The sequence below is a fragment of the Gorilla gorilla genome, chromosome 8 (assembly GCF_029281585.2).
Source record: "Gorilla gorilla gorilla isolate KB3781 chromosome 8, NHGRI_mGorGor1-v2.1_pri, whole genome shotgun sequence".
NCBI classification, from domain to species: Eukaryota; Metazoa; Chordata; class Mammalia; order Primates; family Hominidae; genus Gorilla; species Gorilla gorilla.
The window spans coordinates 87,935,263-88,007,351 of NC_073232.2; the positions used below are offsets into that span (position 1 = coordinate 87,935,263).

A 72,089-nucleotide genomic window follows, 5' to 3' on the forward strand; every position below is an offset into this window, starting at 1 on the left:
AGGGGAGTAAAAGTGTAGAGTTTTTTAATGCAATTGAAGTCAAGTTATCAACTTAAAATATGATGATTATAACTATAAGATAATTTACGCAAACCCTATGGTAACCACAAGGAAAAAGTCCATAATAGATACTCAAAAGATAAAAAGAAAAGAATCAAAACAAACCATTACCAAAAACTATCAAATACCAAAGAAAGATGGCAAGAAAGAGAGGAACAAAACAATAGCAAAATAGACGAAAACTATTAACAAAATGGCAGTAGTAAGTCCTCACCTATTAATAATTACTTTAAATATAAATGGATTAAACACTCTAATCAAAAGGCTTAGAGTGGCTGAATGGATTTAAAAAACAAGATCCATCAATTTTCTTCTATAAAAGACTCACTTTAGATTTAAAAACACACATAGGTTGAAAGTGAAGGGAAGGAAAAATTATTCTATGTAAATAGTAACCAAAAGAAAACAGGGCTGGCTATACTTGTATCAGACAAAATAGACTTTCAGTTAAAAACTCTCTAAAGACAAAAAAAGTCATTGCAAAATGATAAAAGGGTTGAATAATCTAACAATTATAAAAATATATACACCCAATACCAGAGCACCTAAATATATAAAGCAAATATTGATGGATCTGAAGGAAGAAATTGACAGCAGTAAAATACTGATAGGAGAATTCACTGCCTCATTTTCAATAATGGACAGAACATCCAGACAGAAAATGAAAAAATAGCTGACTGAATAATGCTCTAGACTAAATGGACCTAACAGACATATTTAGAACTTTCTACCCAACAGCAGAAGAATACACATTCTCCTCAAACATATATGGAACATTCTCCAGGATGGATCACATGTAGGTTCCAAAACAAGTCTTAACACATTGAAGAAGACTGAAATCATTCCAAGTATCTTTAAGACCACAAGGGAATGAAATAGAAATCAATAACAGTGCGAAAGCAGGAAAACTCACAAATATATGGAAGCCAAATGGCATTTCCTTGATAATCATTGAGTCAAGAAATCAAAAGAGAATTTTTTAAATACCTCAAAATAAACAAATGAAAATGCAATATATCAAAACTTATGAGATGCAGCAACAAGACTACTAAGAGGGAAGTTTATAGCAATAAATGCTTGTTTCCATTACAAAAAGAACACCTCAAGTAACCTAATTTCATAGCTCAAAGAATTAGAAAGAAGAACAAACTTTGCCCAAAGTTAGCTAGAAATAATAAAGATTAGAGTGGGAATAAATCAAATAGAGAATTAAAAGAAAGAACAGAAAAATCATCAAAGCTGAATTGAGTTTTTGAAAAAAATAAACAAAATTTGCAAACCCTTAACTAGACAAAATCAGAAGTGAAAGAGAAAACATTACAATGGATGCCTGAGAAATAAAAAGGATCATGAGGGACTTTTATGAGCAATTGCACACCAACAAATTGGATAGCCTAGCAGAAATGGATGTGCTGCAATAAATATGTAACCTATTAAGACTTAATCAAGAGGAAATAGAAAGCCTGAAGAGACCAATAAGAGATAAGAAAATTAAATCAGTAAACAAAAACCTTCCAACAAAGAAAAGCTCAGGACCTGATGGCTTTACTGATTAATTCTATCAAACAGTCAAAGAATAATTAATAGCAATCCTTCTCAAACTCTTCCAAAAACTAGAAGAGAAAATACTTTCAAATTCATTTTGTGAACCCAGCATTACCTTGATGCCAAAATCATACAAAGACACCACAAGGAAGAAAAATAAAAACTAAAGGCAAATATCTCTGATAAATAAAAAGCAAGAACCCTCAATACCAGCAAACGAAATTACTAGCAAACAAAGTCCACCAGCACATAAAAAGGATTACACACCATGACTAAGTGGGATTTATCCCTGGGATACAAGATTGGTTCAACATATACAAATCAATCAACATGATATACTATATTAACAGAATGAAAGATAAAATCACATGATCATCCTAATAGATGCACGCAAATCACTTAACAAATTTCAATATCCATTCTTGCTAAAAACTCTCAAAAAATAGGTATAGAATGAACTTACCTCAACAGATTAAAAGCCATTTATGAAAAACCCACAGCAAATGTCATAATCATTGAAGAAAATCTGAAAGCATTTCCTGTAAGGTCTGGTACATGAATGTCCACACTATGACTTCTATTCAACATAGTACTAAAAGTTCTCGCCAGAGTGATTAGACAAGAAAAAGAAATAAAAGGCATCGAAATAAAAAAGAAAGAAGTAAAATTATCTCTGTTTGCAAATGATATGATTATATATGTAGAGAACCCTAAAGACTCTATAAAAAACTGTTAGAACTAATAAATTCAATAAAGTTGCAGGATACAAAATCAACATGCAGAAATCAGTAGTGTTTCTTTACACCGGCAACAAATTATCCAAAAAGGAAATCAATAAAAATCTCATTTATAATAGCATAAAAAATAATAAAGTATTTAGAAGTATATTTAAACAAGGAGGTGAAAGATCTACTACATAGGAAACTATAAGATATTGATGAAAGGAACTGAAGAAGACACAAATGGAAAGATATTCTGTGTTTGTGGACTGCAAGAATTAATATTGTTAAAATGTCCATACAACCCAGAGTTATCCAGAGATTCAACACAATCCCCATCAAAATTCTAGTGGTAATTTTCACAGAAATGGAAAATATAATCATAAAATTTGTATGGAACAACAAGTGATCCTGAATAGCCAAAGCAGTCTTGAGAAAAAAAGAATGAAGCTGGAGGCATCACACTTCTCAATCCCAAAGTATATTACAAAGTTATAGAAAATAAAATCAGTATATTGAAGAGATAGCTACACTCCCATGTTCATTGCAGCATTATTCACACTAACCAAGATGTGGAAACAATCTGTGTCTGTCAACAGGTAAATGGATAAAGAAATTGCTAGATAGATAGATAGATAGATAGATAGATAGATAGATAGATAGATAGATAGAATAGATGGATAGATAGACAGATAGATAATACATAGACGCATGTGTGTGTGATACACACACACACACACACACTGGAATATTATTCAGCTTTAAAAAAGAAGGAAATTCTAAATCCTGTCATTTGCGAAAACATGGATCTCTACAGCTTCTAGGGGCTGAGAGCTGGGAGAAATGGAGACGTTAGTCAAAAGGTATAAATTTTCATTTATTTGAGATGAATTAGCTTCTAGAAATCTAATGTACATCATGGTGACTATAGCTAATAATGCTGCATTGTATACTCGAAATTTGCTAAGACAGTGAATCTTAAGTGTTCTCATTACAAAAATAAGGTAATTATGTGAGGTAATGGATATGTTAATTAGCCTGACTATAGTAATCATTTCCCAATACATATGCATATCAAAACATCAAATTATATCTCAATAAAAGCAGTTATTTAATTTTTTAAAACCATGAATTTTGGGGGACACATTCAGTGTATTGCAGTTACTTTTTATGGCAAAATACCCCATCCTTTGTCCATTCCTTGGTCCTGACTCCATCTCGTTCTTAAGGAGTCTCTTATAAAGTAGCTGTGTATTTCCTTAATCTCTTATACAAAAGAACAAAACAAAACAAGAAACACAAAATAAAATTCTTAAAACCTTCCTAGGGGAGCATAGGTTGTATTCATTCTCCCACCTTGTTTCTCCCCAGTAGGGGAATGTTGATTATCTATTCTGGAAGCCACTGGAAGAAAAGACTCCTAGTTTCCGAGTCAAGAAAATCTCCAAATATCTATTGAGTAACTATATTCAGGTGACCGTGGGGAGATTTAAAGATGGATAAGACATAACTTCTGCCTTTAAGGAGCTTAGAGACTGGGGTGAGAGGAGAAGCAATAGGATACTGATTAATATTTGTAGTAAAAGCCAGAACACTCAACATGCCATAGCGAAGTAAAAAGTGAGGGGAGGTCACATTGAAACAGGAGTTAGGAAAGTCTCCATGCAGAGGGTCCCCCTGAAAGGGGCCTGGAGGGGTGCATTTCCCTAAGCAGATAGTGTATTAATGAAAGCCAAGGCACGACAGCATGAAAGTCCAGGCTATAAAGAAATAAAACCACTTTGGGGGGCCGAGGCGGGTGGATCACGAGGTCAGGAGATCGAGACCATCCTGGCTAACATGTTGCAACCCCATCTCTACTAAAAATACAAAAAATTAGTTGGGCATGGTGGCACGTGCCTGTAATCCCAATACTACCGTTTGGGTGTACTTATTTCCCAGCTACTTGGGAGGCTGAGGCAGGAGAATCGCTTGAACCCGGGAGGTGGAGGTTGCAGTGAGCTGAGATCGCGCCACTGCACTCCAGCCTGGCGACAGAGCGAGACTCTATCTCGGAAAAAAAAAAAAAAGGAAAGAAAGAAAACCAGAAAGGAAAACTGGAGCACAGTTTGGAGCACAGTTTAGAGCAGAGGCCAGCAAATGTTTTCTGTAAAAGGCCAAATAGTATTTTAGGCTTTGAAAGCCATGTGGTCTCTGTCACAATGACTCAACTCAGCTATCATAGCACAAATGCAGCCATAAGCCATACGTAAACAAATGGATGTGGCTGTGTTCCAATAAAACTTTATTTATAAAAACAGGCAGTGGGCTAGAACGCACAAATAAAGAAACTATAGACCACGAGAAACCACTGAAGATTTGTGAGCAGGAGGATGATGTTATAACATTGCCAATGCTATATATTTGGAAAACTAATCTGACTACCGGGAAATGCTATAATAGAATTGGAGGAAGTGGAGTTCCGTGTGGAAATAACAGCTGGGAGGCTGTTACGATGGTTGGATAAGAGGCCTGAATTACAGTATCGAGGGCAGAAATGAGAAGGCCAAATGTGTAGGATATGGTAACTTGTTGGACGCAGAGACAAATGGAGGGAGCAGAATTGAAGATCACTGCCAATTTGGAGCCTGCGGGATGAGGAAAAATTTGTGAGCAATGTAATAAGGGAGATCTGGGGGGCTGGATGTGCCACCGGATTCTCTTTGTACTCTGGATGCTCAGCAAATAAAGTCAAGGAAGCCAGCCAGACAGAGTGGTTGGGCCGCTCATGTCAGGTCTCTGAGTCTCTTTTGTGCAGAGGCGTCACCGCACATGTCCGGAGGCCATGTGGGACATGGGGCCGACGTGGGGCTCCAGTGCAGCCCCCACGGCTTCCCAGCAGACAGCACCTGACACTCTCTAAGTCTGGCCAAGCCTGGGCTCCGAGCAAGCGAGGACGAGGATCACTGAGCCGCTAGACATCTAGGAGGCCAGCCAAAGCAGAACAAAACCAGTCCCGCCAGAAGGAGGCTGAGGCTGTGCCAAGTGACCATGGAAGCTGCGTGTGTGGGCCAAATTGCTTTCTAATTACATTGCTCTCCAGACAAGACAAAATTGTGTCTCTTGAAAAGCATGTATGTGCTGTTAGAGTGAGTCTAGAGAGGTCAGGCTACGTGGACATCCAGAGCAAGGAGTCATGTTTCAGAATTCATTAACATCTCCTCTACTAGTAAGGAAGAACTTGGAGAGGAGGCAGGGAGGAGACTGTGGCTCAGTGGGACATTAGGGACACCTTCTAAAGAATCGAACACATTTAAATGGAGTAGGTGATTCTGCAAGAAAATGTGCCATTTCATCATGAATATCTCATCATTTCTCTCTGAAACGTAATGTAATACCCTCCTGGAAAAAATAACATAAAGATTGTTTTTTTGCCTGTGTCCTATAGCAAACATTCTCCCTGCTGCTCTGCATGCTGAGACAATTTAGTCGAAAAGGAGTTGCCTTAGAATTTGCCACATTTATGTTTGACAAAGAGGCAGTTTACTCACTAGTTGCACATTTGCTTTCTGAGATGCAAACATTCAGGTTTGGCAGATATTGAAAATACTATTTTGATATTTTATGCACTTTCTTGGGACTCTATTTCAGAGGCAGAGCAATAAGGGAAATATTCCTGACTTAGAATTATAAATACAATGCTACCATTTGGGTGTATTTATTTCCCAGGCAATCGATCAGGAAATGTTAGGAAATATATTCAGAGTGTTTCAAACATGATTCCAGTTAAATGAGTAATCTTTCCCTTTTCTTTCCACATGTTAGATAATTTTTTAAAAGATGAAATAGTAAAAGAATTAGTAAAATTTAGAATCTTGAACTCAGATTATAAATATAAATACAACAGTCAATTTTTAAAGAAGAAATGGCTTTAATTATGCTGAAATAAATGATGGTGGTAAAACCAAATACTGCTCATTATATTTATATGCACAATATTTAAAATACAACTGGCGATTCTAGGACTTTCTGGCAACTCTTTTGATTTTGTCAAGATAAAGGCTGAACTAGCTGGTATCTAGTCTCTTCAACCAGGTCCCAGGTGGTCCAGACCAAGAAGAGTCATGCACTGTATAACAACATTGCAGTTAATAACAGACACATGAAGGATACTGATCCCATAAAATTATAATACCATTTTTTTTTTGAGACAAGAGTTTCAGTCTTGTTGCCCAGGCTGGAGTACAGTGGCGTGATCCCGGCTCACTGCAACCCTCACTCCCGGGTTCAAACGATTCTCCTGCCTCAGCCTCCCTAGTAGCTGGGATTACAGGTGCCCACCACCACACCTGGCTAATTTTTTGTATTTTTAGTAGAGATGGGGTTTCGTCATGTTGGTCAGGCTGGTTTTGAACTCCTGGCCTCAAGCAATCCACCTGTCTTGGTTTCCCAAAGTGCTGAGATTACAGGCGTGAGCCACTACACCTGGCCTATAATACCATACTTTTACTGTATCTTTTTTTTTTTTTTTTGAGACAGGGTCTCACTCTATTGCCCAGGCTGGAGCACAGAGGCATGATCATGACTCACTGCAGCCTCAGACTCCTGGGCTCAAGGGATCCTCCCACTTTAGCCTCCTCAGTAACTGGGATTACAGGCACAGGCCATTACTCCCAGCTAATTTTTGTATTTTTTGTAGAGACTGCATTTCTCCATGTTGTTCAGGCTGATCTCAAATTCCTGGGCTCAACTGATCTGCCTGCCTCAGCCTCCCAAAGTGCTGGGACTACAGGTGTGAGCCATCACACCTAGTCCTACTGTACCTTTTCTATGTTTAGTTATGCAAATGCTTAGCATTGCATTCCAATTGCCTGCAGTATCCAGGACAGTGATACACTGTATAAGTTTTGTTACCCATACAACGGGTCAGTGCCATCACATGGCAGGTGGCAGTCCAGTGACCACAACCAATGGGGACTTAAGCAATGGGGACTTAAGGGGATTTTATTAGTGGCAACAAATGAGGAGGACACGGGGGATAGTTCTCAAAGGAGTGCCTCCTCCAATCAAAGGTGAAAACAGGCCTTTTATTGGGCTGGTGAGCTGATTCACTGTATGTCGAGATGGAGCAAGATATTAATAGCACATGTGCTGTCATTGATCATGCTTCTACATATGTCACATGTATAGAAAATGGCAAATAAGTTACTCTCTGGTCAGGGATTTTAGTACGGTAATGAGGGAAGTTCCAAAGTTCATCTCCAACTCAGGCACCTCTGGATCCAAAGGGTTTTTGCTTTTCCAGGGCTGAGCTTCTTCCTGGAATTTTTGGAAACAACAAGAACTTAAGGTGAAACAGGTGCTAGTGGGTACTTTTTCACAGTCCATACCCAGAAACCTAGGGACCCTGGGTTAAGTTTGCAGCCTGGGAACAATAGGCTATACCATGTAGCCTAGGTGTGTAGGAAGTTCAACCATGTAGGTTTGTGTAAGTGCACTCCGGTATGTTTGCACAATGATGAAATCACCTAACAGCACATTAAGTGACTTATGACTGTACATCCCCAGCTATTTCAATGGTTTAGGTACATTTATATACACACCATGTGCTCACTGTACTTTTGACCAAAATGATCAAGAAGTTTTTATAAGAAAACTTAGATGTGGGTCTCTTCTACTTCCTTCCCATCAGTGCCATCAAGAAGAGTAGACTGCGGTAAGAGCTTGCCTGGCTAAGTCAGGCAAAGAACGTAGTAAAGAAGAGAAGGAGGGGGAAAGTCAGGTTGGTCTTCTTGCAGAGCCCTTTCTGATAAGAAATTCCTTTTTCTGGACTGTCTAACTAGCTAAACGTTTGTTTGGCCTTTGGAGGATCTGATGGAAAGGGTGGTTGGGTCAAGAGAAGACTGTGCTTCAATATCAGTTCTCCTTGAATGGAGACTGTGGTGGTTTAGGTATGGTTTGTTTGTCTTCACCAAGTCTCATGTTGAAATTTTATCCCCACTGTTGGGGGTGGGACCTGGTGCGGGGCATTTGGGCCATGGGGGTAGATCCCTCATGAATGGCTTGGTGCCATTCTTGCAGGAGTGAGTGAATTCTTATTCTTAGTTCCTATGAGAAGTGGTTGTTTAAAAGAGCCTGGCATCTCCTCCCCCCTCTCTCTTCCTGTCTTTTTTTTTTTTTTTTTTTTTTTGAGATGGAGTCTCGCTCTGTCACCCAGGTTGGAGTGCAGTGGCGCGATCTCAGCTCACTGCAAGCTCTGCCTCCTGGGTTCATGCCATTCTCCTGCCTCAGCCTCCCAAGTAGCTGGGACTATAGGCGCCCACCACCACGCCTGGCTACTTTTTTTGTATTTTTAGTAGAGACGGGGTTTCACCGCGTTAGCCAGGATGGTCTCGATCTCCTGACCTCGTGATCCGCCCGTCTCGGCCTCCCAAAGTGCTGGGATTACAGGCATGAGCCACTGAGCTCGGCCTCTTCCTGTCTCTTGCCACATGATCTCTACACATCAGGTCCCTTTCACTTCCCCTTCACCCTCCGCCATGAGTGGAAGCAGCCTGAGGCCCTCCCCAGATATAGATGCCAGCACCATGCTTTCTGTACAGCCGGAAGAACTGTAAGTGAAATAAACCTCTTTTCTTTACAAATTGCCTAGCCTCAGGTATTCCTTTATAGCAACACAAATGAACTAAGACGGAGACCTGGGTGGGCCCATGGATTCCTGCCCATGAAGGTGCATCATTGGCAAAGGCTTGAACACCACAGGGCCGAGTCACTGCGCCTATAACCAGGTGAATGAGAATTAGGCCTCACGACGACGTCAGCTCCTCCCAGTTCTGCTGGGGGTGAGTCAGTGCAGTTCAGGGTGAACCGAACATAAACCCAGCTCTGGGTGCTGCTAGTCTTGGTGCCCAAGGAAGCTTGGGAGGCTAAGCCTCTGCATCATGGCCTGAGAGAAGCAAAGCAGCCTCTCTCCTTCCAAGATGCCTGGCCCACAGGCAGACTCTGCTGACAGGAGAATCATCAACTGAGAGACTCAGCACTTTGTGGAGTGGGTGAAATTGTCCTCCTTTTCTCTATATGCTCCTTTTAGTGCACTTCCAGGCACCTTCTTCCGTGTCAGGGACCCCAGGACCTCATGCTTCAACCATCCTTCCCCATCCCCAATATCAACTGCCTACAAAGCTTAGCTTCAGGCAAGAATCTGTATGATTCATTGAAATCTTGGTGGGAAATTTTCAATGAGCATCTTTTCCCATCACATTGGCAGAGTTCTTATATCAGATGGTAGAATTAAAGATTGAGTTTCCCGTTCAAGGATTTCAGGCAGCAAACTGGCGAAGGAGCACATATGAGGAACATCTCCTCGTGCAGATGGCAACCCAAGTTCGGCCCTGCTATATCCACACCCTGGGCACACATCGTTGGCAATATTTGGAGACACAAAATAAAAATACGCTGATGCTTGGAAAAGATATTTGTATGTGAAAAGCTAGTTCATCAGTGCTAATTTGGGTGAATTACGTGGTTGGAACCACAGTACACAGCCTTCAGAATTAGAAGGGAAATGGAGATCATTCCAAAATCTCCCTACACAGAGATGAGGTATCAATCTCATTGTGGATCATAGACACTTCTAAATAAGCCCTGCATGATTTCCTTCTCCAGCCAGTTCTGTGTTGGCCTACTTTTCCTAGCCCCAGTTGACCCAGCTCTGGTGGCTGTAGCCTGAGAAAGGAAGTGACCTGCTGTGATGAGAGGTTTTCCCTGGTGACATCTATCCAGCTGGACACAGTTGGGGCTCGTCTGGGGCCCACACATGCAGGATGTCAGAATGTGCCAAGATCAGCAAAGATAAAATCTTGGCACAGAATTCCTCCATCCTGAGGGGCAAGGAGACAGGACCCAATGACAGGTCTGAACCCAGAGCTTGCTTCTAACATCCTTGGTCAATGGAACTAAACTGTATTTGGAGAGTGGCCTGCTTGGAGAGACAGGAAGAGACAAGTCAAGGTCATAGCTGAAAAGCATTGCATACTTTTGCAAATCAGACTGAAGCAGGTCTATCAGCTGTCCTGGAAAGTCAAGGCAGCCTATAGATAAGCTCCAAGTGGTTTGGATTCAGGAGAGTCACTCCTGCAGGAAAGCTCCACTGTGATCTGCAAGTGACAGCTTTTATCTGTTCAGCCCACACACTCCCAGACATTATCTTTATTCTCTTCTAATTGGTCTTAATGCCAAGCCTAGGGACATAATGAAATTAGAAAAAGCAATTCTGAAGGGAAGGAAGAAAACTGACTTGTACACTGACATTTGATAAAATACCTGCCTAATTGAATACGGAGCTCTAGATCTGGTATTGCCTGATCTTCTCACAATTGCTATGCAGTTGTGTGGAGTAAAATCCCATCTGTTACCCATGTGAGCTCTCTGGGCTCCCCAAGAACTGACAGTAAAGACAGAATCTAGTAATCTCCAAGAGGTGGCTTTCCACTTGGCATCTCAAACTGTCTTCTTATTGGTTGACAAATTACCTGTTGGGTACAATGTTCACTATTCAGGTGGGATGGATACACTAAAAGTCCAGACTTCATTACTTCATTACGCAATATATGAATGTAACAAATCTGCCCTTGTGCTCCTTCAATATATATTTTTTAGGCTGGGTGCAGTGGCTCACGCCTATAATCCCAGCACTTTGGGAGGCCGAGGCGGGTGGATCACCTGAGGTCGGGAGTTTGAGACTAGACTGACAACATGGAGAAATCCTGTTTCTACTAAAAATACAAAATTAGCCAGGCATGGTGGTACATGCCTGTAGTCCCAGCTACTTGGGAGGCTGAGGCAGGAGAATTGTTTGGACCTGGGAGGCAAAGATTGTGATGAGCTGAGATAGCGCCATTGCACTCCAACCTGGGCAACAGGAGCAAAACTCCATCTCAAAAAAAAAAATTATATATGTATATATATAGTTGAAAAAAAACTATCTTCTTCTTAGCTTCAATGAATACAGGTTCTTCTTACCTCTGAAAGGAGAAATATTAGACAGGGGTGGAAATGTGTGAAAAGATTCCTGCTCATTTAGACAACCAGGCTGTGCTTTCTGAGGTTTATTATTACAGAGAGCAGGATAATGGCCTTCTCTGGGTAGGGGACAGCCCTGGGATGCCCAGGTGTGATCGCTGACAGTTCTCAACCAGTTCCATTGTCAGAGGAACCCTCCACTGACTTGTTCTACAAGCTGACTGGCCTGCTTTTCACTTTCACATTCTCAATTTCCACAGTGGTGGCTTGGACCATTTATGGTGAATTAGCCTCTCTGTGTGTGCTTCTTTTTTCTTTTTTTTTTTTTAAAAAAAAACAAAAAACAAAAAAAAAACCACGTTGCCTTTAGTTAGTGCTGTGCTGTACAAAACAAGGACAGAGAAAGTTGGAGGAGTTGAAGATTATACCTTAACTTTCACAACAGATGTTTTTGAATTTATTTTTCCCCAGGAGGAGAGTAAATGCAAATTGTTCATTTGAGCAATTTCTATCCCTTTTGGACGGTCCCTATTTTCTTGCTGTGAAATGTGCTCAGCTCCTCAACCAAATTGCATGGGATTGTTCCGAAGGGAGCAAACCTAGTTTGCATACTTCAAATTAGAAGAACGCATTAAAGTATGCAGGAATCAGAGACTCAACCCACCCAACTAACAACCTACTTGGGCCCTTGGGGAAGAAGCTGTATGAGGCTTAGCAGTTCTGACACCTGAAAGGTGGAAGGAGATCTAATGGCACTTATTAAAAAATGTATAAATCATTATGAAATGGTTTGAAATTTTAAGTCCAGCATCTTTCTAAGGCAGATATACTAGGGATCAAAATGTAACTGCCTCCACCTCCACACAGGCCTGCCAGAGCCAACTCCTGGTGTTAAAAAAAGGGGGAGGAACCCTAATTAGGTTTTCCAAACGACCTTCTGCAGCTGAGCGGTGGGTGCTCACCTTCTCAGCAAGTTCAGTTGCCCTGGAACTCCTAGGCAAGCAGAAAACTCTGGAAACAGAAACCATGATACCTACGGAGTTCCCAGAGGAAACTGGACCACCCGGAACCTTCCTAAAACCAGTGATAACTGACCAAATTACGAGTCAGGAAAATGGTCTTTGGTGAGTGAGCATTTCTGAGGTCTTGGAATGCTTTCACTTGACTGAGAACCGTTGGATTTGAGTTTTTGGTTTTGCATCTGGATTGGGAAAAAAAAAAAGTGGTATAAAATTTTTGCCTTAGGAGGAAAGAACAGAAGAAGGATGACCATCCTGAAAGCTCCCAGGACGGCTGAGAAAGACATGGCCAGGGCCCTGCCCCTGATCTTCTGCGTCATGCATCATGGTTCTCCAGTAGCTCCTACTCTTCACAACCAGTGTGACTGGACAGCCACGTCACAAATGTGTGCCACTGGGCCCGCCCTCCCGAAATGCAATGACACAGACTTTTAGTAACAGGGATTCTTCAATTTAGCTGGTAAAGTTTCATGTTTTTCTCAAGTGGATAAAAAATCCTGACTTCCTCTTTTTCTAATTAAAGACCTATGGGCAGAGGATGGCCAGCTCCTTCCTTTGACCTCTGTGTGAAGGAGTGTGGCCCAATGGCATCTCAATTTGCCTGTCACTGGTTTGCTGAGCAGGTTTTTTTTTGTTTCTGTTTTTTTTTTTTTTTTTTTGAGATGGAGTCTCGCTCTGTTGCCCAGGCTTGCCCAGGCTGGAGTGCAATGGTGCAATCTTGGCTCACTGCAACATCCGCCTCCCGGGTTCAAGCGATTCTCATGCCTCAGCCTCTCAAGTAGCTGGGATTATAGGCTGCTGCCACCACACCCAGCTAATTTTTCTATTTTTAGTACAGACAGGGTTTTGCCATGTTGGTCAGGCTGGTCTCAAGCTCCTTACCTCTGGTGATCCGCCCACCTCGGCCTCCCAAAGTGCTGGGATTACCGCATCCAGCCGGTTGGGCACTTTTAAACAGGCCACCTAATCTCTCTGCCACCTGAGAAGAATATGCACCTCATTGATTGGTGTCCTATGCTGTTTCACTGTTTGGTGATATCAACTGGTCATAAAAATGCTTTAGAAGCAAGGCCCTGGGTTGTGAAAATGCCCATCCATCACCGTAAGCAAATTTATTCCATAACACTTCACATCTTTAGAACTAAATCGAATAAATGCAAGAAGTTTCTGAAATAAAAGGGAGAAGCTTCAAGTAATAGCTTGGTCCAAATAGAGAGTTAAGTACCCTCTGGGAGTGGAATTTTTTTCTACTTGGGAGGCTTTAGTTCTATGAGTGCGGAGGTGTTAGAACTCGTGACATGTTTCTACGCTCCCAAAAGGCAAACTCTCGGTTTATTTTATGGCCCACACTTTGGGCCTTTTCCCAAAAAATATGCATCCAAAGAAGTCATCGTTTTTGTACAGTAGTTCCGATTAATGCCAGATCAATCTTTCCAAATGAATCAAGGTGTTTAATTAACATCAGACGTTTTCAGGTCTATTGGTTGTAAATGATGATGACAGTAGGAGGGGGAGTTAGCATTCATTGAGCACGTATTCTATGCCAGGTACTGTACCAAGTGCTAGTGTGTGAGCTCATTCAATTCACAGGAACCCATGGGGCAGGGAATTCAGTCCTCCCATTTTATCTTATTTTTTAAATTTTTTACATTATGTGTACACATTTGTGGGGTACATGTGAAATTTTGTTACATGTATATAATGTGGAGTGATCAAGACAGGGTGTTTAGGGTGTCCATCTCCCAAGTATAATATACTTTTGTTAAACTATTGCCACCCTACTCTACTGCTATCAAATGCTGGATTTACTCCTTCTATCTAACTGTAGGCTTGTAGCCTTTAACCCACTTCTCTTCATCCTCTCCCTGATCCTGCCACTCACCCCACCTGGTCTCTGTTCTCCGTCTTTTCATCCTCTATCTCCATGTGATCAGATTTTTTAGCTCCCACGTGTCAGTGAGAATATGTGGTATTAATCTTTTTGTGACTGGCTTATTTCACTTAAGATAATGACCTTCACTTCCAGCCATGTTGCTGCAAATGTCAGGATTTCATTCTTTTTTATGGCTGAATAATATTCCATTACGTACATATACAGCACATTTTCTTTATCCATTTGTCCAATGATGGGCTCTTAGGTTGATTTGATGTCTTTGCGGTATTGAATAGTGCTGCAATAAACATGCAAGTGCAGGTATTTATTTGTTATATTGATTTCTTTTCCTCTTGGTAGATACCCAGTAGTGGGATTGCTGGATTAAATGGTAGTCCTATTTTTAGTTTTGAGAAATCTCCATTCAATTCTCCCATTTTAGAGAAGACATTGAGTTGCAAAGAGATTAAACAATTTTCCCCAAGCCACATTGCTTGTAGGTGACAGAATTAGAATATGAACTGGGCGGTGTGACTTTAGGCTTGTCTTTTTTTTTTTTTTCTTTTTTTTTTTTTTAGAGATGAGGTCTCACCATGATGCCCAGGCTGGTCTCCTGAACTCCTGAACTCAAGTGATCCTTCTGCCTTGTCTTCTCAAAGTGCTGGGATTACAGGCATGAGCCACTACCACTACCCCGAGCTTTTTTTTTTTTCTTTTGAAACAGGATCTCACTCTGTCACCCAAGCTGGAGCACAATGGTGTTATCACTGCTCACTGCAGTCTCTACCTCCTGGGCTCAAATGATCCTCCCACTTCAGCCCCACAAGTAACGGGACTACAGGCATGTGCCACCACGCCCAGCTAGTTTTCTATTTTTTGTAGAAGCAGGGTCTCACTATGTTGCCCAGGCTGGTCTCAAACTCCTAGGCTCATATAATTCTTCTGCCTCAGCCTCCTAAAGTTGTTATGATTACAGACCTGAGCCACTGCGCCTGGTCCCTGGGCGAGTCCTAACCATGTGCCATCCTCCCTTTGGGCTTCCTACACTAGTCTAATGGAGGAGCCCTGCTCAGGTGAGAATGCCATTTCCCTGGCCATTCATGAGCTGGAATCCAGTAGTCACTCAGAAAATACTAATTCCTTGTCCCTTCCTTTTCCATCAGTCCTATCTTACAGTCATACAGGAGAACTTATTTTAAAGAAAGACTCTTCTTAGGGTTAGGAAAGAGAACAACCTATTTGAGAGGATCTTCCCCTTTAGTTGCATGAAGACTTAAAAGGGTAGAGCAGATCAGTATCTCTACAATGTATGAGTCCCCAAATGCTGATGATGGTTGCATTATGTATTTCAGTAACGATCCTTGTCAGACTCTAAAACACTGGTCATCCCCCTCAGTGTGACTCACCAGATACATGCTCAAAGCTTCTCACATTTAATATCCTGGGAAAATAGCTCATCCACCCTGCTAATGGAAGCCCTCTGAAGTTGCCCCTGGGGATCCAGGGGTGACTATGTTGTTTCATCTTCCCGGGAGTGGCTTTTTGGTGTGTGTTTTTATTTGTTCTGGAAAGAGGTCAGAAGCAAAGAGGAAGTGTCTTTTCCATTCTAGAACACACCAAATCGGGAATGAAACCTATGATAATTCCAGCCAGCTGGACTCAAGTACCCTGCAACAAAACTGTCTCACCCCCCAGTGGACCCACTAAACAGATGGAAGGGCAGAGGAAAGACATACTGACACAGAAGGGTCAGAAAAGGGACTCACACATTAGTTGCGCATCAGGTTGTCAGTCACCACTGATGAGTCGCTGCTCTGGATTTTGTCTGATCTTTCATGGACATAAACCTGGGGCTCTTGTGGCTTTGTCAGAGTAAATATCGTGTTTTTTGCAGTCTGGAGGATGGTTGTATATACTCAGAAGACGCTGGAAACCGTGAGTCCAGAGTGGCTGGCCACCCCAGATGAGATTATTCTTGATCCCAGATTTCACTGAAGGAAACCAAAGCCAATAGGCTGTTTGGGGGCTCTGCACGCGCACGTGCGTGCGTGTGTGTGTGTGTGTGTGTACGCGCATGTGCGCCTGGCTGTTCAAAAAGTCCTTCGGAGGATTTCTGCTTTGAGACTCCAGCCCTGCAGGCAGCACGCAGCCCCTCCACCACATCCTGCCTCTCCACTTCCTCCCCTCCTTTCCCAACTCCGAAAGCCAAGATGGGAAGTCTCTCACGACCCTGTGGCTTGGCGGGGAAGAGGCCTGAACTTGATACAGCTGGCTTTGCTGGGGCCTGGTAAGAGCATTTCTCCCTGAGTCTGGGCTTCTTCGCTTACCTATTTTTAGACGTGTGCTGCAGACTTTTTTGAGGGCTCAGACAGGAGTCTCTGGCGAGGCTAGTCCACGCCAGGCATGAGACTCGTGCACGGCAAGGTCTGCTGCACACCTGAGCAGGGATCCAGGGAGCAGTTACATGTGGTTTGATTGAAAGTCAAAAGGAAGACAAATAAACAGCCTTTGGCAACTCCCTCGCTACCCCACAAGAACAAAGTTCTGGGTTTTCCCTTCCACCTTAGCAGCAAGTCATGAAAGGTGGCTGAAGGAGCGTGACCTGGGAATCTGGGCACATTGAAGAGGCAGCATGGCAGGAATGTTACAGGCAGTAACTAGGACCTCTAACAGCTGATCACAGAGCACTTAGGCAGGCCTGGGCGGGGAGCTGTCTCTCCAGCCCCACTTCTTGCCAGTTAGTCCCCATGAGGCAGGCACTCCCTCCTTGATGTCCCTGACCTCCCCGCTCACCCAACTCAGGGCTTTACACCTGTCGCTTACCTGCTCTGTGTCCTTCAAGACCTAGGTCAAATGTCACCATACCCTTTATTACCTCAAAAAGACCGATGCCTGGCTGTTACTGTCGCCAGACTGCGAGAAGTTGAGGGACAGGGACCATGTCTTATTCATCCGTATACTGCAGGCGTGCCAGAGATTAAATGTGCTAGGTGGGTGCAGGGACATGACAGGGATGTGTGGGAGACCAGGCTGGAGGCACAGTTTGGGGCCAGCTTGTAAAGCGTCACAGGAAATCCCACATAACAAGTGTTTGGTGAAAGCTGAACGAATGAATGATCAAATGACATGCAACAAAAAGATGCTATCATTTAAGGCCAATAATCAGCAAATAGCCACTAGAAAAAATAAAACTAGCCAATTCATGATCCTGATTTTGTTTTCTACTTACAAAGCATGTTAGTTTCAGTAGGAGTTTATGAATTCACTCTGTTTATACATTCAAGAGACTGATGGTACCTAAACCTGGGTTGGTTGGGCCAAATGCTATACATGAAAATACCTTCTCTGACTTGTCACCAATATGGGCCATGTGCAGGCAGAATATCATATCTGAAATCATAGACTTGACAATAGACATTTTTAAAAAAAGAACCAGAATTCACCAGCTAGTGATGGCCTTTGCATGAGGTGAACCAGGGCCAGTCAACAAACATGTGAAAAACAGCTCATCATCACTGGTCATTAGAGAAATGCAAATCAAAACCACAATGAGATACCATCTCACTCCAGTCAGAATAGCAATTATTTTGGAAAAATAGGAATGCTTTTACACTGTTGGTGGGAATGTAAATTAGTTCAACCATTGTGGAAGACGGTATGGCAATTCCTCAAGGATCTAGAACCAGACATGCCATTTGACCCAGCAATCCCATTACTGGGTATATACCCAAAGGAATATAAATCATTCTACAATAAAGACACATGAACATGTATGTTTATTGTAGCACTATTTACAATAGCAAAGACTTGGAACCAACCCAAATGCCCATCAATGATAGACTGGATAAAGAAAATGTGGTACATATACACCATGGAATGCTATGCAGCCATAAAAAGAAATGAGATCATATTCTTTGGAAGGATATGGATGAAGCTGGAAGCCATCATTCTCAGCAAACTAACACAGGAACAGAAAACCAAACACCGCATGTTCTCACTCATAAGTGGGAGTTAAACAATGAGAACACATGGACACAGGGAGGGGAGCAACACACAAACAGCGTCCGTTGGTGGGTGGGGGGCGAGGGGAGGGAACTTAGAGGACAGGTCAATAGGTGCAGCAAACCACTATGGCACACGTATACCTATGTAACAAACCTGCACGTTCTGCACATGTATCCTGGAAATTAAAGTAAATTTAAAAAAAAAAAAAAAGGAAAAAATAGTGGTCTTTTGGCACTGCTCCTGGGGATGCTTCTAGGGGTCACCAGAGCTTCCTCCTGTGCACTCCAGGACACGGCCAAGCCGAATGGATCCGGACAGGGACTTGGAGGAGGATGGCAGCAAGGGCGCAGCTCTCATGGAGAGCAAGCTGGAGAGGCAGCTGCAGGCAGGGCTGTGTCCCTTCTGAGATGGACTTTCTGCTCAGGACTTTCGCTGTCCTGTTGCGCCCCCTCCCACCCCCAGTGGGCACTTGATGCAAAGAACCCGCTACTCTCCCCACTGTCTAATTTGGCCCTCCTCTGTCGCCGGAGAAGGTGTTTTCTCTTTGTTTGGGACACCATGTGAGTTCTCCCACTCTGTCCAGCCCCTTGGGGTAGCTGAGCCCTCCCATCCCTCCCCTCCTTTGGGATTCAACACTTTCCTAAATGCTACTTTTCTGACTGCTTTGTCAACTCCCCACACCGGGTCCCACAGAAAAGTAACTGCTCAGCCCAATGTCTGACATCTATGGCCTGGGCTCACTTGGCTAAGAAGGAGAACAAGAGACGCATGAGGTATCACTGCAGAGACAACACCAGAAGGTGAGGTTTTAGAGGCCAAAGTAAAGGTCATGAGTTAAGTTCAGAGGTCAGGTAAGTTGAGCATAGGGGGCCCAAAACAGCCCAGGATGAAGAACAGCAAAGATGCTCCTGTCTAGAGTTGGCGTGGGAATTGTACTAGTCTGTTTGCATTGCTATAAAGGAATACTGAAGCTGGGTAATTTACAAGGAAAAGAAGTTTATTTGGCTTGCAGTTTGTGGGCTGTACAGGAAGCATGGTGCCAGCATCTGTTCTGGTGAGGGCTTCGTGGAGCATCCAATCCTGGCAGAAGAGAAAGGGGAGCTGGTGTGTCACATGGTGACAGAGAGCAAGAGAGAGAGGGGAGGGAGCTGCCAGGCCCTTTGTAACAATCAGATCTCACAGAAACTAACAAAGCAAGAACTCACTCATTACCGCAAGGGCAGTACCAAGACATTCATAAGGGATCTGTTCCCATGACCCAAACACCTCCCACCAGGCCCCACCTCCAACACTGGGGATCATATTTCAACATAAGATTTGGTGGACACAAAGATCGAAACTGTATCAGAATAGGTGACCAGAGCAGGCCTGACCCTAGGACTGGGCCCAGTCTCTCACACAGGGCAGGTTCTCAAGGCCGGGAGCCCAGGATTACCACCAGCCCAACTCAGGCACTGTCAGCCTTCTGACTGTCCAGCTTGGTTCAAAGAAGCTCATGGCTGTACATCCCCAGCAAGCAGCTGAGTTCTGCAGAGTTCTGGGAAGACGACTAGACCTGTGGTTCATAACCCAAGGATGTAATTCTGATTACAGTTTTTTCAAAATCCACATGCCAGGACTTCCCTCTGGACCTGTCAAATCAGAATCTCAGATGATGAGTTTGGGGTGGGATGGGCAGGCATATATGACTTTTATTATTATTATTGTTATTATTTAGAGATAGGGTCTCACTTTGTCACCCAGGCTGGAGTGTAGTGGTATGATCACAGCTCACTGCAGCCTCAAACTCCTGGGTTCAAGTTATCCTCCTGCCTCAGCCTCCTGAGTAGCTGGGACTACAGGTGCATGCCACCATGCCTGGCTAATTTTAAAATAAAATGTTTTGTAGAGACAGCATCTTGCTATGTTGCCCATGCTGATTTCAAACTCCTGGCCTCAAGTGACCCTCATGCCTTGGCCTCCAAAGCATTGGGATTACAGATGGGAGCCACTGTGCCTGGCTCACTAATGACTTTAGAATGCTGTCCAGGTGATTCAGATACAGCAACCCACCACATCGCATCTCAAGATGGGCACCATCTTTGTTGTGTGATTTTGAGGCTAGAGACCAAGTTTTTTACCTTGCATTTAGCATAGTTCCTCATGCATGATAGGCCTAAAATAAATATTTGTTGAATGAATGAATGAATAAACGGACACTTCTGGAGATTAAAAGAATTGTGGACTATGTCAACAAACACAGGAAAAAAACAGACTTTCCAGTTTAAGCAAGTCTTCCAGTCACCCATTCACAACATCAACAAATACGACAACACTATCGTGCATTTTATGTAGTCGTGTGGCTCAGCAATATGTGGTATTAAGGAACGAAACAAGGATTTGTGTTAACATCATAGACAAGAGTGTAAAATACAAGAAGGCACTCCACCCACTCACAATTAATTATATAATCTGAGGCTTAAGACTGGCTTTGGAAACAATGGAACCATAATTACATGTCCAAAGCCCAAAATGGAATCCCACAAGTGTTTGACAAGTAGAACATAAGGATGATGGAGTGGTTTACCCATAAGCTTGACCACAGGGCAACCCTGGTGAGTCAGGATTTTAGGTCGTGGTAGGATTTTTCATTATCCTCCATTCTTCTGCAGTGAGTACATTGAGCTCAGGGCCACTTGATGGATGTGAATCGGTCTGTGAATTCAGGCTAGCCTGCTGTCTTCGTGCATCTGACCCGTATACAGAATAGCCATGCAAATTAGCATGGGTCTCAGGCCAGATAAAATTAATCTACGCCTAAAAGCAATCAAGTAAAAGGTGTCAAAGGGCAAAAGAAGAGGAAAATATGACTGGGAGCAGCGATGCTTTATTTTTCAGGTTTCTCTGACTCGTGATTTTTTTTTCTTTTGTCATGAGAAAACTCACAAATGTAGGAAAAGCTGGTGGGAATCTTTGCAAATATTTATGGGATGAGAGAAAACTGTTCATATTGAAAGTTGGATTCAGAGATTCAGATTCAGGCCATCCCTGATATCAAATCTAAAGTGGGCCTCCATGCCAGCCCCTTGGGTCTTGATCTCAGCACCCCGTTTTACCTGGACAGCAGTGGCCACAGTGGGTCATTTCATTCATTAGTTTTGATGGCATTTGTCTCTCTCATTGGACTGTAAGTTCCTTGAATCATCCTTAAGTTCCTAAGAATCATGTCTGGGCTGGGCACAGTGGCTCACACTTATATTCCCAGCACTTTGGGAGGCTGATATGGGCAGATTGCTTGCGCCTAGGAGTTCAAGACCAGCCTGGACAACATGGGAAAACCCCGTCTCTACAAAAAATACAAAACATATCTGGGCATGGTGGTGAAGGCCTGTAGTCCCAGCTACTTGGGAGGTTGAGGTGGGAGGATCGCCTGAGCCCAGGAGGTTGAGGCTGCAGTGAGCCACGAGAGCATGCCACGGCCCTCCAGCCTAGGTGACACAGCAGGACCCTGACTCAAAAAAAAAAAAAAAAAAGAAGGAAAGAAAGAATCACGTCTGTCTTGCCCACCTCTTATTCCCAGCATGTGGCACACATATTCAATAAATGTAAATGCTCATTAAACTAATGATTGGACATTGCCTGAGGATTGCAGCAGCCTTCCTATAATAAGAGCAGGCCGTGCGGTTGTCAGAGTCCCCAGGCCTACCATTTACAGCATGCCTGCACCTCACAGAACTCCCTGATGGCCTTGAAGCTCTCACCTTTCTGTTCTGACCCAGGATGCCTTGAACAGTCATTCAGCTTTCTTTTATTGACCAGGGCAAGCTGCCTGAGAAATGGAGATAAAAGGCAGAGGCACACAGGCAAACCCAAGAAGGAAAGGCAGGGACTGGTTTAAAAATGGGCTGGATTCAGACGGCAGATGATCAAGGGAGAGCCAGGTATTCAATCCCAGGCCTGAGGGGCCAGAGAGAAGACCATATGAAGGGCAAGGAGTCAGGCAGAAGGCCAAGGTTACAATGATGGAGACCTGGGCACTGAGCTACCCTCTTTCACAGAGCACAGCACTTCTGTGCTTTTTGTATGCTCAGTAGCAACTAAAAGCAGTAGCAATCATAATAACAAACATGGGTTTGTTATTATGAACTCTTACTATGGGTACTGTGCCGAATATCCTCCTTATGGGAGTAATTGATCCATGCTAAGGATTGGTCATTGATAGAGGTCAGAGGTTAAAGAGGTGAGGGTTTGATGGTCAGGATGGTATTTGTGCTGGAGAACTAGGAATGCCCAAATCCCCTGTCAATCGGTCCTCCTCCCATGAGGTTTGATTGTGTGTAATAACACACAAGGGGAGTGAGTCTAAAAACACACAAGGAATAGCAATCAAATTACCACTGTATTGTTATTTCCCAATTGCCCCCAACAGATGCTCGCTGGTTAAGCTGCGTTGGAGCCTGTGGTTGAGACTTAAGGCCAAACAGACCTCCTAATCCACCACCAAGACATCCCTTGCAAGAAAATAAAAATCATGGTACTAACACATTAAGAATGTTTTTAGAGGAAAAAAAGAGGATGAAGGAAGGCTTGTTAGGTAGAGCACAACCCTGACCTAACTGCGGAAGCCAGCAGTAGCAGTATCCCGAATGAGGCGGATCAGAAGGGAGATTCCTGGAGTGTCCATCACATTGCAAGTAGCAATCCCATCCATCATCAAAGGAGGTCAACAGGTGGCCTCTGAGTCTGACTGTCCTGATAGCAGCGCTTCCTTGGAGAACTCTGTCTCATGAGAAGCAGCAAGGCCAGGAGGCAGGTGAATGGGCACAAGCATGAAGACATGGGAGGGAAACATCCCTCCCCAACAGTAGTAGTAGTAAAAATAATGACGATCAATATTTCAATATGATCACTTTCAGAGTGCATTTAAACGTATTGTTTAATCTTTATAACAATCATATTGGATAGCTGCCATTAGTCTCGGAATGCAGATTGGTTAAGTGACTTACCTAAGATCGCACACCTAGTAGGTGGCAGAGACAGCATTCACTATCAAGAGGGCAAAGCCCACCAGCTTGCCATCCAACACACTGGTTGCTAAGTGAATCTAGCGCGGGGAAATACGTTGGATCTAAGTACAAAGCCTGACACTGTGCCAGGTGTCCTGCTCTGCCAAGAAGTGATGGTTCTCCTTCTACCATTCTGGTCCTTCTAGGGAGCTACCTCTAACACACTTGCCGATTCCCATTTACAGAAAATTCTTGATCTCACTCGGCCTTTCCAATTAATGATTACATATAACTTAAAAATTTTCCAATCATCCATTAATTCCCAAACACAGAGGTGACTCACTAATCAAGGATTTATGGCAACAAAATACCATCTAGATAGATTGGTATAATAGCTTTCACTGTAAGTAAAACAGCATGGCCCAGGTGCTGGAATAGACAGATCAGTGAAATAGACCTAAGAATATGGTTACTTATTATAAAGAAAAGATGACATTTCAAATAACCGATAGAAAGCATGGATTATATAACAAATTATGATAAAATAATGGATTTGCAAGAAGAACAATTCAGTTATATCTTTACCTGATTCCTTATTATCGACATACAGATGCATCAAACAAAGCCAGAAATGTACTGGGTGAAAACACAGATGAATATTTTCATAATCTTGGAATGAGGAGTTTTCTTACCCAAAGGTTATCTTGATACAATATATAATTTTAAATTTCCTATGGCAAAAGATCACAAATGACATTTAAGCAGAAATAAAGAACTGGAGAAAAATTATTTGCAAATGATATGATGGACCGAATTAATACCTTTACTATACACAGAGCTCCTACAAATCAATAAAAGGAAGTAAAGAGCCCCATAAAAATGGGAAAAGATACATGTAGCCTGCTTATAAAAGAAGAAATGCCAAATGTATAAAACAATATTCAATCTTAAGTTTCAACTATATTAATATTCACACATAAAATAATAAATAAAAGAGTAAAGTGTGTGTGTATGTGTCTGTGTGTGTGTCTTTGTCTTTGCCTGTCAAATACAAAGACTAAAGAGACTGAGAAAACCTACCATTGAAATGGGTATTCTCATGCCCTTATAGTTGTTTTTTATGTAAACTGGCATCATTCTTCTGAAGGGCAGTCTCGAAATATATACCACACCTTAAAATATGCACACTTACCCTTAGCCCAAGAATGGCAATTCAACAAATTTATTCATTTTTATTGTAGTAAAATATACATACTATAACATTTACCATTTTAACCATTTTCCAGGTAAATGTAAAATATTTTTGTTCTAGTTTCTTTTTTAACAAATAGTTTACATGTCTGTATACATATACTTATATACAATTATATCTCAGACACATATATATTTTTTAAGGTTAATTACAGCTTCAATTTTACTTGTTCAAGCTGTAAGGCAACTAACATTTTAACCATTTGTAAGTGTGCAGCCCAGTGGCATGAAGTAGATTCACATTGTGCAATCATCACCACCGTCCATCTCCAGAACTTTTTTTTAATCTTCCCCAACTGAAACTTTGCACCTATTAAACCCTAACTCTCAGCCAGGTGCAGTGGTTCATGCCTGTGATCCCAGTACTTTGGGAGGCCAAGGCAGGGGATCACTTGAGACCAGCCTGGGCAACATAGTGAGACCTGTCTCTACAAAAAATAATTTAAAAAAAATTAGCTGGGTGTGGTGATGTGTATCTATAGTTCCAGCTACTTGGGAGGCTGAGGCAGGAGGATTGCTTGAGTCCAGGAGTTTGAGGTTGCAGTGAACCATGATCACGCCATTGTATTCCAGCTTGGACAACAGTGAGACCCTCTCTCAAAAGTAATAATAGTAATAAAATAAAAGTAAATAATCAAACACTAATTTCTCACTCCCCCCACCACCCTAGCCCCTGTCAACCACCATCCTACTTTCTGTGTCTATGAATTTGACTACTCAAAAGATTTATCTTAAGAAGATAATGTACAACAGTAAAATACATGTGCATGAAAGATATACTCATTCATTCAAAAATATTTCCTGAGTCCTTACTACGTGGTAATAAACAAGATAGAAGTGGTAACTTGTGTCATGCCCAAGTCATGATCCCGAGAAAGAAAGTAGAACATAAACAAGCATGCAAGCTATGAAACATTCGGTTGGGATAAGCAATTATAAAGAAGATAAACAAATCGACATGATAGTAATTTTAGGTGGGGGTGTACTTTAGGTTTCTCAAGCACTGTTTATAATAGCAAACAAATTAGAAAAAGCTAAATGTCTAAGCAACATTCCTGCTAAGGCGTCGAGTCCACCTGGCCGGAAGTCAGCATATGACAGTTCATCTTAGACAGTAAGAACCTTTCTCAGAACTAACTCCATTAATTCAACGTGCCTTCTGTAGAGCATTTTCCTGGAGAGAAAGTTTCCAACATTTGGGGGTAGAGAATAATTTAGCAGGGGTACATGCCAGTGCTTCCTTATTCTGAGAAGGAATATGTAGATGACAGTTTCAAGTGTTTGATGTCCAACCCTCCTAAAACTGTAAAATAGCAACAGGGTGATCAAGACACTGATCTAAATTTTGTTTTGTGGTTTTACTTTTGTTCTGGCAGGCTTAGCAACACTGGAAAAAAAATTACAGTGTGTGCACGGGAAACAGATTCTTTCCTCCTTCTTGACTAACTGACAAGTTGGAGATCAGGCACAAGTAAAGTGTGATGGCATTGCTTGTGATATAGTTGGGATACATGGAACAATTTAAGCAGCATCAAGGGCCTGGCCTACCCTTAGCTTAGGCAGGAAATTCAAGGGTAATATAACACTTTGCTGTTAAGTAATACCATTGAAATAAAAGCATGTTCAGGATGACTTTTGGCTTTAACTTGGAATTTCTGTTTCATTTGCTTCCAAAAAGAACGTTTTTTTCTCCTTAAAGTTCTTAACTTGTATTTCAAAAGTTCTTGTCGCTGTATAAATATGATATATACAAGCCGGCCTTGAATAAAAACTGTATGCCATAGGATACGCTGAAAAACAAATTTGGGATATAAGTTTTAGCTGGAAACGTCTGCAGCAGCAGCTGTGTATAATGTAAAGAGTAAGTTGCAGGTCAGACGTATGAACCCTCCTACCTATTAGCTGTGCGGCCTTGAGTGGATGAATTAACTTTTGAGCCTATAAAAGGGGAACAACCATAGTACCCACTCAGAGGGTCTCTGGGAGGATACATTGCAAGCACATGAACTAGCACATAGTAGGTCTTTTTTCTTCTTTCCTAGGCTTCATAACTGAGTGTGGCATAAATGACCTAGAAGAAAAAAGGACTAAAATGAGAAACTGAAATGTAGTTTTGTGTGAGTAACTCAAACATGGTCCGACCGATCTGTCTTTTGGTTTTAACCCATGTTCCCCCGTGCTGCCTAAGAAGCTGAGTTTCGGCATGAGTTGAATTTCTGTCTTTAGTTTCTAAAGGATTTACACTAACTAGAGCATCGCTAGATAACTCAGGGTGATGCGAGAGACTCACACCCATGAGAGAAATTGCTGCAGGATCTCAGGATGTTTAGCAGGGAGAAGACTGTGTGGGGACAGCAGAGCTATCTCCAAAACATTTGTAGGGTAATATCATGTGCAAAAGAAATTAGATTTATTCCGCATGACTCCATAAGTGGAGACATATTTTGGTTTTATATATAGAAGACATTTATGAAAAATAAGATTGTTACCCAGGCACGGTGGCTCCCACCTGTAATCCCAGCACTTTGGGAGGCTGAGGCAGGAGAATCACTGGAAGCCAGGAGTTCAAAACTAGCTTGGGGCTGGGCGCAGTGGCTCACACCTGTAATCTCAGCACTTGGGGAGGCCTAAGCGGGTGGATCAATTCGAGACCAGCCTGGCCAAGGTGGCGAAATCCCGTCTCTACTAAAAATACAAAAATTAGCCGGGCGTGGTGGCACACACCTGTAGTCCCAGCTACTTGGAAGGCTGAGGCAGGAGAATAGCTGGAACCTGAGAGGTGGTGCTTTCCGTGAGCCGAGATCTCACCACTGCACTCCAGCCTGGGTGACAGAGCAAGACTCCCTCTTAAAATCAAACAAACAAACAAACAAACAAACAAACAAACAGCCTGGGCAACATAGCAAGAACCCATCTCTGCAAAAAATTTAAAAAATTAGCCAGGTATGGTGGCACATGCCTGTAGTCCCAGCTACTCAGAGGCTGAGGTGGGAGGATCCACTTGAGCCCAGGAGTTAGAGACTGCAGTGAGCTGTGATGGTACTACTGCACTCCAGCCTGGGCGAGAGAGTGGATCCTTGTCTCTAAAAAATAAATTTATAAAATCTGAGGTAGAAAGGGTCCCATCACTAAGAGAATAGTTATGCACTCCCTAGGGACCATACAGGGAATTCAGTATTGGAAAAGGGTTGAATGAGGTGACTTCGAGGGTTCTTTTCCAGGCCAGGGAGGCTGCAATTCAGATGGCTCTGTAAATGCAAGGTTTTGCTGCAGGAACTTAAGGCGGAACAGGCATAGCGAGGTGTAAGGCACACGCAGGAGCACACAGATTGTGCTAATGCATGAACTTTAACCTTCTCTAACAAAAGAATGTCATGCCACATTGAAAAAAAAAAAGGCCTTCCACTGCTAGAAATGAAAACATTCATACTTTAGTGTATCGTATTTTATAGGTTCATGTAGACACAGGGGCCAAATGAAACTGAACCAAGATCTTAGGCATTAAGTTACATTTTAATTTTACCTTTTCCCCTCTGCGATTCTGACATAAGCAGTAAAAATGAACCTGGACCTTTGACCTGAGCAATAGATATATTTTTTAATTAAATTTTTTTTTCCATTCACCTGCGAACCTCTACTGATTGTTTCAGTGTCTTGGTCAACCGCTTTTAACAGTGAAACATTAAAGCCACTGCGAGAATAAACAGGAAGCTGGTGTTTAGGTGGGAGTTCCTAGGAATTTTATACCACTGACCACAGAGGCCAAAAGAGAAAGGAAATAGGAAAAACAGTGTAAATACCTGGGTGACTAATGACTTTGCACAGCTCAGCTGGCTTTTCTGAACATTTCATGGGACTTCTCTCCAGGGGAAACAACCTGAAAATTTTTCAGGACTCCGGGTGGCATTGAAGGGCCAGAGAGGGGTGTTTACTGCACGCTGTTGGCTGGCTGGTTTTGTGGGTTTTGTTCACCGTCTACCGGGCAGACAGCCTTTCTGCCGATGTCGCCAGATGCCTCTCTCCAAGCGAAATGACCCATTTGCATGCGTGGTGCAGACATTTTCCGGAGCTCCAGGGCTCCCAGGCCTCCCCAGGCCTCCGATTGTAAAGGATCGTAGGGCCACCCCTTTCCTTGTTCACATGGACAGCGCCTAAGAGGATTTAGAATCAAGTGGGCACATTTGCACTGCCTTGTTCTGAAGAGGCAGCTGGAGCGCGGACTGGCCTGGCGCAACCCACCGCGGGTCCCGGGGGACCGCATTGTCTCGCAGGGGCCGCCACAGGGGCTCCATTGTGAGCGGGGCCGGCCTTTTTCTCCTGCCCTCTGTCTCCCCGGGCCTCCCCTCACCACCCCCACCCCCCCTCCACGCAGACTTTTCTCTCAAGCTGCCGGCACCCCCGGCTGCCGCATTTCCAATACAGGGGAGCGGCGAGGCTCCGGGCTGGCCATCTGCACGCGGAGATTGACAGCAGTCCCGGAAGGTCAGCGCCTCAACGATTTCTGTCTGAACAGCAGGCCACCCAGGCCTCGCGAGCAAAACAAGGACATCTGCTCCCCTTAATTTAGAACGCTGGTTCTAATTTCTCCGAAGCCCCTTGCTTAACGCCCTCCTCAGGCTGCGGGGGAGGGGGCGAGGAGGGGCAGGACAGACGCGGCTGCCCGCCCCCGGCTCCCCAGCTCCCGGGGAGAGCAGCTGAGTCTGGCGGGAGTAGGGAGGGGGGTTGGGGTGAGGAGCCTGGTCACTCACGTGACCCGGGTGACGTGGCGCAGGGGAGGGGCGGGAGGGCGGAGTGGGCGCCGGGCCTGCCACGCCTGGGACGCACAACTGCTTCTGGGTCTGCAGAGGCGCAAGCTGCGCTGGCCCCGGAGGCCCTTCTCCCCGGGGCAGATGGATTTCAGGCGCCCCCCACCCCTTGAGGAGAATATCAAGGGAATGGACAGAAGAGTATATTGCAACTATCATCTCTGCCCTTGGCCTCGTGAGGGTCCCTGGGCTGGGACAAAGTCCTGCCTGGGCAGTTGACATCAAAATTCGTCGTGCCTTGGCTGCTTTATGTGGGCAAAAGGATGAAAGAATTGCACTTCTGTTGCGCTTCCACTGCTAGATCATAAGCTCCCTGAAAACACGTTGCATCTGTGTCTCTAGCAACTTCCACAGATGTTTGGAGAATAAATTAATGTGTGGCAGGGCGCGGTCCCTGTGAACTCTAACTGTGCTCTTTTTCTCTGTGACAGAAAAGGAGACATTGCAGAGAATCAACCTGTGCCTGCAGCTAGGGATTCGTTAATTACTTTGTTCTCTCTTTTCCTCCCTCCCTCCCTTCCTCCTTTCCTTTCACTAACATTTTGATGGGTGCCTCATGTGTGCTGGAGATCAGGCGGTGGACCAGGGATACAAGAAACGAGACTCCTAGCCCTTGAGATTCTCTTCATGTGGTGAGGGGTGCTGCATACAAGCAAACAGTTCACCAGGGCTCTGGGTGACAAGTGCCATGGATAGCAGTAGGGCGGCCCTCAGCCCAGCTCCTGGGGAGGGAGGAAGGGAGAGAGGATGTCCAGGTGGAGGCTGGGTGAGTAGAAACTTACCAGGAGAAAGGCCCTTTGCCCACATAGGTCTCCCTGCATAGCCCACCCCCAACCCGTTCCCCTCCCATTTATTCCTCAGGCCTCAGGTGAAATGTCACTTCCCTGGTGCCTGGGCCAGATCAGGTCCTCCAGTTACAGGATCCTGTAGCTCTTTCATCTTCTCTTTTGTAATACTCATCAAATGTACAACGGCAAAATTCACCCTTCCCACTGGACTGTAAGTTTCGTGAGCCAGCACTGTGCCTGACTCCTCATGCCCCATAAATACTTGTTGAGCCGATGAATAGTCAGATTCCTCTTAAGTTAGTGAGAAATCCATATATACATTTTCTGTTTGGCATGCCAGGACAAGCTGTGACGGCTCCACTCCGAGTACCAGTGGGAACTGCCTGGTACCAAGGGGCTGTGGTTTCAAATTTATTATTTTGTGATATTCTGCACCTCAGTGATTTTGAAACTGCCTTCTTCCAAATGAGTGTCAAGTAGATGCTCCTCAAAAAGGGATCCTCGGGCAAACAGGTTTCTTTGCCAGAGGATTTTGCAGAGCCTATGATGTGTTCATGTGCACTGTCCTCAGGCAGATAGTTTGTTGAAGAAGCATCTAGTAACATTTGCAGCTGGAGGATATCGATGAAGCTTAGTGTTAACTTTGCCGCACCGTTTCTCCGTAACTCCTCCTAGGCTCTGAGAGATAGAAGGAGCTGGGATCAAGGGATCTGCACAAGATTAATTTGCCATAATGAAGGTCTACTCCTTCCCCTTGATTTCTTTGTTATGCCATGTGACAAATTGTTGTTTTTGACAAACAGAGCATTGAGGGAGGCCGAGGCAGACAGATCAGCTGAGGTCAGGGGTTTGACACCAGCCTGGCCAACATGGTGAAACCCCATCTCTACTAAAAATACAAAAATTAGCCAGGCATGGTGGCATGAGTCTATAGTCCCAGCTGCTTGGGAGACTGAGGAAGGAGAATCACTTTAACCTGGGATGTAGAGGCTGCAGTGAGCCAGGATTACACCATTGCACTCCAGCCTGGGCAACAGAGCCAGATTCCACCTCAAAAAAAAAAAAAGCATTGAAGATGTAGATTAAGGAGGCATTGGGGGTACTCTATAGTGTCACCTGAGTTTAAATCCAGCTCTGGCACTACTTAGCTGTATGACTTTGGAGGACTTCCTTAGCATCTCTGTGCCCAGGTACTTTATTTGTACATAGAGATAATAGTTTCTAATTTATAGTCTTGTTAAGACGTTAAAAGCTCTTATAGGCATGTAGAATTCTCATGGTAGATATAAATTTTATTTAAATTGCTAATAATTGGTTAATTAAAAAATAAATATCCAACCTCTAATAGGTTAATTTAACTAATTAAGCCTAGTGTATTAATGGAGAGGGATCACAGTGGCTGATAGCCCGAGGGACTAGGTTTTCTCTGCTTGCTGCCTTTGAGCTTGAGTGAAGCCTTCTGCGCCTTGGCCATTTGTTGCTTTTCCAGCTAGAAGGATTCCAAGTCTTCAACAGCATTACTGAGCTCTTCCTCTCAATAAGTTTAAGTTGTAATTTCATTACACTTCATTCTCAAATAGAAGAGTTGAGCAGCTGTGTAGCAAGATCCAAAACACTTTGTTTACAATCAGTTTTCCAAGGATTGGCTTAATAGCCAGTGGCAAATTTCTCAGCAATAGGTTTATGAGCCAGAGAAGCATTTTTTTTTTTGGATACAGGGTCTGGCTCTGTTGCCCAGGCTGGAGTGCAGTGGTGCAATCATAGCTCAGTGCAGCCTTGAACTCCTGGGCTCAAGTGATTCTCCTTCCTCAGCCTCCTTATTAGCTGGGACTACAGGTGTACACCACCATACTTGGCTAATTTTTTAACATTTTGTAGAGATGGGTGTCTTGCTATGTTGCCCAGGCTGGGTTTAAACTCTTGGCCTCAAGCAACCCTCCCACCTTGGCCTCCAGAGGACCATATTATTTTAAACAATAGAGACTGTTTACAGTGAAAAGGAAAATAGAACCGTACCTTATTTGTTGTAGCTTAATTTGGCCATAAAAGAATCAATATTGTATTTTCAGAGAAGAAAAATTTTCAGGGGCCATATATGAGAACACAGTGTGAAAATTCACATTATTTTCAAACTGTATTTAAACCACCCAGCCTAAAAGACAGTTGCTTCTGGAAAGTCAAAGATGCTCTGAAAATGAGTGGAGATATGGTTTCTTACCTCTGTGTATAAAATGAACAGTTTTATTCTTTCAACTCTTTATTATCTCTATAGGACATTAAGTTGGGCCGCATGTGCTAGACTAGATGTCTGGAGTAAATGTGTTTTCAGATATAATCTCTGGAGCATTCATGAAAGCTTCATATTTTGACACAGGAAGCAAAGAACATACTTGCAAATGCTGGCTCTGTTCATGGATGGAATGGTGCTTGAAACAAGTATCCTGCTGACATTACTTAACTCTTACAGGGGTCATTACTTAGGGATCAGCAATTTGCTAAAGATGAACAGATTCTAAGAAGATGGTTTTCCAGCAACAACCAATTTTAAATCTGGACTGTGCATCAGGCACCTCTTGGGTATGACCTCAGTGCCTTTGGGTGTCCCTTGTGTCCCTCATTCCAGCTACTGATGCAGGTTCTGAGCAGCTTCCTGCTGGGGCCTTGCCTCATACCTCTGCTGGAGCTTCCAGAGTCTGCCCTGGAGCTTCTCTAAGCCATCGGGGGCCCATGCATTTTGCCCAACCCAGGAGTGATCAATGGAGTCTAAGTGCTAATGGATAAATGTTTTCCTTTCTTCCCCCAGATGTACAGCCCTGAAACATCTTTCATGCAACTCCTCAGGCAGCCCAGAAACAGCCAGGAACCATTCGCCAGGAGCTGTGGCCAACTTAATAACTCATCCTTGTATTGGTTTCCATCCTCTGTCCTTCAACCGTCTTGTCTTTTACTCCTACTTGCTGGATCACACATCCCAATAAATTTTTGCACTCAAGCGTTTGTCTCAGGATCTGCTGTCCGGAGGACCAAGACTAAATTCAAGTCATATTTTTTTTTTTGAGGTGGAATCTCACTCTCTTGCCCAGGCTGGAGTGCAGCGGCATGATTTTGATTCACTGCAACATCCACCTCCCGGGTTCGAGTGATTGTCCTGCCTCAGCCTCATGAGTAGCTGGGATTACAGGTGCACACCACCACACCTGGCTAATTTTTGTGTTTTTAGTAGAGACAGGGTTTCACCATGTTGGTCAGGCTGGTCTCAAACTCCTGACCTCGTGATCCGCCCGCCTCGGCCTCCCAAAGTGCTGGGATTACAGGCATGAGCCACCGCGCCCAGCTGCCTTTTTTTTTTTTTTTTTAACTAAATTGAGTTACACTGTCTAGGCTATCTTCACACACCCCCACCATCTCAGGCAGTTTTCCAAATGCAGAAAGCTCAGCCCTCTTTTCACCGAGTGCATCTGCATCCTGGTGTGTGCATGAAATGGGTGATGGGGTAACCTGTCTCCTTGCATTGCATGTGGTGGGTCTCAGAGAGAGTGCTGAGTCATGATGTCTTGGCAACAGTCACAGCAGGACCCAGAATGGAGTTTACAGTGCACATCCAGCAACTGGTTGGGAACTCTGGCCCTGTGCTTTTGTCTGCTAACTTTAACTTGGCCCTGTGTTATTTTTCCAAGCCATATTTTTAACTTCCTCCTAAGTTTTTTTATTTGTTCATTTCATCCTGCTGTATTTGTGGATTTTATATAAATAAGCAAAGATTGGTGTGAGTAGACCTCTTTAAAAAAATCATGTCTAAAAGTCCCAAAGTCACATTGAATACTCTTACTATATGATGTAGCTTTTTTAAAATGATGAGAAAATTGTGGTTTTGAAAAGTAAGTGTAAAAACTTTACTGTCTTCATTTGGAGATGATTTATTGAATTTGTTTAACCACTAACAAGACTGGAACAAAATTATGCCATCCACAGCGAGAATTATACAACTTTGAACAACAGTTCTGGCATGCTATGGGGACCTCATAGAGACACAGTATCTGACCATGGGACACAAAGTGACCATGTGGCCAAAGCAGCCCCTCAGGAGCTGGGTTCTGTCGAAACCACTATGTCATGTCATTGGATAGGCCCTGGAACAATCCATTGTAAGACTGGACTGGTACATCTGGGATGAGACCTAAGCAGGACCAGAGGGCACAGTCAAGCTGCACAATAGCCATCCACTATTACTGTACCAGCACTTCCCTCTCAGCTCACACCCACGGCCATATGTAAGACCCTTATGATTAGCTGACTAAAGAGGAAGGAGCTCAAGCTTGCTTCATGGATGGGCCAGCTCTGTACATGCGTGCAAGCTGAAAATGAATGGGAACTGTGCTACAGTCCCATTCAAGGGTGGTCTTAAAAGACAGTGGATGGTGGTGTCCCTGGTCATACACTTTGTTTTGAAAGAAAGTGGCCTGGGGTCGTGATATATGCAGACTTATGGGCAGTACCAAATGGCTTGACCAAATGGGCAGGGGCCTAGTAGGAGACAGATTGGCAGATTGGCCACAAGGAGGTCTGGAGTAGAGACAAGTGCATGGACTACAGGAGTGTTGAAGGTCTTTGTATCACATGTTAACACCCACAAGAGAGGAACTAAACATACAGGTAGACAAAATGACTAACCAGTTGACAGCAGTCTCTGTCATCATCCACTCCAGGGCCGGCGCTGAATAGAATAGCCATGGTGGCAGGTATGGAAGCTATGCATGGGCCCACCAGTATTGGCTCCCACTTACCAAAGCTTTTCTAGCCACTGCTACTGCCAAATGTCTAACATTCTAGCAGCAGAGAGTGATACTGGGGTCCCAGTAGAGCCTATCCCTCAAGGAGACCAACCGGACACTCTGGCAAATTCACTACACTGGATACCTTCCACCCTGGAAGACGCAGCAATTAATTTTAACCTGAATGGGCACATATCCATATCCTGGGCATGGGTTCACATTTCCTGCCCTTAGCACTTTGGCGAGCACCACTATTCAAGGGCTTCTATAGTGTTAAATCCACCTTCATGGGATCTGTATAATATCACATCAGGGCAAGGAGCCCACTTTTCAGCAAAGGAGTTGTTAGAATGGGCGCATGCCCATGGACTCCACTGAACGGTTCTAGCACATGCTACGACACCCTGGGGCTTCAAGCCACATAAAGCAATGTTATAGACAGAACTGTTGGGGCTTAGCCAATACACCAGCTCAAAAGTGATGCCTTGTCAGGATGGAGCACCATTCTCCAGGAGGCAGAATACATCTTAAAGCAAAGACCTTTATATGGCACTGTGTTCACACGGGTAAAATACATGAGTCCGGGAACCAACGAGTGGAAATAGGAGTGTCTCTGCCAGCCATCACTCCCAATGACCTACTTGGAGAATCCTCCAAACACTGAGCTCTGTGGGTTTTGAGGTACTCATTTTTTAAGGGAGAATGCTTCTGACAGGTGACACAGCAACAGCCCATTGAATCATAACTGTGGCTGATCCATGGACACTGCTTGCACCAAGGGGACCACAGGCAAGAAAGAGGAGTCGCCATCTTGGAAGGGATAATTGAACCTGATTATCAAGGTCACCAGGAAGAGGGAAGGCTACTCTAACATGCAAAGAAGGGAAGAATACATGTATAACCTCAGAGATTTACTTAGGCGCCTCTCAGCACTTCCTTCTCCAATTTTTAAAGAAAACAGACTGTAGCCTGTGAAGGGCATAATGACCAGGAAGGTCAGACCCCTCAGGGATGAGCAACTTGTCTTAACACCAGGAAAGCCACTGAGATCAGAAGAGGTGCCTGTTGAGAGTGATGGAAATCTTCAATGGATAATAGAGGAGAGAGAAGATAAGTGTTAGTGTCACCCTTAAGCCAGCTCTAGCATCAGGATCTATAATTTGTCCCACTACTCTTCCTTTTACAAGTTCCCAATAGGAACAGAGGCTCACTAGTATCTTGAAGGAAAGTTTCCCAGAGCCTATAAGAGGATACAAGCGCCACAAGGGGTGGACCGTTGTGGATGCTTTGATGCATTGTCATGATTCCTACTCAGGAAGATTCTTGTTGAGGAATGAAAGTCTTATTTCCAAGATGCTGGGAATGCTGTCAGAAGATAGCCCTCAGCTGTTAGCCTGTGGGGTTTGCCTCACATAGAGAATACAGCCTGCATGATCTGAAGATCACACCTCCTGCCAGGAATGACTTGTACTGAATGATCAATATGAAACTGGAAAGACCTGACCTTCTTGCTCTAACTTGAGACAACTCTAAACCCCAGATCCAGAGCTCCACGTGGACTGGCTGATGTTTTTGCTGAAAACTGCATCGCATCTTAACTTCCCCCTCTGTCTCATCCTACTTGTCCTTCTCCCTTCACAGGTATTGATCCCCAAAGCACTCCTTAATAAACTGTTTCCCTGGGACCCTTACCTGCAACAGCCAGTGAAACTTGGGTTATCACCGTATGAAATGATTTGTATGCATAGGCTGGTGAGGTCAAGAAAAAACTTTTATTCTAAATATAGTCAATTTCAGTAACACCAAACTATAGAATTATGAGCCTCTTGCTAGTTGTCAATCGATGTTGATCAAATATACATATACGTAGCAAGGTGAACTCTTTTTGAGAATTCCTGAATGCATTCAGTCTGAGCACATCTCACTTCAGATGCCAGATTTTCAACCCTGATTTCAATTCTCAGTTTGGATTTTAGCCATTTCGTGAAAGATAATGCACTTTCACAGAGGTAAGTAGATGCAAACATTCCTTAGAGTTTTGACACATGGTCAGAAACTTTATGAGAATTTGTGGATTCATATATTCATTTCTAGGATCCTAAGGTTTTGTACCTTCTTTGCATGCATGGCTTGTTTTTCAGCCCAATCAGTTCTTGAAACTGAACCACACTGATACAGCAGATGTTTAATAATTCAGATATATGCTGAGGTTAGCATTCTGTGGGTAACTACAGAAACTTAAAACCATGATTCTTTTTTTTTTAATCAAACTCTATGAATCTTTTCTTGAATTATGACTTCCTATTCACCTAATAGAAGCTCCTTAAAATCCCTGGAGATTTTCTGGAGCTCAGGGAAGATCAGAAAAGGGAATCAGTATGTCCCCAGCTGCCATATGTGTGCTCACACGTCAACTTACATCAGAGTGTCTGGACAAATCAGTAATCTGTGTTTTCTTCCTTGCCACTTTATGTTCCGGTCTTGACTCACCAATGAGAAAATTCCATCTTGGGGGCTTTTGAGAAAATAACAAGGTGGTTCCTCTGAGTTCTTTTATGACCAAAAGTTACTGATTTGAGAAAGTGCTTCAGAAAACCTCTTCCACAGGTTTGCCCAAATTCTCCTGACAAGTGATGCAATGGAAGTTGGGCATGCATATCTGTTTTCTTGACTTGGGTAAAGGGAACTTTCCCCCCATTTTCCTATAAGCCTTCTGAGGCACATGAATTAGCTTTTCCTCTTTGGATCAAACTTCCCAGATCTTTTACTGGAAGAGGCATGTGGCTTATTCATTCTATGAATTGCACATGGCATTGTGCATGGCCCCAGGTAGGCCACACCTCAAGTAGGGCTGGTTGCTTCTCTCCCTTTTCCTCCCCACTTTCCTCCCATCCCCAAACTCTGTCCTTCGTGGTTTAGATAATCCTGTCAGCTCTAGTAGCCTCTGGTTAAAAGGACGGGAAGAACATTCTCTCATTCCCCCAGCTCTTGGAGGTAGGGGTCATGCTCCTGCTGTGATGCTGGAAGGTTGCAGAGGCCAGGGGCAGCCTTCAGAGGCACGGGGAACCAAGCAGTGAGGCTGGGTGACTGAGTCCAGGTTCTGTCAGAGCCTGAGTCAGAACTCACATCTTCTGGGCTTGTGTGCTTTCTCAATCAAGCTAGGTCATCCTTCCCCCTGAGATTGCCTTCACAATTGATTTAGCCCGTGCCAGGGGAGTTGGTTTATGAAACTTATTGCATCCAGTCCTCATGTTTGCCTCCTCAATATGCCTTTTGATGTCAAAGTACTTGCAGTAGTACTTTTCCTCTTCCCTGCAAAAACGTTTATACTTTCCCCTGGACTTTCCCATTGAAAAGCTTACTATTTAAATGTTTAAACGTAATCTTTCCCAGTCTTAGCAAGCTTGTCATTTTCAGCTCTGATTAGCCATCTGATGGTCTGTGCCTTGGGCTTCTCCCTCTTGTCAGGCCCGATCCGGCTCTTCATATGTTCACACTGGAGTAAGGCGGCAGCTGCAGGCTGGCATGTCTGACTGGAATTTCAGGCTGCTCCCTATACTCAGATCAAGGAATCTTCCTCAGTTCCTTCACGCACACTGTGCGTAAGAATCTAGAATGGCGCCCTAGTGCCTACCTGGTATAAGCTCCATACAATCAAGACTTGATCTTTTTCACCACTGTTTCCTTAGCTGCTTGGACAGTGCTGTTACAGGGCTGACCCTCCATTACCGTTGGCTGAATCAATGAATGCTGCCTCAGGCTCAACCAGCATTCACTGACAGACACTGCACCAGACTCTGAGTAGGTACTAGGATGCAGTACCTCCATTCTTGCAGGAGATCAGAGTCGAGGATGCAGAGAGAGTGGAGGGATTGATGTTTAACCAGATCACTTCACTACAACTTAGTAAGTGCTATGGGCTGAGGCACACCTGGGGCAGGAACGCAGAGGTGACGCCTTGCGGAGTAATAATTCACCAATCCCACCACACTCCTCCGCTAGCCATGGGCCATTTGCCATCTGCTCTCCTCCTGCCCTTATCTTTTTAATCTAAGTTCTCCTTACTTCGCAGCAAGCCAGGCCTTCTGTTCCAGGGACGCTAATCTGCTTTCTCTAACCCCCAAGGACTTGCTTTTGTCCATGCTAGCCTACCTCTGTGACTATATGTTCATTACAGCCCAAAAGGTCTTGCTCAGATTCATGTGGTCTAGGCAGCGTTTCCTAGTGATTTCTCTTCTGATCCCTTTATTTCTCTACTACTCAGAACTTAGGCTTTTGGCTTGTGCAGTGTAATTCTATGGACCCAGATAAATCACACTGGCATTGAGCATGATTTGGATGTCTATAGATAAAAATAATACAAAGAAAGGTATTGGGATTCTCTTCATGTACTTTTATAAAGCCAGGAAATGTAGTGTGCACAGCACTGCATGTCAATGTGGAAATCAACACAGTGGGAGGTGACTACTTCCTTTTCGCAGGGACTTTTAGTGTCCCCACTGTCACTATGTCAATGTGACATATCACAGACACACTTCTTTGTGTAAATTTAGCACTGTTTATAGATATAAAAATTTGGAGGAGGGGGATCTGGATGGGAGATGTATTAAATGGGCTTTATCACCACTGTTACCACCATTGTGGGGTTTTTGTATTTGACTCCCAACTGAGTTGCAGTTTCTTTAGAAATGTCTCCATCTTTGTATTCCAATAGAAGAATAGTTAAGGAAACAAAATAATAATAATAACTTTATAATTGTGAATAGTGCATTACAGTTCACATCCAAAGTAAATGTGACCTCCCCTGAGATGCCTTACTGAATTCCTAGGAGACATGTTTTCACTTTGTGCTCCCAATGCGTCTTGTCACACTTTCAGTGTAGCACCTCCAAGAAAGTATTGTGGTTGATGTTTCATACCTGACTTCTTAGCAGATAGACTTCTTCAAGGATGGGGGGCTTGGCTTCCTTATTTGCTGCGTGCTACTAGGACCTAAGTCACAGCAAAGCTCAGTACACTTTAAAAATACTTTTTTTTTTCCCCCGAGATGGAGTCTGGCTCTGTCACCCAGGCTGGAGTGCAATGACGCCACCTCAGTTCACTGCAACCTCCACCTCCGGGGTTCAAATGATTCACCTGGCTGCCTCCCCAATAGATGGGATTACAGGTGCCCATCACCATTCCTGGTTATTTTTTGTATTTTTAGTACAGATGGGGTTTTACTATGTTGACCAGGCTGGTCTCGAATTCCTGACCTCAAGTGATCTACCTGCCTCGGCCTCCCAAAATGCTGGGATTACAGGTGTGAGCCACCGCACCTGGTCAAAAAAATACTTAATAGGTAATAAATGAATGAATGAAGGAAGGAAGGAAAGGTGTTTCTGTATTATGTATTTGATAAAGCGATGCTATAGTATACACTTATTGTGATAAAATAAAAATAAAAGCTGATCAATCTAATGGTAGGAAAAAATATTTGTGGGATGAAATGTGAAGTTATAAATGTAATTACGATTCAAATTTTCCTAAGAGTTCTTTTGTCCCTAGAATCAACAGTAAGGAGTTAGTTGTATTAACTTGGGCCAGCACCTCTGCACAGTTATAAAACTGATTCAATTAAGTCTTACCTTTCTGTAAGAGTTGGAAAAGAAAAAGTGTTTGAAGATTTTTAAAAGTATAGAACAAACAGTTACCGTGTAAATTCTGGAGTATTAGGTGCTTTTCTGGGTATTTCCTCCTTCATACTAAAATGTTAATCTCTGAGTTATGCACTGTAATAATAGATTCCACTGAAAAAAGTGTTTCTGGCACTAATGCATAAAATATGTGCATGCAATTTGAGGGCTGAAAAATGAATCATTCTTTGGGGGAGAAAGAATGGTATGAAAGTTAGTGCCATTCGGGGGGAACAGAACATGATTATCTACAAGGTTAGCTGATTTTAAATACTGATTGCCAAATTCTTCAATAAAATATGAATACTTATCATGGCAATCTGCATCACATGTTACATATCCTATTTCAGGGGTGATGTGTACCTTATTAAAGAAACATACACTAACTAGGTAATGTCAAGCATTATAAAGAGAGTGGAAATTAAGACTGAAGTGCTTATTTTCTATTGGTTGTTAAACTGGACTTTAACCTCTAGGAAAAGACTAAAACTAAACAAAACTCAGTATCCATGGTAACATGCATAAGAAGGTAATTATTTTTTCTTTACATTTTTAAATTTCAGAGTTTAATAGCATATTATATGCATTGCCTCAGGCCCACAATCCCTCCAGTTGGCCATTAAGTATTAGGAAATGCCCTCTCTAGCAGTCATTATTGCTTAAATAAAATGCCACTTACAACCCTCCTGAACAAAAGAACTACAGTGCCCGTTGAAAGTACACCTTGAGTATTGTGGTGATTTGGCATAGGGAGCAGGTACCCCTAGAGCAGCTGGCCCAGAAACCAGGCTTGTGTCCGGAGAACAACCTACACAAGGAATCCTTTTCAGTTGAGATTAGACACAAGAAACAGCTCTGTTCTTTAAGGGAACATACCAGAAGAAAGGCTCCAAACCCACGTCATCATAGGGTCAAGCTGGCTGCAGTAGGAATTTTTCTTGGTAAATCCAGTTTTTATTAATTCCATCTTACTGTAGAGAATCACTCCTGGATGCACCAATTTGGAGTTTGGGTTTGTAATGTTTAGGGAAGACTCACATTCGCAACACATTGGCTGATTGAGAAGGTATAAAGGGAGAATTTGCTTACGAAATTGAGCTAATGTTCTTCCTACACAGGCAGAGTGATGACAGCATTTATAGTAATCCAGAAAATGCAGTCCAAATTGAAACCAAACCTCCTTTTGCAAGCTACAGAGGCCCTCTCCTCGACGTGGTACACTTGGGTGGCTCACCCCAGACAGGTGTCGGCCTCACGCCTTTGGCTTACCTGCAGAGACACAACCCCAGTAAAGCTGTCCCCAGATGACTTGTGCAAACAAAAGGAAAAATATGTGCTGAAAACTAGAGCTAATCTAGGAAGTTCTAAATTTAGACTGGATTTTTCTTCCAAGAGTTTATTTGTAAATCAATTTTTGGAAGCTGGAGCAAACATTTTCCCATAGAAACATTGTAATAAATGTGGCTGTGCAAATTTAACCCCTAATGAAAATGAAATCCTACACATGAGCAAAAACATCTTTATCCACTGCCTTTTTTTCCCACACTTTTTCAGCTACATTGTGGATTAAATGGTTTTTTTTTGGTGGGCTAGTCTGGGAGCTAGACCACCATGGGCAATGGTTTCTCTGGGAAATTAGTCCTCACTCAAAAAGCTGGCTGTGAGAAATTCTCCTCTTGCTGCCAAAAGTTCACAGAAAAGAAAGAATTCCTTCCAACCATTCTGGTGATACCACCCAGAAGTAAAAAAGGGCAGCCATCTTTGTGTAAGGGACATTTGTAAATTTGGTGTTTGTATTTTAGGAACTGCCAGCACTTAATTTAGAAAGTATTACAACTGGATTAGGCTAAAGGTGAATTCTACAGAGCTTAGACCAGGAAGTTGAATAAGAAAACATAAACAGTGAAGCAAAATATAGAACAGAGATTTGCTTGGAGATAAACACTGGAACTAAGAACGTCATAGCAGGGCTTTGAGCAAGACCAATATTCCAGTTCCAAACAAGGCAATGCAAACATTTCTTTACTAGAAAAAGGAAAGAAATTCACGGGCTGAGAAGCAATGGACTGTGATGCTGATCACAAGAACTTTCTCTGAGCCACATCTTAGCTACTTGCCTTTTCCCTGCCCCCCACCAAAAAAACAAAAACGAAACAAGCTGTGGGCAATACCTCTTCTTCTAGGCAATTCCTCTAGTTGTTTTTGTCCCACAACCCCCACCATGGCAAAAGAGATCAAGAATTCTTTTTAGCTAGAATGAGGATTGAGATGAGACAGTGGGCAGAGAGCAGAAGATGGAGCCATGACCCATGAGAAAAAACAAGAATCAGTGTAAGAAGTTGTCAGGGGCAAGGGTCCTTCTGGAAGAGAGAGAGGCCGTAAGTTGTGATTTCTGGAGAAAGGAATTACAGCAGAGGCTCCAGGAGCAAGGCAGAAAAATGCTGTGAAAGATGAATGAAATAGTGCGTGGACTCTTCCAGAAAAACAAACAAACAAACAAAAAAAGTAAAAATGTTGGCCAGGTGCAGTGGCTCCCACCTGTACTCCCAGCACCTTGGGAGGCCGAGGCTGGAGAAACACCCAAGGCCAAGAGCTCAAGACCAGCCTGGACAACATGGGTGAGACCCCATTCTACAAAAAATTTAAAACAAAAATCATCCAGGCATGGTGGCATGTTCTGGTACCGCCAGCTACCTGGGAAGATCGCCTGAGCCCAGGAGTTTGAGACTGCAGTGAGCTATGATCATATCACTGTACTCCAGCCTGGGTAACCCTGTCTCAAAAGATAAAAAAAAATATGTGATGAGGTCAAATCTCTTGCGGCAGCCATGAAGGAGCAGAAGGTAAGTTATGAAGCAGGAACAACAACTGTGAAGCTAACCAAGAAATCTCCCAGGTATCCAAAGTTGGGAGTTGGGGCCCAGTTTATCTAATATCCAAGGCTCAGGGAAGGAACCAGCGCTCTCCAAGCTACTCAGGAGTCACTTGACTTTCCATTGTGATCACTCTGCCCCACTGGAGCATGGGCACCTCTGGGAATCATGGGTTTATAACCTCAACTCTAGTTCTGACCCCGGGGGACCCCAGTGGCTTTGGGTTGGGATCCAAACTCCCTTTGATTTTGAGGAAGTGGAGAGGAATTCATACACTACATTCCTTGTCATCTCATTTGGGACAGTCATTCATTTGGGACTGTTTGTTCCGTTTGCTACCTACCATTAAAACAAAATGGCAGAAGGGAGAGATTTTTCCAAGCTGTTTGAAAAGCGCTTCTCACGGTCAGTTAGGAAAAGGCCCGTTGCTATAATTTATGATTTCCACTGCTCCAAAGCACTAAAGGGACAGTAGGCAGAGATGCTGTTAGATGAGAAAAGAGAAATTGTAGTGTGATGGTTGAGATAGATTGAAAGAGTAAATTTATATCAATAGTAGGAGGATTTTCCTGTTCTTCTGGACCTGAAATTTTGAGGATCTGTAAGACTAGTCTCTGGCTTATTTTCTCAGCACTTAATGTAGAGGCTTAGCTCTTTGAAATATGCTAATTTTGGGGAAAAAACCTTGCTAGCTACTTAGCTCCAAATAACCCCTTCTTGGATGAATTAAGTGACGAGGAATAGGAAAGGCAATTGGGGGGAAAAAAAAGATCCATTCCAATCTAATGAGATTGTTGGATGCTGACTTTCTGGGAAACCCGAGCCCCTGGGACAATTGCCATTGTAGCTGTGCCCTTGTGGTGCAGTGACTTCTCAGCTCACGATGTTTGAAAAGCGTGGTTCAGGCAACATGAATCATAAAAATATATCAGTCTGTGGAATGTTCAGCCCAGAAAGTTCACGCACAGGTGAACACTGCCCTCACCATCCATCTCAGAAGGGCTTGCTTGCTTTGTGGACTGGCTTATGGTGGAGTTCATTTCAAAACAGAATGTGAGTTGGGTAAAAAGGATTGTATGTGCTCTTCTGTCGGTTATTTCCTAAACTTAATCGTGTTTATTAATGTATATTATCAGGGTGATTTTTACAAAAAAAAACCTCACTTATTTAGATACACTAGGTAGAAAAAACCATTCTGAATCAGTGACCGTCTGGATTATGAAGCAAGTTTGAGCACAAAGGAAGACTGATTGTTTTAAGTAATTCCACTTGACTCTTTAATAGACTTCCCTAAGCAGCAGTTACTGAGGGAGCTGCGTTAACAAAACAGTAGAGGGGTTTTTGTCTTGGCTCATCTACCAGTATTTCGATTCCACGTCTGCCCTTAAATTAGGTTGGGTAATATTCCCTCTGCCTCTGGGAGTCACAGATCATCAACAGGTGGGAAGGGACGGGGAGATCATCTAGGCCAAAGGCAGGCAAACTTTTCCGTAAAGGACTAATAATAAATATTTCTTTTTCTTTTTTTTTTTTTGAGACGGAGTCTTGCTCTGTCGCCCAGGGTAGAGTACAGTGGCATGATATCAGCTCACTGCATCCTCTGCCTCCTGAGTTCAAGAGATTCTCCTGCCTCAGCCTCCCCGAGTAGCTGGGACTACAGGCACATGCCACCATGCCCGGTTAATTTTTGTATTTTTAGTAGAGATGGGGTTTCGCCATGTTGGCCAGGCTGGTCTCAAACTCCTGACCTCAGGTGATCTGCCCGCCTAGGCCTCCCAAAGTGCTGGGATTATAGGCATGAACCACTGTGCCTGGCCTCAATAGTAAACATTTCAGGCTTTGCAGGACATTGGTCTCTGTCACAGCTCCTCAACTCTGACAATGGTAGGAGAAAGCAGCCATAGATAATGCAGCAACGAATGAGCATGGCTGTGTCCCAACAAAACTTCATTTACAAAAATGGGCCGCAGGCTAGATCAGCCAGCCTCCGATCCAGTCCAACTTCCTCACTTTACAGATAAGGAGAAAAGAAGCCTGAGAAGACTGGGTATTTCCCAAAGTCACTAGAAAATGAGTAGCAAAGCCAGATCCCAAACCCAGAAAAGGAATCTAGCATCCAGCTTTATTGCTGCCATGTCACCTCAGTTCTGTCTTGTTTCATAAGGCTTCTTCTGCCCCAGAGATGACATAAGTTTGAGTCAAAAAGGAGGAAATTATGCTCTGGCGATATTATATTACTTAATAAAAAGCACTTGGAGGAAGAAAAATATTGATTAGGAAATTGTCACTAATTATCTACATTCTTGTTGGTGCCATTGTTGTATTTCAAGATGCCAGCAACTGAGTGTACCATGAAAAGATTGTTAGTATGTCAGATTCTCACTTTAACACGGTTTTTCACTAGGGGTGATTTGTGGGTTTTTTGTTTTGCTTTTGTTTTTAGAGACAGGGTCTTGCTCTGGTGCCCAGGCTGGAGTATAGTAGCACCATCATAGTTCACTGCAGCCTCAAACCCATGACCTCAAGCTATCCTCCCACCTCAGCATCCTGAGTAGCTGGGACTACAGACACACACCACCACACCTGGCTAATTTTTAATATTTTGTGTGTGGAGACAGATGTCCCGCTGTGTCATCCAGGCTGCTCTTGAACTCCTGGCCCCAAGCTATCCTCCCACCTCAGCTTCCCAAACTGTTGGGATTACAGGTGTGAGCCACTGCACCCAGCCCACTAGAGATGATTTGATAAAGCTAGCAAACTAAGATTTCCAGTTCACAAAGGAAACTGATAGCCTCCAGACAGAAGTTCTTAACATGGGATTTGGGCGTTCGTGATTTCCTGAAGTCCATGTGGAAGTTTCTGTGGGTGTGCTTTTGTGCCCTGGGCAGGATACATCATTTTTTTGGATCCCCAAAAGGATTTGTGACCCACCCACGCCCCGCAAAAGTTATGAGGTTCTAAATGGTGAAATATTCCTGTTCCAGCCAAGCTTCCTAAAGAGAAAATGAAGACGCTCCCTTTCCTCCCTGTTCCCTCAGTGGCGGTTCTGCAGAAGGTGGTTAGCTGGCCACGCAGAGGAAGGGAAAGTCATCATAATTTGGCTGACACCAACAGAGCCACAAGTATGATCAGACCTCAGAGGGCCCAGATGCAGTGTTGCTCAAAGGCAGTGGGCAGCATGCTGTCGCTGCAGGTTACTAGCTGGCTCAGAGCAGAACCCCTGTCAATGACTGGGTACCCAGAAGGTCAAATTCAACCACCAGAAACTACAGCGTGCATGGGCTTGACTTCTGGCAGTGTGGTGCATTGAGCTGACTCAGCCACTCCAACTACCCCAAACATGGAGAAGTGTTGGATGAAACAGAATTTTGTTTAAAGGTTGTTGTTGTTGAGATAAGGTCTCACTCGGTCGCCCAGGCTGGACTTCAGTGGCACAGTCATAGCTCACTGCAGCCTTCTGAGCTCAAGCAATCCTCCCATCTCAGCCTCCCCAGTAACTGGGACTACAGGTGCACACCACCACACCCAGTGAATTGTTTTTTGCTTTTAATTTATTTATTTATTTTGGTAGAGATAAGATGGGGTCTCCCTGTGTTGCCCAGATTGTTCTCAAACTCCTGACCTCAAGCAATCCTCTTGCCTTGGCCTCCCAAAGTGCTGCAGTTGCAGGTGTGAGCCACCATGACCAGCTTGTTGTTGTTTTACTGCAAGTTAAAATCAAAAGAAAGGAAGGAAACTCCCACATACCAGAAGCAAAAAGTGAACTCAAATCAAAATTTGAAGCTACAGCATCCCAGGAGGCTAAAAGCTAGGCATTTAATTCCCATGCACAGAGAAGAAATATGGCTTGGAGTCCACTTAAGGTGAGGAGTTAGAGAGGGATCTCAGCCTAATGCCAGAACTCTTAAAGGGCTGCTGATCTATGAGAAGGGGTCCAGAAAACTTCACCCATAGCCTGTTAGACATTAAAGAAGCTTTCTGGGTGGTCCAAAGCTCTGGGAAGGAAAAAAAATGCCTACTGTGAATAAAGTTAAAACCCAACTTTTCATTTCATGTGCAGGAGTGGACTCCAAAATTATACTACTCATGTGGATTCGGAATGCCTCGCTCAGGAAAGAATAGTCTAACTGGAGAATGTTTCATGTCCAGTGGGTGCTGCATAGAAGCAGGGCAGATATGTCGCAGCCCACTGTATATGGACTCCAGAGAAAGCCCCCCTCCCCTGAAGTTGAGTTCCTCCCATATCTCAGACAGAAACTCATGCATGCACACTTACACACATAAACACACACATAACTCAAACACTGTGAGTGAAACAAAATCTGAAGATGAGTGAATGAGTTGGAAGAGACTACAATACAAGCATTTAAAAAATATAAAGTAGGATATAGAAATCATTAGGAAAGATTGCATTAAAAAAGGTTTAAAAAAGAATCAGATAGAAATTATAGAAATAAGAACTGTAATCATCGAAGGTAAAAACACCGTGTACCTGTAAAAGAACAGTTTCAATGTAGCTGAGAAGAAGTTTACTGAACTGGCAGGTAGATCTGAGGGAATCACACAGAATGCTACACAAAAAGTTAAAGGCACTGGAATCCATTTTGACAAAGCCCAGGGAAGCCAAGAACAGCCTAAGAATACCAGCCTATGACAGCAGCCCCAACTCCAGGCCTGTCTACCAGCAGGCTAAGCTTCCTATCAAACCTGGCCAGAATTATTTCAGGAGCTAGATGGACCTGAGCCTGAAAATTCAGGGCCCCAGAAACTCTTGGTGAAAAACCCTGGGGAAAAGGAAGCTATCTTCCAGACAGGCCTGATTTACCTGCCATTACCTGTTCTCTTGGTGCTGGCTGGTCCTGAGGTTAGCTCCAACCTTGAAAGGAAGAGGGAAGGGCCCATTTTCTCTCCTAGCTTCTTACCAGGCCTGTGATCCTCCAGCTAAGTAAAACCTTGCAGGCATTTCTGGGCTATCAGGGATGCTTCTTTAAGAGGCTTCCATGAGCTGGGGCATATCCCAGGAGGTGGGGACACATTGCAAGGCGTTTGATAGACCTGGTTAGGAACCAGCAGAGAAGCTGGCTTATACCTCTTAGCAAGAGACTTAACAAAAGGATGGACAGTAGAATGCTAAATCTCAAGGTCACCTTGAGCAGCTTCTCACTGTGGAATCATCTTGCAAGCAGTCAGTCTCTAGTTCCTGATCTACTGTTGGCCAGATCTCTGAAAACGGGTTGCTGTCTTTCCCCTTCTAACTTTGACCTCCAATAACTGAACCACATTCTCTTGCCTGCCTCTCCCAGACTCGATACTCACCAGTGGCCCCAGAGTGGCTGCAGCCCCCAGCTCTGATGTGGCCACATCCCAAGATGATGTTTTCATAGCAAAGCAGGATCTTCCCAGAAAGCAACCCCCCTACCCCTCTTTGCTTCTATCCTCAGAATCAATTCTTTTTCTGAGAAGCTCCTGACACATAAGAGAGGTAGGGGAGCATTAGGGGAAATACACTTGCAACAGAGGTCCTGGAGTAACTTGACTTGGAGGCTGGACATGAATTTTCACAGGCCCATTACTTGGAGTACCCCAGAGAGCTGCAGTTATTAGCATTTTGCAGAGATTTGAGCAGTGCACACTAATGGCCAAAGAATATAGTACCATTAACACCATAATGGTGCCGCAGCATCTCTGCAGACAGCACTCCCATTGACTTCAGAGGCACCTAGACACCAGGTGACGTTAAAATGCTCTCTGCCTTCCTTCTTTGTTCAACAGGCACAGGTTCCAAAGCTGAATCAGCAAGAAAAGCCAGTTCTGGGACGAAATGAGGATCTTTGTTATCTTAAATTACTTGTACCATCTAACGGCCTATATAAAGCATAATGTCTCTTAATAAAATAACCTTGCTTTCCATAAGTATGTAGTACATCATCACAGCGATTATTTTATTAAGCCACTAGAAGGTACCCTTGGAGAGTGTTAAAAGGTTGGCACAAAGAATGTCAATTTCGTAGGAGAAAGCTTAGTGTCCAGTTTTCTACCAGAAACTAAAATCTTGACTCCTCATTAAATGACATCTCAAGGCCAAATTTGTAGTCAAGGTATTCTTTATTAGAATTCAAAATAAAAGCCCAAAGAAATCCCTCTAGAAGGCAACTTCTAGCAAAGTATAATGAGAATAAAATATTCTCATTAAAATTCTCATAAAATAAAATAAAATATTTTCAGTTCAGTTTGGCTGCTGTGTTAACAGTCCCAAGCAGGAAGACAATCTATTTCCATTTGCTTCTCACTATTCCCCATAAAGGAGACCTGATACATTTTGGATCTGGCTTGCAGTCTTGATGCATGCACAGACATTTTTCTGAGGCCTTTTCGTGATGATGCAGTCAGGGGCCTGGACCATTCAGAAGCTGGGTGGGATGGAGGAAGCACAAACCCCCTTTCTGTCGAGTGCCTTCTAGGACAGAGTAATGTCAATGACTCAGAGCTGCCTGGGCTTGGATCCCAATTTGACAATTTATCAGTTGTGTGACTTCGGGCATTTCACTTAACCTTTCTGTGCTCTGGTTTCCTCTTCTGTAAAATAAAGATAATAACAGGCTGTCTTGTAGATTTGTTCTGAAGATCAATGTATAATATCTGTAAAGTACTTACCTTGTAATAAGCTAATTATTAGCTAAGAGACCCTTTCTTCATTTCCAGAGCAAGTATACAATTTTACATACCTAAGAGATGAATTCTTCCTAAATTCCATGGGCAGAAGAAGTCCTTTTATGGCTATGTGGCCACTGAGGAAGATACAGACATTCCCAAGAATACTTGGACATTCTTACCTGAAGGAATATATTTTCCTTAAACAAGAACATGACCTTGGTGGACTAGGGATGTAGTGTATAAGTGAGGACAACTTAAGCTGTCCTAAATGCAGGTTCTTCTGACACGTGAAGGTAGGATTAGCATCTCACTTGTAGTTACGGGAGTCTTTAATAAACTATCCCATGTAAAAGTGACTAGCACAGTGCCTGACACAAGGTAAGGTAAGTACTTGATACATGGTATTTGTGCATGTGCCTTAATATGGATCTGTGCTTCCACCCAAATCTCATGTTGAATTGTAACCTCCAATGTTGGAGGTGGGGTCTGGTGGGGAGTGATTAAATCATGGGGTGGATTTCTCATGAATAGTTTAGCACCATCCTCTTGGTGCCGTCCTTGTGATAGTGAGTTCTTGTGAGATCTGGTCATTTAAAAGTGTGTAGTACCTCCCCACTAACTCTCTTATTCCTGCTCTGGCCATGTGAGATGCCTGCTTTCTCTTCACCCTCCACTACAACTATAAGCTTCCTGAGGCCTCCCAGAAGCCAAGCAGATGCCAGCCTCATGCTTCCTGTCATGCTTCATGTCAATTTTGTAGGAGAAAGCTTAGTGTCTAGCTTAGGTTCTGCTCATGCAGAACCATGAGCCAATCAAACCTCTGTTCTTTATCAATTACCCAGTTCCAGGTATTTATAGCAATGTGAGAATGGACTAATACATGCCTGAAGCCGTTGCACATAGCCTCCTGTCCAAAGCTCACCATGACCCATTGGAATCGGGGGCTCCGAACAATCAAGTGAAAGCTGTATAGAATGTGCTAGAGCTGCCTCTGTAGGCTCCACCTCTGGCAGCAGGGCACAGACAAACAAAAAGACAGCAGTAACCTCTGCAGACTTAAATGTCCCTGTCTGACAGTTTTGAAGAGAGCAGTGGTTCTCCCTGCACGCAGCTGGAGATCTGAGAACGGGCAGACTGCCTCCTCAAGTGGGTCCCTGACCCCTGACCCCCGAGCAGACTAACTGGGAGGCACCCCCCAGTAGGGGCAGACTGACACCTCACACAGCCGGGTACTCCTCTGAGACAAAACTTCCAGAGGAACGATCAGACAGCAGCATTCGCGGTTCAAGAAAATCCACTGTTCTGCAGCCACTGCTGCTGGTACCCAGGCAAACAGGGTCTGGAGTGGACCTCTAGCAAACTCCAACAGACCTGCAGCTGAGGGTCCTGTCTGTTAGAAGGACAATTAACAAATGGAAAGGACATCCACACCAAAAACCCGTCTATACATCACCATCATCAAAGACCAAAAGTAGATAAAACCACAAAGATGGGGAAAAAACAGAGCAGAAAAACTGGAAACTCTAAAAAGCACAGCGCCTCTCCTCCTCCAAAGGAACGCAGCTCCTCACCAGCAATGGAATGAAGCTGGACGGAGAATGACTTTGACGAGTTGAGAGAAGAAGGCTTCAGACGATCAAACTACTCCAAGCTACAGGAGGAAATTCAAACCAAAGGCAAAGAAGTCGAAAACTTTGAAAAAAATTTAGACGAATGTATAACTAGAATAACCAATACAGAGAAGTGCTTAAAGGAGCTGATGGAGCTGAAAGCCAAGGCTCGAGAACTACGTGAAGAATGCAGAAGCCTCAGGAGCCGACGCGATCAACTGGAAGAAAGGGTATCAGTGATGGAAGATGAAATGAATGAAATGAAGTGAGAAGGGAAGTTTAGAGAAAAAAGAATAAAAATAAACGAACAAAGCCTCCAAGAAATATGAGACTATGTGAAAAGACTAAGTCTACGTCCAATTGATGTACCTGAATGTGACGGGGAGAATGGAACCAAGTTGGAAAACACACTGCAGGATATTATCCAGGAGAACTTCCCCAAACTAGCAAGGCAGGCCAACATTCAGATTCAGGAAATACAGAGAACGCCACAAAGATACTCCTCGAGAAGAGCAACTCCAAGACACATAATTGTCAGATTCACCAAAGTTGAAATGAAGGAAAAAATGTTAAGGGCAGCCAGAGAGAAAGGTCGGGTTACCCTCAAAGGGAAGCCCATCAGACTAACAGCGGATCTCTCAGTAGAAACTCTATAAGCCAGAAGAGAGTGGGGGCCAATATTCAACATTCTCAAAGAAAAGAATTTTCAACCCAGAATTTCATATCCAGCCAAAGTAAGCTTCATAAGTGAAGGAGAAATAAAATACTTTACAGACAAGCAAATGCTGAGAGATTTTGTCACCACCAGGCCTGTGCTAAAAGAGCTCCTGAAGGAAGCACTAAACATGGAAAGGAACAACCGGTACCAGCCACTGCAAAATCATGCCAAATTCTAAAGACCATCGAGGCTAGGAAGAAACTGCATCAACTAACGAGCAAAATAACCAGCTAATATCATCATGACAGGATCAAATTCACACATAACAATATTAACTTTAAATGTAAATGGACTAAATGCTCCAATTAAAAGACACAGACTGGCAAATTGGATAAAGAGTCAAGACCCATCAGTGTGCTGTATTCAGGAAACCCATCTCACGTGCAGAGACACACATAGGCTCAAAATAAAAGGATGGAGGAAGATCTACCAAGCAAATGGAAAACAAAAAAAGGCAGCGGTTGCAATCCTAGTCTCTGACAAAACAGACTTTAAACCAACAAAGATCAAAAGAGACAAAGAAGGCCATTACATAATGGTAAAGGGATCAATTCAACAAGAAGAGCTAACTATCCTAAATATATATGCACCCAATACAGGAGCACCCAGATTCATAAAGCAAGTCCTGAGTGACCTACAAAGAGACTTAGACTCCCACACAATAATAATGGGAGACTTTAACACCCCACTGTCAACATTAGATAGATCAATGAGACAGAAAGTTAACAAGGATACCCAGGAATTGAACTCAGCTCTGCACCAAGCTGACCTAATAGACATCTACAGAACTCTCCACCCCAAATCAAAAGAATATACATTTTTTTCAGCACCACACCACACCTATTCCAAAATTGACCACATAGTTGGAAGTAAAGCTCTCCTCAGCAAAGGTAAAAGATCAGATATTATAACAAACTGTCTCTCAGACCACAGTGCAATCAAACTAGAACTCAGGATTAAGAAACTCATTCAAAACCGCTCAACTACATGGAAACTGAACAACCTGCACCTGAATGACTACTGGGTACATAACGAAATGAAGGCAGAAATAAAGATGTTCTTTGAAACCAACGAGAACAAAGACACAACATACCAGAATCTCTGGGACACATTCAAAGCAGTGTGTAGAAGGAAATTTATAGCACTAAATGCCCACAAGAGAAAGCAGGAAAGATCCAAAATTGACACCCCAACATCACAATTAAAGGAACTAGAAAAGCAAGAGCAAACACATTCAAAAGCTAGCAGACGGCAAGAAATAACTAAAATCAGAGCAGAACTGAAGGAAATAGAGACACAAAAAACCCTTCAAAAAATTAATGAATCCAGGAGCTGGTTTTTTGAAAGGATCAACAAAATTGATAGACTGCTAGCAAGACTAATAAAGAAGAAAAGAGAGAAGAATCAAATAGATGCAATAAAAAATGATAAAGGGGATATCACCATCGATCCCACAGAAATACAAACTACCATCAGAGAATACTACAAACACCTCTATGCAAATAAACTAGAAAATCTAGAAGAAATGGATAAATTCCTCGACACATACACCCTCCCAAGACTAAACTAGGAAGAAGTTGAATCTCTGAATAGACCAATAACAGGCTCTGAAACTGTGGCAATAATCAATAGCTTACCAACCAAAAAGAGTCCAGGACCAGATGGATTCACAGCCAAATTCTAACAGAGGTACAAGGAGGAACTGGTACTATTCCTTCTGAAACTATTCCAATCAATAGAAAAAGAGGGAATCCTCCCTAATTCATTTTATGAGGCCAGCATCATCCTGATACCAAAGCCGGGAGAGACACAACCAAAAAAGAGAATTTTAGACCAATATCCTTGATGAACATTGATGCAAAAATCCTCAATAAAATACTGGCAAACCGAATCCAGCAGCACATCAAAAAGCTTATCCACCATGATCAAGTGGGCTTCATCCCTGGGATGCAAGGCTAGTTCAATATACGCAAATCAATAAATGTAATCCAGCATATAAACAGAACCAAAGACAAAAACCACATGATTATCTCAATAGATGCAGAAAAGGCCTTTGACAAAATTCAACAACACTTCATGCTAAAAACTCTCAATAAATTAGGTATTGATGGGACGTATCTCAAAATAATAAGAGCTATCTATGACAAACCCACAACCAATATCATACTGAATGGGCAAAAACTGGAAGCATTCCCTTTGAAAACTGGCACAAGATAGGAATGCCCTCTCTCACCACTCCTATTCAACATAGTGTTGGAAGTTCTGGTCAGGGCAATTAGGCAGGAGAAGGAAATAAAGGGTATTCAATTAGGAAACGAGGAAGTCAAATTGTCTCTGTTTGCAGATGACATGATTGTATGTCTAGAAAACCCCATTGTCTCAGCCCCAAATCTCCTTAAACTGATAAGCAACTGCAGCAAAGTCTCAGGATACAAAATCAATGTGCAAAAATCACAAGCATTCTTATACACCAGTAACAGACAAACAGAGAGCCAAATCATGAGTGAACTCCCATTCACAATTGCTTCAAAGAGAATAAAATACCTAGGAATCCAACTTATAAGGGACGTGAAGGACCTCTTCAAGGAGAACTACAAACCACTGCTCAATGAAATAAAAGAGGATACAAACAAATGGAAGGACATTCCATGCTCATGGGTAGGAAGAATCAATATCATGAAAATGGCCATACTGCCCAAGGTAATTTATAGATTCAATGCCATCCCCATCAAGCTACTAATGACTTTCTTCACAGAATTGGAAAAAACTACTTTAACGTTCATATGGCACCACAAAAGAGCCCGCATCGCCAAGTCAATCCTTAGCCAAAAGAACAAAGCTGGAGGCATCACACTACCTGACTTCAAACTATACTACAAGGCTACAGTAACCAAAACAGCATGGTACTGGTACCAAAACAGAGATATAGATCAATGGAACTGAACAGAGCCCTCAGAAATAATGCCGCATATCTACAACTATCTGATCTTTGACAAACCTCAGAAAAACAAGAAATGGGGAAAGGATTCCCTATTTAATAAATGGTTCTGGGAAAACCGGCTAGCCATATGTAGAAAGCTGAAACTGGATCCCTTCCTTACACCTTATACAAAAATTAATTCAAGATGGATTAAAGACTTAAACATTAGACCTAAAACCATAAAAACCCTAGAAGAAAACCTAGGCATTACCATTCAGGACATAGGCATGGGCAAGGACTTCATGTCTAAAACACCAAAAGCAATGGCAACAAAAGCCAAAATTGACAAATGGGATCTAATTAAACTAAAGAGCTTCTGCACAGCAAAAGAAACCACCATCAGAGTGAACAGGCAACCTACAGAATGGGAGAAAATTTTTGCAACCTACTCTTCTGACAAAGGGCTAATATCCAGAATCTACAATGAACTCAAACAAATTTACAAGAAAAAAACAAACAACTCCATCAAAAAGTGGGCGAAGGACCTGAACAGACACTTCTCAAAAGAAGACATTTATGCAGCCAACAGACACATGAAAAAATGCTCACCATCGCTGGCCATCAGAGAAGTGCAAATCAAAACCACAATGAGATACCATCTCACACCAGTTAGAATGGCAATCACTAAAAAGTCAGGAAACAACAGGTGCTGGAGAGGATGTGGAGAAATAGGAACACTTTTACACTGTTGGTGGGACTGTAAACTAGTTCAACCATTGTGGAAGTCAGTGTGGCAATTCCTCCGGGATCTAGAACTAGAAATACCATTTGACCCAGCCATCCCATTACTGGGTATACACCCAAAGGACTATAAATCATGCTGCTATAAAGACACATGCACACGTATGTTTATTGCGGCATTATTCTCAATAGCGAAGACTTGGAACCAACCCAAATGTCCAACAATGATAGACTGGATTAAGAAAATGTGGCACATATACACCATGGAATACTATGCAGCCATACAATTGATGAGTTCATGTCGTTTGTAGGGACATGGATGAAGTTGGAAATCATCATTCTCAGTAAACTATCGCAAGGACAAAAAACCAAACACCGCATGTTCTCACTCATAGGTGGGAATTGAACAATGAGAACACATGGACAGAGGAAGGGGAACATCACACTCTGGGGACTGTTGTGGGGTGAGGGGAGCAGGGAGGGATAGCATTAGGAGATATACCTAATGCTAAATGATGAGTTAATGGGTGCAGCACACCAGCATGGCACATGTCTACATATGTAACTAACCTGCACATTGTCTACATGTACCCTAAAACTTAAAGTATAATAATAATAAAAGTAAAAAAAAATTTTTTTTTAAAAAGAAAATGTTCATTAAAGCTACTGGCTTGCCCTAGTTATAAACAAACAAACAAAAATAAATAAAAAAAATAAAAGAATGTGCTAGAGCTAGGGCTGAGCCCAGGGCTGTGGGGCTGCATGGCCAATGCTTCCTTCAACACTCCTGTTTTTCACTTCTTGGTATTTTGAGAGCCTGCAGGCCTCCTAATCTGTTCATAAGACGTGGCCACCTTATAGCGCTAGGGTTTTTACAGCAAGGTGGCTGGTACCTACCTGAGTGGCTCCAACCTCCAGGGCTTCAGCAGTGTCAGGCTGGAGGGCTTCTTAATGAGGGATCACCAACAAGGAAGAGCTGTTCCAAGATCCCACGGTGTTTCAGTCCTCCAAACCCGGACCCCTCAAAGCACCTCATGATCAAGAGTGGTGGGGTGGGGGGCGGGGGGTGAGAAATCAACTGCTCCTATAAAATGTTTTAAACACACTAATTAGTGGGCCAGCCATTATAATGCAACCAAACCCCCTCAAAGCTCACATAGCAGGCATTTTGTAACATTGTTGATTCAGGTTTTAACTAGAGGGGTTTTTCCTCCCTTCTCCCACTTGCTGCTAATGTATGGAATTCATTAACTCCTATTCATGATTGCAAATCACTGCAGTGACCTGTGACAGGGTTTCTCATTTAAGATTACTGAAAGACCTAGAAGGGCAGGATGATCCAGCAATGTGGCTTTCTTGTTATTCTAAACAAACAAATAAAACCATGAGATCAGAAGATAGCTCCCTAAATATCTCTATGGAACCTGCATTTGCATTTTGTAATTTCCAGAGGAAAAGCACTGGTGAGTTTCAGGTTGTGGTTGCATTTACAGACAGATCAACCCTGGAAGCAGCTGACAGACACTGCTTGGCAGTGATACTTTTCAACGCACAGAGGATTTTCTTTTTTGTTTCTTTCTTTTTTTTTTTTTTATTTGAAATGGAGTCTTGCTCTGTCGCCCAGGCTGGATTGTAGTGGCACGATCTTGGCTCACTGCAACCTCCACCTCCCAGGTTCAAGTGATTCTCCAGCCTCAGCCTCCTGAGTAGCTGGGATTACAGGTGCGTGACACCATGCCACCTAATTTTTTTTTTGTATTTTTAGTAGAGACAGATTTCAGCATGTTGGCCACACTGGTCTCGAACTCCTGACCTCGTGATCCGCCTGCCTCGGCCTCCCAAAGTGCTGGGATTACAGGCATGAGCCACTGTGCCTGGCTAGCAGGAATATCCCGGCCTTCAACACAGTATTTCTAAACACTAAAGGAGAATGCTGGAGACTGTCTTCCCGGATAATGATACTATCTTAACTTTGGAGAGTGCTTTCATATTTACAAAGCACTTTCACAATGTCTTTTTTTTTTTTGAAACAGTGTCTCGCTCTGTCACCCAGGCTTGAGTGCAGAGGTACAATCATAGCTCGCTGTAACCTCAAACTCCAAGGCTCAAGCAATCCTCCCACTTAAGCCTCTTAAGTAGCTCAGACTACAGGTGCATGCTACCATGCCCAGCTAATAAAAAAAAACAAAAACAAAAACAAACAGCATTTTTAGAAATGGGGTCTCACTATATTACCCAGTCTGTCTCCAACTCCTGGCCTCAAGTGATCTTCCAGCCTCAGCCTCACAAAGCAGTGGAATTACAGGCGTGAGCCACTGAGACTGGCTACTTCCACAATGTTTCTTACTTGATCCCAGACCCAATCTGGGTTGGTGTGAAATGTTTCATTTCCATTAACAAGTGCAATGACATATTGGAAGGAAAAAAAGGTGATGTTGGAGGTGAACAAAAGGAAGACAGGCAGGCCTTCTTTACAACACTGGCCTTTCTGCTTACCTGCAACCTACCTGTGGGCCAGGTGTGCCTAGTGGGCTGGGGCATGGCATCGAGAGCAGAGTTCTTCTTGCCCTTTAAGAAACCATTCATTTGGCTTTCTTGCCAAGAGAGCTTTCTGACCTCAGAGGGATACGTCTTTTACTGCCTGCAAAGGTGTTTTACTGACTTGGGTTAACGTCCACGGGGACTCATTTGAACTCGTGCTTATGGGGGAGCCAAATAGTCCACATACCGCAGCGGAGAGTGAGGGGCTGCAGAAAGCATTACAGGCCTGGAGGGGCCTTAAGGAGGCATAAGGCATGGAACCCTCCCCCAACTGTGGATGTAAACAATCCACAGGTGGAAATCTGGCCTAATTTTTTTCTTTGTCTTTTTTTTCTAAACCTTTCTACGGTGTTGATTTTTTTTCTTTTTTCTTTTAAAGACAAGGTCTCACTCTGTCACCCAGGCTAGAGTAGTGCAGTGGTGCAACCATGGCTCACTGCAGCCCCTAACTCCCAGACTCAAGCTATCCTCCTTCCTTGGCCTCCCAAGTAGCTAGGACTACAGGTATGTGCCGCCATGTATAGCTAATTTTATTTTACTTTATTTTTTGTAGAAATGGGGTCCCCCTATGTTCCCCAGGCTGGCATTGAACTCCTGGCCTCAAGCAGTCTTCCCACCTTGGCCTCCCAAAGTGCTGGGATTATAGGTATGAGCCCTTCACACGGCCTGGCCTAAGTTTTTATTTACAAAAAAAAATCTCTAGTCAAGGAGACACCCTGCCTGGCCTTAGCATTGTGCTTGTGCTTGGGTGGACTTTGCTGCAAATGCTGCAGAGGTATCCACACCGTGAGGCTGGGAGAAAGAAGTGGGAAGAGGTGAGATAGGGCCGGGATCCAGAGCAGACGCAGCTCAGAGGCCACCTAAGTGTGACAAGGGGGCAGCCAACAGCCTGGATAACTGCTTTCAAAGCAGAGCAGAAACTCCGGCGTAACCCCACAAGAATGAGCCTTTTTCTCCGGGTTATTGAGCAGCTTTCTGATGGTTCTGCTTCCACCCTTGTGCTTCTCCAGGGCACACGTCAGCCACAGGGATCCTTTTAAACAGATGGTGTCACTCCTCTGCTCCAAACTGATAGCTCTGATGGCTCCTGGCTCACTCCATGAAAGCCCAAGTCCCACCCAGGCCCTGCAGGCTTCACCTTCCCCCGGCCTGTGTCTGGGGCCTCATCTCCAGCTGCCTCCTTGCATCTGCTGCTACTACTGCCTCCTGCCTGCTCTTCCACAGCCAGCCTCGTTCCCATGAGGGCTCTGCACTAGCTGCACTCTGTCAAGAATGCTTTTTCCCTGGAAACACACAGGTCTCTTGTCCTCAACTCCTTCACATCTTGGATCATATTTCCCCCTGTATTCTATTTTTATTTATTTTTTTAAGAGACAGGGTCTTGCTGTATCATCCAGGCTGGAGTGCAGTGGTGCAATCATAGCTCACTGCAGCCTCACACTCCTGGGCTCAAGCCATTCTCCCGCCTCAGCCTCCCGTGTAGCTGAGACTACAGACATGCACCACCACCGCCGGGTAATTTTTTAATTTTTGTAGAGATGGGGTCTTGCTATGTTGTCGAGGCTAGTCTTGAACTTCTGGGCACGGCCTCCCAAAGTGCTGGGATTACAGGTAAGCACAATGACGCCTGGCCGTATTTCCTCTTCTTAAGGCAAAATGCCCCCCAGCCCTCCTGGTCTCCATCACCCTGTTGCCTATTTTTTCACAGTGTCATTCATTTTTTTAACTTCCAAATTTACTCATTTATTATATTCATTGTCTGTCTTCTTCCGCTAGAATGTGAATTCCCCAGGGACAGAAACATCTTTGTCTTGCTTACAGAAACATCCCCCGTGCCAGGTAGCATTGGTTGAGTAAACGTTTGACTTGGAGGTATTTGTTCCAGCAGGCTGGATGCAGAAATGACGGTTCTCAGTTCCAGACTGTGGCTGCTCCAAGATATCCAGTGTTCCATTCATGTTGGAACAAGACCCTGATGGGAACTACAAATGCTCACATCAGTGTCCGGGCTTCTGGGAGAGGGGCTGGAAATGGTAGACAGGGAGTCTAGCTCCAGCTAAGCCAGCAGAGAGTTGTTTCAGCAAATCTGAGGCAGAACGCCACTCCTATAGGCTGCAGGGATGGGGTGGGTTGGGGTGGAGTGAGGGCTTCAGGACTGGCGGGAAAACATAAGCCAGGGTTGGGGGGTAGCAAGGCTCATGCTGAACCCCTGCACTGCCCACGATAGGTGACCTCAAGTCTTGCTGAGTGCTCAAGATGGGCCTAGCACTCAGCAAGGAACCCTAGGAAACCCCGGGTTAAGGTCTTCGGGGCTCTCTAGGAAGAGTCAGGGCACAGGGTACCAAACCAGTTACATAATCTGTAGGGCCCAGTGCAAAATGAAAATATGGCACTCCTTGTCTAAAAGTGATTGCGAATTTTAAGATGACAAAAGCAGGGCATTAAACCAAGTGCAGGGCCCTCCCGAGCCCAGGGCATGTGTGACTGCATAGGTCACATGCCCAAAAAGCTACGCCTGCTCAGGACTGACGGCACTGATGGCTTTTCAGAGATATTCCTGCTGGCCAGGCACAGTGGCCCACGCCTGTAATCCCAACACTTTGAAAGGCCGAGGTGGGTGGATTACCTGAAGTTAGGAGTTTGAGACCAGCCTGGCCAACATGGTGAAACCCCATCTCTACTAAAAATACAAAAATTGGCTAGGCGTGGTGGCACATGCCTGTAATCCCAGCTACTTGGGAGGCTGAGGCTAAGGCAGGAGAATCGCTTGAACCTGGGAAGAGGAGGCTGCAGTGGCTGAGATTGTGCTACTGCACTCCAGCCTGGGTGACAGAGCAAGAATGTCAAAAAAAAAAAAAAAAAAGAGATTCCTGCCAGAAAATTTCTCATAATAAATCCAGCTCACTTATGCCCAAGATGTGCAACATAAGGAAACAAGGAAAGAAGCCCTGGGGTGTAGCGGGAAACAATCTCAGAGAAAACCTAAAGGCACCCAAAACTGAAACCCTGCAACTAGCAAAAGGACCTGATGTGTTGCAGGATGGGGGCAGCCGGGAGCAGGGGCAGAATGGTGACATCAAACATCCAAGGTGGCCTCTGGGGCTGTCTGTGTTCATGTCCATGGGAAATGAGCCACCAAGAGTCCAGCACATTCTTCATTCCAAAAGTGGTCAGTGACCAGCAACAGGTAAGCAGAGAAGTGGAAGCAGGAAACTGCAGTTAGAAAAAGCAAAGCTGGGTTGAGTCACACGGTTGTGGCTTGAAGTGCTGGGAAGCCCAGGGCCTTTCCCCTTGAGTCAGCTGAAGGGGTACACGTTGCTACCATGACCTTACTAACAACACTCAGTAGGTGTCTACAAAGAAAAGCCGATGCTGAGCAGGTACCACCACCTTTCATTTGGATGGCACCTTACAGTTTAGAAAGTGCTTTGATATGCATAATGACTTCAGCTGATTCTCTCAATAACCCTATTAGGTTAGCAGAGTATCATTGTCCCCAGATAGGTGGACTGACTCGCCCAAGGTTGTTGGCAAAATCCATTCAAGTCCAGCACTTTTTTCTTCTCTTCCATAATGCTCCTGTCACTGGTGCCTGCCATCATCCCGGAGTTCATGGCCTGAGACTGGCAAACGCCGGCCAGGGCGTTACAAGCATCCATGTCGACTAATTGCACCCAACATCCCAATATCTTGCCAGTGGTACAAAAGGAATAGGTGAGCTGCCGGGCTGTGCAGCACCTACCACATCCTCCAGAAAAGGTAGACGGTCAGAGAGATTGGACATTTCCTTCATACAAACATCACGGGAGCTGCTTTTGGGAATCGTCTGTTAAATGTGAGCTACAGATTAGATCAAGATGAACAGAGGGTTGTGATCCTGAGTGACTTAGTATTTTGAAGCAGCCTGTTAACCTTTTATCAGAAGGATTCCTTCAAAGCATTAGTTTACGGCACTAAAATGTGGGCAGATTATTTGCCAAGCACATTGTTATGCACAGCTAACTAACTGCTTTGCAAAAACTGGTACCTGTGGATGTACAGTCAATGGCTTTGAGTCAAATATGTCAATCATTAACATTTTCTCTAAAAATTAACAAGTGCAATTAGCAGGTATCAATGAAATAATTGCTTAAGTTCACTATTTTTTTAAGCTGAATCTCCATTTGAGTCACACAAAAAGAAAATGAATCTTAAAATCATTTCCATTTTAGCAGAGGCACATGTTAAAAACAGCTGAACTTATTTTTCCCTCCTCAATTTCTGCAAAATTCACTCCCAGGTTTACTTACTATGCCAAGTTTCAGAGCTGAGCAAATTTTTATGGTCTAGTTATAAACCCTAGAAAAACAAGGTTTATAGGAAATGTTGACACAACCTTAACTAAAGTGGTGCTAGCTGACACCTCTATATTTTCAATTTGGGGATTTCTACTGGGAAAGTATAAATGCTAATTCAGCAAAGGAAGCCAACTATAATAAAAATGTTGTAGTCTTCCTGTTCACCCTATGAAGTTCTACTTCAAAAGATGCCAGTGCAACGTGGAGGTGAGTTAGAGTTAGAATGATCAGCATGGAGAGCACCTGCAAATCGCTCAGCCTCCTGGTTACCTATAAACTTCGCCTGGGAATGCATGACCTCACCATGAGTCATGGCTGCCCACAGCAGTGCAGTCGGAGAGACCGCGGAACATGTCAGGTCTTTACGCAAAGGTGTCTACTAGTCTCTCCCTGCACACCTTCTAATCTACCCTAAATGGAAACCCAAGTTGATTTTTCACAGGCCAGTAAAGCGAGCCACTGAGACACTGAGAAGCTAAGAAGATGGGAGTGAAGGCACGCCATGGAAGGTTGACTTTGAGTGCGGTGGGCTCAGACTGTGGTAGTAGTGGGGCACCACGTGTAAGGGCACACTGAGACATCGGGAGGCAGGACCAACAACAATGAGGATTTCCCCCATCCTGCTAAGCTGGCCAGATGAGAAGCACATGTGTTCAATATTTAGGCTTTGATTTTTCCCGCTCTGAAACAGGAGGAGGTGGGAGAAGGGGTAGCTTTGATTCAGGTCCAGAGATAAAGACTGACACACACACAGACCATAATAGGGGACAAAGTGAGTTAAGCGGAAGTAAATGTTTTAAAATCCTCAGCTAGATAGACTAAACAGCACTGGCCCGGGAGTCAGGAGACGCAGCTGTCTGTCTGTCCGGGCGTTTTTCCCACTTATGAACTGAGACTCCAGGCGGTCTGAGTGGCCTCCCCACGTCCTGTCCCAATTTCGTCACTGGTGAAATGGAGTTCAGCCTCTGTTATGGGACAGTGGTGAGGAATAAGTAGAGTTATGTCCCTGGAAGTGGTTTGTGAATTGTAAATTGAAAGGCAAATGGGAGTATTACTTTGTATTGATTGCATTTCTACTTTGGAAAACTATGTTCAGAAAATGGAAATATTTTCTTTTTTGTATTTTACTTTAAGTTCTGGGATACATGTGCTGAATGTGCATGTTTGTTGCATAGGTATACATGTACCATACCATTCAGGACATAAGCATGGGCAAAGACTTCATGACTAAAATACCAAAAGCAATTGCAACAAAAGCCAGAATTGACAAATGGGATCTAATTAAACTAAAGAGCTTCTGCACAGCAAAAGAAACTACCATCAGAGTCAACAGGCAACCTACAGAATGGGAGAAAATTTTGCAATCTATCCATCGGACAAAAGTCTAATATCCAGAACCTACAAGGAACTTAAACAAATTTACAAGAAAAAAACAATCCCATCAAAAAGTGGGTGAAGGATATGAACAGACACTTCTCAAAAGAAGACGTGTATGTGGCTAACAAACATATAAAAAAAGCTCATCATCACTGGTCATTAGAGAAAAGCAAATCAAAACCACAATGAGTTACCATCTCACGCCAGTTAGAATGGTGATCATTAGAAAATGGAAATATTTTCAATGGAGGGACAAATCCATCAGGATAATGGGGATAAGAAAAAAGCCTCCCTAGCATTGCTTTTAGTTCATTCCGAAGCTGATTTGGAAGGGAATTCACTGCTGACAACTTTGCTTTTGTGTTAAGTCGAATAGTCTGCTTAAAAGGCCCTTTGGGTTACACCCCAAATGCCATCACATATGTCTAACCTTCACCAGCTCACAAGGGACGACTAAGTTACATATCTTCATGAGCAGAAAGTATTTTGGATTATGTTTTTTTTTTTTTCTCCCAGGTTTCTAAGCCTGTTGGCAGCATTTTCCCAGGGAGTTCTCAAAAGCTTTCACAAGAGATCCCCATAACACTGGCAGAAAGGCATGAAACTTACTTTAAGACAAATGCTCGACTTCTGTGGACCCTGGTTTTTTATTTTCAGGTTGAAAAGGAAGACAGTGAGTTTCTAGATGTATCTGTCAAGACTAAATGATTGTTCATTTCCTCTGAATTGGGAATAATGTAATAACATGCAGCTGGGGAGCTAGGCTGTGTTTCTTGCGTTTTCCTCTTTCAGAAGCTGGGTCTCTTACCAGCTGGGAAATATTACTGTCTGAACGTGCTGAAAAACTTAGGGTAAATGAAAAGAACAACAACATTCCAGATGTCAGCAATCACTCTGATGGTCTTACCTGTACCAACCTGAGAATATTTTAATAGAAAAGGTAGACAAAGATTTATTTAATTCAAAATGAACTCCAGAGTTGGGGAGAGCGAGTTTATAATGCCTCAAAAACCCCTGCTGTAAAACTGAGCTGATAAGAATTAACTCTGCAAAAATTATGCATCCCAATGACAAGGTAAGTTTGGGAGAAACAATTGAAAATAATAAAGTATTTTCACCCAAGAGCAACAGATTAGTACAAATAAAAGTATCCATGTCTTGCTAATGCAGCCATTACCTGGAACGAAATAAATAAAATAAAACCACGCGTACTTTTAATGCTGAGTTTAAAACTGGAATTCAGCAAAATGAATCCCAGACACTTACTTTAAATGCATGCTTATATCTTTTAGTGTAATAAATTTTGCTCAGTGTTTCATTAGCCATTATACTATATATTGTGATTATATCAGATATTAGATGCCGAGAGACAGAGCCAACATTTCACTTCAGGTAGCTCTCATTCCAGCTCATCATCACAATTAATTAGAGCAAGAGGAGGTAGGGTGGAGGCGGAGAGATGCTATTTGGGTCTCCAGCTTTTTCTGGAAAGGTAAGGAAGGAGAAGCTATGGCAGTGGGCATGTCTCTGCCAATAGAATCTTAAAGCACCATTTCCCAGTGGACCCAGGCCTGTGCGTGGAAGATAAGAAACTTAGGTTTGGGATAAGTGGAGGAGTGATAGGGCTAGCCTGGATCCCCATGAGCCTGTGGTTCTCAGCCCTGGCTAGGGTATCAGAATTACTGGTAGAATTTAAAATTAAACAACTGAATCCTATCCAGACAGGGTAAAGCTCGGACATCTGTGTATTTAAAATAGATTTTTTAAAAAAATTATTATTTCCATAGGTTATTGGCGAACAGGTAGTGTTTGGTTACATGAGTAAGTTCTTTAGTGGTGATTTGTGAGATTTTGGTGCACCCATCACCCAAGCAGTACACACTGTACCCAACTGGTAGTCTTTTATCCCTCACCCCCTTCCCAACCTTTCCCCCTGAGTCCCCAAAGCCAGTTGTGCCATCCTTATGCCTTTGCATCCTCATAGCTTAGCTCCCTCTTACGAGTGAGAACATACGATGTTTGGTTTTCCATGTTTTTTTAAAAAATTAAAAAACTACAATTGGTTCTGAATGCTGAGTCGGGTTGAAAACCATAGGTAGGTGGTAGTTGATAGTAAACTAAAAGGTGAGTTTGACAGTCTCACCCTTTATCTCAGTCTCTTTCATCTTGCACACATCTCTCCCAAAATACAGCTACATGTCCTGAAGTATACCAGAGAGACGTAAGATGATGAGGATGACAATATTACTAATAAAATAACACGAACAGTGCTGGAGTCCTACTGGGACTCCTCCCCTACCTGACAAAGCACTTGAACATCCATGACGTTATTTCACCCTCACTCCCCTTTCTCTCCCTCAGCGCTGGGAAGCAGACACTGGAGAGATCATCATCCCATTATGCAGATAAGAAAATGCCACATCCTGCTAAATCCCCTAACAGCATGAATGGGCAGGCTTACCCCCATTTCTCATCCTTCCCCAGATGCAACTCCTTACACCTGACAGCTGTTTTGCACCATCCCAGGGCCAGGAGGCAAGGACTTTGCTCCCGTGTGATTTTCCACTCGTGTAGCAGAGCAGGAAGAACCCAGCAGTCAAACACTTAGCTCTCAAGTAGACTGTAAATGAAGAGAAGTAGCCTTGGGTTTTGTTTTAACCCTAAAGGGTTGGCTTACGTCCCAGTATGTATGATAGATTTTTGGCTCTCCATTTTACACAAGTCTTTTTCTTAAGTTAACACATCATGCTTCCCTTGTCTATTTCATTGTTTCCTGGGATTCAACAGAGAAGAGAGAGGAGAAAGTGACGCAGTAGGTACCGCTGAGCAGCATGTCTCCCCTGGCATGCCTCTTGGAGCAAGCAGCATGGTGGACTGTTCGCCTGCCAGCTTCTTTTACATCACATGATGTAAGTGCTCCCCAGGTTAAGGATGGAAAAAGAGGCTGAGAAATCTTCCCGTCATGTTTGGGTTTATTTCTCTGCCACCTGAGTAAGTTTTCAGTAACCTTGGCCTTATGATTCAATTGTTCTGAAGGAAAAAAAGAATGATCACAGCATTGAGGGGTGATGGATGTTTAGAGCTGAAAGTTACCCTTCTCTGTGGAAGATTTTGTGAAAAACAGACTTGAGGATAAAGAGATTACAAGGCTTGGCCCTACAAGCTGTGCTTTTGCTGATATATTTGTGTAAGTTCCTTCATATCTTATGTTAACCTTTTTTTTTTTTTTTTTTTTGAGACGGAGTCTCGCTCTGTCACCCAGGCTGGAGTGCAGTGGCGCAGTCTCACCTCACTGCAACCTCTGCCTCCCGGCTTCAAGCGATTCTCCTGTCTCAGCCTCCCAAGTAGCTAGGACTACAGGCATGTGCCACCAGGCCTGGCTAATTTTTGTATTTTTGGTAGAGATGGGGTTTCGTCATGTTAGCTGGGCTGGTCTTGAACTCCTGGGCTCAAGTGATCCACCTGCCTTGGCCTCCCAAAGTGCTAGGATTACAGGTGTGGGCCACTGCACCCAGCCTACATCTTATGTTAACATTTAAAAAACCCAGCTCCCTAGATGAGATTGTCTTTTGGAAGTGTGTGATGTTATAATAGCTACCACTGTGGCCAAAAGTGGAGTGTTAAAACATGATAAATCCATCTTCTCTCAGATCACTATTTCAGAGACTGATAAAAACAGATTGTATTTTTTGGTTTACGCTATCATACAAAAATATATTTACAAAAAGTATAACTCAAGTTTTTAACTTAGTAAGCTGATCATCCATTTTATCATACTTTTCCTTTTATATATGTCATGTAAAAGGTTGATGGCCATGTTTAAATCACGTCTGGTTTTCTAATAGCATATTGAAAAACATATTTTTTTACAGTAATACAAAGATATTTTATAGAGAGTTGAATATATGGAATGTAACTAACCTTTTAAACCAGGTATGTAGAGCTACCCTCTGGGAAAGAAATGGCAAATGGGTTTCACCTGAGCACCAGCCAAATGGCAGCTCATTGAAGTGTTATCTCGAAAAAGCTGTTCTGGGCTCAGCAAGAAAGGGTGCCAAGATTGATTAGTGATGCTGGCCATGGGAGAAGGACCAGCGTTTGGAGACCTGTGCACCATTTGTTTGCCATCTTGGCTATGAAGGAAAGAGGAAATACACCTGCTGGGAAATGTACATTTCACTGGGACCTAAGACTGTTGATATGTATAAAGAATTACTTTGATGGATGGCTTTTGCCAAAGACTTGATTGATCATTTCAAATAGTTATAGATTTAAGAGCATTCTTTAAGATGTTTAATGCATAGCTGTGTCTAAAAGTGCAAGGATTATTCATTTTTCTCAACACGCTTACAGTGTTATTTGAAATTCTGGAATCGAGTCTGTCATTGTTACAGTAGTGAATGTCAGTCATGATCTTCCAATTATGTAAGCAGCTCACAAATAAGGCTTTTTCCTTGAATTCCATCAGCATTTGGGAACACTTCAGCCTGGTCATTTTCATTAATGTAGTTTTCATTGCACTCAAAGCAAATGTCATCATTACACTAGTGATTATGATGCCCAAGGGGAAGCCATAAAGCCTGTCATATTTCTAAGTTCCTAATCTTAGAGAATTAGTGAGGATACAACTCCAGCAAAGTCGTTTGTTTCCCGTTAAAGATAATGTAAATGGAAAAGCAAATGGGGATCATCCCTCTGGAGAAACCATGAGCTTGAGATGATTAATGTTGCAAAGAAATAACTTTCTTATTGAATAAATGTTGTTTTCATCAGAGCGAGTTCTATTAAATTGCAAAATTTAATTTCGGGTGGAAGAAAACATATCTCAATTATATCATAAATAATGACAAATTTAAACATCTCTTTAGCCTATTGGCTACCAAAGATTTATCATTGTAGATCATTTTCATGTGTGTTTTTTAGTTATACACTATTCGTTTTATTTTTCAAATGGATGGGCACTTTTATTGTCTACGGATTGGGTCCTTGAAGACATGGATTCACCAATAAGGATTTTGGTTCTGGTTAACTTATACAGCCAGGCAAGTGGACAGACATGAATGAAACCCTCCAAGAATTTATTTGTTTCTACTACCCCTTTTCTCCCTTAGCGAACAAATCCATTCTCTGGGACCCTCAGCAAATTCTTAGTCCAGTGTTTCCAGCAGCCATCTAATCATGATTTCATCACCTCCTCCGAACCAACATGAGCCCAGCATGAAGTCTCTTCTAACTCACACTCTTCTCCCTCTCTCCATACGCATTCAAGGCATGAGGTTTCTGTTGTTGCTTGGTTTTGTTTTTTTGCTTTTGCTGTAAATTATGAAAGTGGCTTCCTTGAGTTACAGGAGGAAACAGGACATGATTTTTCCAAATTATTACATTGCTCTTGGGAAAGGGCATGTGATCTTTCCTGCCTCCACATATCATTAGTCTTCGGTGATCTTGGGGACACCAGCCTAGAGCCATATGGGAGGTAAGGAGTTCCTCCTTTGGGATCATCGTTTTAGAGATGGGTGTATTCACCAAAGTGGAGAATTGTAACTTACGTACACGTGGGGCCTCTGGGAGAAGAGATGTGGAAGATGATTTGTCTTTATTCAACCCTAGTGGCCAGAACAATAGATCCTCCAAAAATAAATAAATAAAAAGCTTTCATTTATGTAGATATTCTAAGCTGAGTGGGTAGAAAGTGATCATTTACTCTCATTTCAGCATTTGGCAGAGCCTCTGCCTCCTTTTTTTTTTTTTTTTTTTTTTTTTTTTTTTTTTTTTGAGGCAGGGTCTTGCTCTGTCAACCAGGCTAGAATGTAGTGGCACAATCACAGCTCACTGCAGCCTTAACTCTCAGGCTCAAGCGATCCTCCCACCTCAGCCTCTCAAGTAGCTGGGACCACAGGCATACACCACCATGCTCTGTTAATTTTTAATTTTTTTTTGTAGGGTTATAGGTCTCACTATGTTTCCCAGGCTGGTCTTGAATTCCTGGGCTCAAGGGATCCTCCCACCTCAGCCTTCTAAAGTGGCTCTGTTGGGATTACAGGTGTGAGCCACCAGCAGAGCCTTCTTTTAGAGCCTGTGACAGGACTGCTTGTTGCCTATATGGCATCCATTCACTCTTGATACCAACAATGTGCCCAGTGAAAAGACTTTATTGCCTGGACTGCCTTGCAGGCAAGGAGGGTGAGGGAGCACTGAGATATAAGCCTATGCTGTTGGGTGGAACTTTTGATATTTGATTATTCCTGCACTACCTCAAGAGACAAATTTCTCCTTTCATCCCCTGTCAATAGGTTGTTGAGCCCTAAAAATCGGTCTTAGTTCATGTTCCTGCAATGGTAAGGCTTGCCCTTCTAGCGAGTAATTTGTGAAATGTTATTGGGAAATGGCGGGGGGTGGGGGGAGTCTTTTCCTGTTAACACAGCAGCATATAAAACACAGATGGAAAGATCCACTGAGGATCATACTAATTTAAATCTAATTAAAACACATTGCCTTGAAAAAATTTAGGTATGATAAATCCGAGCGTGAAGGTCACAAATGTCACCACTGTAGGTATCAACAAGGAAAAATGTTGGCCAGGTTCGGTGGCCCACACCTATAATCTCAGCACTGTAGGAGGCTGAGGAGGGAGGATTACTGGATGCCAGAAGCTTGAGACCAGCTTGGGCAACAGAGTGAAACCCCATCTCTACATAAAATTTTTTTAATTAGCTGGGTATGGTGACACACACCTGTAGTTCCAGCAACTTGAAAGGCTGAGGCGGGAGGATAGCTTGAGCCCGGGAGTACGAGGTTTCAGTGAGCTATGATAGCACCACTGCACTCCAGCCTAGGTGAAAGAGCAAGACCCTGTCTCCAATAAATAAATAAATAAACAAATAAATAAATAAATAAATAAAATATTAATCACCTAATAGTTACTTATAGCAATAGTGCTAGGTATAGGGAATAGAATCATAAGCAAGAAAGATATGGTCCCACTCCTTCTGGAGTTGACAGTCTAATGGGGAAGACATACAATAAAATAAGCAGGCTGGGCAAGGTGGCTCATGCCTGTAATCCCAGCACTTTGGGAGGCCGAGGCAGGCGGATCACCTGAGGTCAGGGGTTCGAGACCAACCTGGCCAACATGGTGAAACCCCATCTCTGCTTAAAAAAATACAAAAATTAGCCAGGTGTGGTGATGGGTGTCTGTAATCCCAGCTACTCGGGAGGCCGAGATGGGAGAATCACTTGAACCCAAGGGGTGGAGGTTGCAGTGAGCCGAGATGGTGCCACTGCACTCCAGCCTGGGTGACAGAGTGAAACTCCATCTCAAAAAATAAAAATAAAATAAAATAAGCAGTCAAGGTGGAAATGTACAGTTGTGCAGGCTGTGCACTGCCCAACTTCAGGGGACATTATTCACATAGAATGTGGTCTAAATGGTGCCTCCCCAACAAGGCATGGCCTGTACCACCTTATGGTGGTGGCCCTTCAAGCAATTTTCTGAAAATGTGCTAAGTAATTGGTGACAGCAGATGTACTGAGCCATGGAAGCACCTGGCAACACCTCTTGACCTAATCTCGGTGGTTTCCTGGAGTAAATGACATTGCAGCCAAGACTTAATAATCAGCCTGAGTCAGGTATGCTAAAAGCAGGACGAGTCATCTAGGCATCTTCTTCTAGTAGTTTCTCTTCTCAATCAGAGAAACTGCATATACCAAGGCCAAGGACCAGGGGTTCTGAGGCTGAGCTAACCACAGAACAAAGATAAGGGACATCTTGGCAGTTGAATTCTGCTGTTGATGTGGGAGTTTCATTTTTCTCGCTTGACA

The 72,089-nt window shown here is 43.3% G+C and overlaps 1 protein-coding gene across 1 annotated transcript; it reads left to right on the forward strand.

Moving 5' to 3' along the window:
- The first annotated feature begins 16,426 nt into the window (after positions 1–16,426).
- Positions 16,427–33,042, forward strand: LOC134759149 (uncharacterized). The gene is made up of 5 exons (XM_063709691.1): positions 16,427–16,503; positions 18,510–18,606; positions 21,218–21,335; positions 28,756–28,939; positions 32,854–33,042. The coding sequence occupies exons 1-5, from the start codon at positions 16,427–16,429 to the stop codon at positions 33,026–33,028; spliced, it is 651 nt and encodes a 216-aa protein (XP_063565761.1). The 3' UTR covers positions 33,029–33,042.
- Positions 33,043–72,089: the final 39,047 nt, after the last annotated feature.

Bases quoted from the DNA above. Each gene is read 5' to 3' on its own strand.
- LOC134759149 (XM_063709691.1), top strand. From the start codon at position 16,427: ATGGGAAGTCTCTCACGACCCTGTGGCTTGGCGGGGAAGAGGCCTGAA. The intron at 21,336-28,755 runs GTGGGTCATTTC...CTCCATTGTGAG, and splicing joins CCTGGACAGCAGTGGCCACA to CGGGGCCGGCCTTTTTCTCC. The intron at 28,940-32,853 runs GTCAGCGCCTCA...TTCTTCCCCCAG, and splicing joins ATTGACAGCAGTCCCGGAAG to ATGTACAGCCCTGAAACATC.